Below are 72,089 nucleotides of genomic sequence, written 5' to 3' on the forward strand. Positions count from 1 at the left end.
AGTTTGTTCTCACACTGCTATAAAGAAATGCCTGAGACTGGGTAATTCATAAAATAAATAGGTTTAATTGACTCACAGTTTTGCATGGCTGGAGAGGCCTCAGGAAATTTACAATCATGGCAGAAGGTGGAGGAGAAGCAAGTACCCTCTTTACAAGGTGGCAGAAGACAGAGTGAGAAAGCAGGAAAAACTACCATTTATAAAACCAGCAGATCTCATGAGACTTCACTCACTATCTTGAGTACAGCATGAGGGAAACCGCCCCCATAATCCAATCACTTCTTTCCCTCAACACGTGGGGATTACAATTTGACATGAGATTTGGGTTGGGACACAGAGCCAAACCATATTAGAGGGTAGAGCCATGATGAGTGGTAAGGTCTTCTTAGAGCCTTTCTGAGCATTGTCCTTGCCCATGCCTAGTTCTGAGCATGCATGTGGGCCTCTAGATCTTCAGAAATATGTGGACAATTTTCAGACCCATTATCCCCAAGCATTTTATTCTCCCATCTTTCTTCCTATTCTACATGACTCTTGTATGCCCAACTGATGTTTTTTCTCCAGGTTTGAAGTGTAGTTAATTTGCCTTTACATATTTTTGCCAAATATTAGTTTATTGATATTAAGTTATGTTTGTTCATTTTCACTATAGGTATTTACTGCTATAAATTTATCTGAGCAGGTTTTTTGCTATGTCTCATAAGTTTTGATATGTTGCAACTTTATTTATCTGAAAACATTATCTAATTATTTTATTTTAATATGGTGGTTATTTAGGAGTGTATTGTTTAATTTCCACATGTATGTAATTTTCCCAAATTTTCTGCAGTCATTGACTTCAATTTTATTTTCCTTAAGAGAGCAAATTTTGAATTATTTCAATTCTTATTTTATTATTGTCTGTTCATTGCATGGCATAGCACATGGTCTATCTGGGGAATGACCTATGTGTCGGTCACCTAATCTTGGGTGGGACATTACGTATAAGACTGTCATTTCAAATTGATTTGCAGTGTTGTTCAAGTCTTCTGTTGTTCATTTTCTGTTGCATTTTTCTATTGAAATTGGGGTATTGAAGTCTCCAATCATTTTTTTTCCTTCCATATACTTTTTATTTCAATAGGTTTTTGGGGAAACAAGTGTTGTTTGGTTACTTGAATAAATTCTATAGTGGTGATTTCTGAGATTTTGGTGCAGCCATCACCTGAGCAGTGTCCACTGTACCCAATGTGTAGTCCTTTATCCCTCACCCTCCTCCCACTCTTTCCCCGAGTCTCCAAAGTCTGTTGTATTATTCTTAAGCCTTTGCATCCTCATAGCTTAGCTCTCTCCGATTGTTATTTTTGTTATCTTTATTTCTTTAATTTCTTTGTTTTCTATTTAAACTTTTATGTTCCTTTGCTAGGTGCATTAATATTTATAATTTTTATGTCTTTATGTTGAATTGACACTATTTTAATTATAAACTGTCTCATCCTTAGTAACTTATTAAAAGTTTTAATTTCTATTTTGTCAGATTTTAGTACAGCTACTCTTGCTTTCATATAGTTGATGTTTTTATTCATTTACTTTTATTCTATTTTGTCTCTTGGATTCAAAAAGGAGTATCTTGTAGGCATCATTTAGTCATATCTCGTTTTTACATCCAATCTTACAATCTCTGTCATTGGATTTGATTATTTAATTCTTTCATATTTAATGAGTTCTCAATAGAGTTGAATTTACAGCTACCATTTTACTTTTTGTTTTCCATATGTCTCATGTAGTTTTTGTTTACTTTTTCTATCCTCATTGATTTCTTTTGCATTAAGTAAGTATTTTCCGTGCAATGCTGTAATTTATCTAATTACTTTCTGTGCATGTTTTATTTATTTTCTTATTGTTTTCTCCAGGGCTTATAATATACATCTTATCAGAATCTGCTCGATATTTTTACTAACTTAATTTCAATGAGATGTAGAAATGTAACCTTTATATGGCTCTTTTCCCCTTCTATGAACTAAAATTATTATGGTAAAACCTCTCCACCATATGATTGTATCTGGAGATAGGGGTTTAGGAGGGAATTAAGGTTCAATAAGTTCAATAGGGTTAGGTAGTACTAACATAGAACTGTGGTCTTTTAACAAGAGAAAGAACACAGACTCTCTCTCATTCTGTTTCTCTGTCTCTTTCCTGTGAGAGAACAGTGGAAAGTAGCCATCTACAAGCCTGGAAGATAGATATACTAGCAACAAGTTATCTTCATTTTTTAAAAAGATATCTTAAATGTCTTTATTACTTAAATAGCTTTGCTGTGAATAGGATTCTTTGTTGATGGGTTTTGCTTTTGAGCAGTGGTTCACAGAAGTTTAAAAGGAAGAAGTAAAGAAGCTTCAAATCAACAAATGAAGACCTAAGAAGTCAATCAAATCAACAAATCAAGACTTATGAAACTACCTAAGTTGAACAATGAGATTGTAGGGATGACAACTGATGATAGATTAAAGTGGGTTTGACAGAGCTAGCAGAATTGTATTTGCAGACAGTGGAAGTCTAGAAGTAAAGATGGTTCTGACTGAGGCCAAATGAAAGATTTGTTGGTTCAGATCAGACAAATTTGTTTGATCAGGTATGACACATGAGAACACACCATGCTAAACCTAAATAGGCTAAGCTGATGTCCTCTGTCAAGATCCATTGGTTTATGAAAAGAAAAACTACCATTTTAGCATCTGGTTATAAATGTTGCAGTCACAATAAGGGTTAAGGTTACAGTTAGAGTTAGTTATATTACAGGTGTGGCTGATAAATGTCACAAAGCAAAGAGCTTGGCAATTGCCAAAAAGTGAGTGTTCTAATGCTGAGTTTGTAAAATTAAACACCCCTCTGACTGAAAACAGTAGATGATGCTGAGAGATGGGGTGACAGAATACACAAACACAGCTGCTTGGAAATTCACATCAAAGTAAGATATATGAAAAAAGATAGTGCATACCCCTAATATCACTGGCTCTTGCAGTGGAGGTATTCTTTCTGCCTGTGATAAATGTACCATGCCTAATATTTTGCAAATGAAAAGTAACTTCCTTTTTTATTTCCCTGACAGATGCTTGGCTTGGGGCTCTGTTTCTTGTGGTGAAAAGCACTTCTTCTGAGTAGTTTGAAAAAAGGGACATTTTTCTTATCCCAACAGAGTGATTTATAGTCTAGTTGTTACCCTGAGACCGTTGAGGAATTATGCGACCATTGAGGAACATTCATGAATACCACAGGACACTCTGGAACCAGTGGGGTTACATCAAAAAAAACCCAATATTATGTTCTGTTTCTTTGTAAGTAAAAATATTGTTTCACTTCTGTTTTGTTGACAAGGACTTAGACCAGACAACCCACCTGGGAAAGGTTACCGTGAAAGTGAGATCACACATGACAAAGTTTAAAGCCCATCTGTTCCTCACCTGCTGTTTTTCAGGAGTTAAGAGTAAGTTTAGTTTTCACTTGTTGGCTCCTTTCTGCTAATCTTAATCCCTAGGCTGTCATACTTCTACAGGTGACATGACAATTCCTGGCCTAAAGGGAGATGAGCTCTTGGCATCACTTCCTTATAACATATTGTGGGACTCAACCTACATACAAAGATTCAACTCAAAGGCTCAGCTGGGTGAGTGTCCATTATTCATCTGCATAAACAATGACAGCTCAAGACTCGAGTGGGTGGTAGCATGAGGCAACATTTTCTCAGTGGAATGTTAGCAGAATTGCTTCTCATAATCACAGTCTAGTTATCACTGAATCACAGCTAACAGCAGACCATTTTTCAAGATGAAATATCAATTTACTCTTATGAGGACATAAATTTATAGATTTGTGGAAAGACTTGCATTTTCATGATTTTGTATTTGAGTTGGGATTTAGTGAATTAGCTATATTACACCTTATTTCATTCGTTTATGTAAAATTTTATATTTTAGAACAAATATAAGTCAATTGAGAGATTCTTTAGTTTTTTTTGGTTCTTTTTAGTTTGGAGAATCATTAGTATATTTACAATATTTTAGGATTGCTTAAAATTGTGTTGTCTTAATATATGTTTGCAATATTTTATTATAATTATTAGAAACCATAAAGATCCTTTTGTTTCACTGTTTCATAAAATTTTTAATAGATTAGTTTTTTTGTGATTACCACATAACTATCTAAAAATGTCACATCTTGCTCTTTATTAAATCTTTGCAGAGTTAATAAAATCTTTCCTGAAAGGGGACTTGCAATATTCATCATAATTTTAAATACTGTCTTAAATTAATTCACTTTTATTACTGTGTTTTATAAACGAACCAAACTTATAAAATTGTTTTTTGTTTAGGTGAGATTGTTTAGTGATAAGAGAGCAATAACTTACAAAAATATTAAGGATATAGCATTTCCTTTTCGAAAAGGGTCTTCTCAGTTTGTATCCTTATCACTTCTGAAAGTTTATGATTTTCTTTTTCTTTTTTTTTTCTTTTTTTCTTTTCTCTCTCTCTCTCTTTTTTTTTTTTTTTTTTTTTTTTTGAGACAAACTCTGTCTCACTTTGTCACCCAGGCTGAAGTGCAGTGGCACGGTGTTGGCTCACTGCAACCTTTGCCTCCACGCCCAGCTAATCCTTTTGTATTTTTAGTGGAGACAGTGTTTCACTATGTTGACCAGGCTTGTCTGGAAGTCCTGACCTGAAGTGATCTGCTTGCTTCCGCTTCCCAAAGTGCTGGGATTACAGGAGTAAACTGCTGTGCCCGGCCAAGTTTGTAATATAATTAAAACATATATTCATAAATATAACTAGGAAATGTCAAGTTAGTTGTTGAAATTAGTAAGTTAGCTATTTCTACATTCAGTAAAAATAGTGTTCTTTGTGTCTATGTTTCTTTAAAATGAAAGACGGGATGAAATTAGGGTAGGTTAAAAACACAGAATAATGATGATTGAGATTGTCTGTGGCCCACAAGGCCACAAAAATCTCAAAAATATAATCAATAGTAAACCTCTATGTCCTTGAGCATTAGATTATTTTAATTTGTCTTAAAATTATTTATGATAACAAACTCTACATGTCATGCATTCAGAAGTGAGAAAGTCAGAAAGGAAGGACCTGATCAGTGTACCTGAGGAACAGAGGACACAGCTAGCTTTCCTCCCAAACTCAATTTAGAAACAGTCTTATCTTCACATTAGAGTGATGCACAGAGACATGATAGTGCAAAAATTCACAAGCTTTAAAAAATAAAAGTGCTATATTTTTATTTTGCTCACATGTACTTTTCCTTCTAGAGATTAAAACACACACACACTCTCTCTCTCTCTCTTTCTCTCTCTCTCTCTCCTTAGCAGAATTTTAGAATTTCCCCAAATTTATAACACATGATTTGTGACCAAGCCCCTCAAATGTATTCTGTCTCCTGTTTCTTCAGTGACATTTTCACAGCCTAAATTTTTTTGCTCAGGAACCTGAGAATTAAGTGTCTTGAGATCATAAAAATTTGTGTTAGCAAACATCCTAGTTGCATCCTACAGTAAGTTAAATTGCCAAACTAATTGAAATGTATTTATTCAGTTATTTCATACCTATCATAATTGGGGTTTTTTGGCATGTCTGCATTTCACAGTTTTTTTTAATGTAATAATCTAGGTTGAAAGGTGTTTTATTTCCTACAATGGTGAGCTCTATTTTTAAGGTTTTCAGCTATTGCCACTAAATCAACTAACCCCCTTACTTGTCACCTGCAATTCTTATAACCACTTTATGTTGTCAGTGACCAGTCGTAGGTCTTAAGTGCCATTCATAGAATATGATAAAATTGGTAATGACCATGAAGCTATCAATACAGTAATAAAACAAGTGCATTATTTTATTTCATTGTTTAATCTGTATGTAATTTTATTCTAAATCAGATACAGTCTAAAGGTCTGCAGATAAATTATGTTATTAATTTTAAGTATCTATACCAATTAAACATTATTATAAAAATGAGGGAATAGACAATGTAACATTATTTTCTCCAACATATAATATCTTTTATTTTAAGAGAAGGGTCTCTCACTCTGTCACACAGGTAGGAGTGCAGTGGCATGATTATAGCTAACTACAGCCACATCTACTTCATTCTCTTTTGGAGTTAGGACTATAGGCATGTGCCATCACACCCAGTTAATATTTTTTTGTTTTTTAAGTAGAGACAGGAACTCACTATTTTGACCAGGCTGGTCTTGAACTCCTGGCTTCAAGCTATATTTTTCAGCCTCTAGAAGTGCTGGGATTACAGGCATAAGTCACTTCACCCAGCCCAAAATAGAATATTATTTTATGCATAACAGCGCTTGGATCCTTGTGTATGGCTAATGTCTTTTAAAACACCATCTTCCTTAGACATATGATCTAAACTTGCAAAATTTGTAATCACTCTTTGATTCTTGGTCCATTTAATGGTGTTATCTTCCCCATCATTTGTGTATGTGTGTGTGTGTACATATGCTGAAACTTGCACTAGAAGGTAAATCAAGTATAATGAGAATGTACTTGACCTGTATCTGTCTCTGGGATTGCTCGGGGTCTTTACCCTCAGCCCAAGGAATACCTGGTTGCCATATCTCATAGTGAAAACTCACTTGTACACTCCGATTTATATTCTTAATATATTATTTAGGATGCAGTTTTCTTTTACATTCTAACCAATCTATATGGTCTGTATGAATTTTTTTCTATTCTCTCTTCTTTGGGTCTGTAACATGTTATTTCAAATTTTATGATAATTTTTATGGTAGATGTGGCTGATTTACCAAATAAAAATACAGAAAATACAGCTAAGCTTAAAATTAGAATAAACACAAAAAACTTTTTTTGTATAGCTATACAGTATTTGCATATATCTGTGTAGTATGTGTAAGTAATTCTTTGAAGATATTTACACAAAATAATTATCCATTTTTTACCTAAAATTCAAATTAAACTAAATATCTTATACTTAATTTTTTTTACCTTAGTTTGTGAAAACCACTGTGCTTTCCTCAAGACTCAGTACCACCGTCCTCAAAATCTTCATTAGAGATAAAAATGATAATCTAACAGATAAAAGTTTTTACAGTAGGTAGTAGTTATTTAGCGAATGCGCAGCATATATTAAAATATGTGGCCTGGATACAACATTGGGCAAAGAAAAAACAATAGAATTTTAATCTATGTCCTTTTTTTTAAATGTTATTATTTGTTTCTGGGACATGACTTTCAATACACACAGTGTATTTGTAAGGTGATTGTTATATATTTACTAAATAATTATTTCTATATTAATAGTTCAAGTACAACTATTCTTTTGCTGGTACTAAACTGTTATACTTTAAATGGAGAGATTATTATTCCTTTAATCTGACATAATGCTGAAGCTTCTGGATCTAACATGAAAGAAAAACCCAAGTATATTAAAGGCACCAGTATATGTTGGTGGCAACTGTCTGATGTTTGCTCTGGACATTGAGATAAATGTGTAACTGTACTAGATTATACACTGGGAGACAAAACAACAATGATTATATCAGCTGCACAATTTCTATTTTGTAAATGCATCTACATCAATTGGTATTAGGACAGTGTTCTAAATCAGATGTGAATTTCTGAGTATAATCTAAAAGTTTTGTCAAATTATCTTCATTGTTTTACATATTTATATTTATAAGTTGTTATACTTGTAAGTGACCTTGAAATCATAACTTAACATTTTTATCTTAAAGTCTGAATAATTTATTTGTTACATTTGGGTCCTTCCTACGTATTAATGTAAGAGAAAAGATAGACTCAGACTTTCATCCTAATTAAAAACAAAGACAAATGATGTATTTTCTTCATTTTAGGTGGAATATCATATTATTTGTAAAATATAAATATGAATATTAAGTACAGCAAACAAAATAATCTCATCTTGCAACAGATGATCATGAGACATTGGTCATTTATTTGTTAATTTGTGTGTGTGTGCACGTGTGTGTGTGTGTGCACGTGTGTGTATGTGTGTGTCATAAAGCTAAATTATTCTGAGCCTTGGATTAACTTAATTGAAGACAATAATAGTGCCTGTATCCAGGGACAGTAACGAGAGAAAGTAATTGCAAAAGTATTCCATAAATTTATAAAGTGTTCTGATACAGAGACATTCTCTTTAAGATACAACAAATTATCTTCAGTATTAAAGACCTTAGTATTTTTCCAAGGCATGGCAGGATACCTCTGTAATACTTGATTATCCTATGATCATTTTAATGCAAAATTTTTTATGTTAAAAGGCAGAAAATGGTAGTATAGGTCCTCTTAATGTAAGGTTTACCTCTGTTTTTCATCTCCCTACTTTTAAGATTTTTCTTTATTTATTGTTGTACAACTTGGCTATTATTTCTGTATAAATGATGGTCTTTATTTAACTGTTTTTTGAAACTATGCACTTCTGAATTCAAGAATTTTTTTCCAGCTTTCAATTTTATAAAAAATTATTATTTCCTTTAAAATTATATTTGTGTTTTATTCTTTGTATATATTTAAATGAAACAATTGAATATATATTATTCCTTCTAATTTTTGTCTTTATAGATCTATAAATATATTTACATTTCCTATCAGTTTGCTTGTATTAGCATCGATTTTCTCTCCTTAAACTTCCAGTGCACTATTTCTCTCATTAGCTTATTTTAGGTTCATAGTTTACCAATACAATGTATATTTAATTTATAGATTTTTATTTCTCATGTATTCAATTTACAGTTGGCTCTTTCCATGGATGCTCTTCAATTTTAAAGTTTCTTCCTCTTTTAACATCATTTTTGTTTCTTATGTTGCCATTGAATTGACTTAAACATTTTAAATACAATTCCAATATTATTAATTCATGTGGCATACAATTTCTTCTTAGTCTAAATTGTGATAGCTTGTATTTTGTGTATGTACTTCAAAATTTATAATTTACTTGTCATGATTGGGAGATTTTTCTTGTAAATGTCTTTAATCATTGTATTTGTTTTTTCTACTTGTCCTGGCACAATATTATTAATTTCACTTCATGATAAGCCATTGGCTTCTCCTGTTGATGAATATTGCCTCTGAATTATTTCTTGAATCATTTGCATTTCTGCAAATTCTGATATTTTTCCTTTCAGCCCCATTGGGCGTTCTAGAGATTTTTGTGACGTTTGATGCACAAACATTCACATTGCACAGATAAGTAAAATATTTTAGTTATGTATTGTTACCACACATCAGCATCTTATGAGAAATCTGAGTCTCTTTACTTGAATCACTCACTCCCCAATATACCTAACGTACACTGATGTGTAGAATGTGATTAGTTTATTAATCACATGAAAACATTAGTAGCTACACATGGCCATAATAGACTTTTCTCTCTATAAATGTAAGTTAGTACTGGTAGAATTTGTGAAGCAGTATTTGGTTCTTTGGTTTCAGTCTCAGTGCTTTCTTCTTGGCATTTCACTGACTCTGTAGATTAACCTCAGTATCAATTTCCTTTTAAATTCAATAATTATTCAAATTGATCTAAAGTTAGACTTGTTTGTAGCTAGATATTATTTGTGAGTTACACTTCAATGGACAGTTCCTGATGTTATTTCGGTGTCTAGAATATGGGATCTGTTGGAGATATACTTTCATGAAATTACTGACATAATTTTGGATCCAAAATTTCAAAATTTTAGGTATTTTTATTTGGAATTTGAAAATAATTAATATGCTCTTTTTACTGGTTAATAATGCTATTCATTTGTTATCTGATATTCAAACTGTCTAAAAAAGTTAACACTCATTAGGTTGATTTGTTTGTTGTATATGAAAACAGTTTATTTCTATGACAATTTTAATGTCCTCTAATATTATTTTTAATGTTTCAATTTCTCATTTGAATAAATTTTGTGTTGTTTATTTTAGTCTCAGAGGCTTTAAAACTGTATGTGCAAATGGTTTGGAATAGTGCGTAACACACTGTGTATTGTACATCTCTGTTCACTAGTGTTTCATCACACTAATCTGTCAAACCATTCTTCACTTACTGTCATGTTTTTGTTTGTCCTTACTCAAATTTATGTTTGGGTCCTGCCTCCGTATTAATGGAACAGGTAGACTCAGACTTTCATCCTAATTAAAAACAAAGATGAATGACGTATTTTCTTTGTTTACTTTAGATGGAATATCACATTATTTGTATAATATACATATGAATATTAAGTACAGCAAAGAAAATAATCTCCATCTTGCAACAGATGATCATGAGACATTGGTCATTCATGAATTGCCCAAAGTTTTATTCTTTCAGCATTATTCTTTCTTATTTTTACATGTCAATCTCCATGAAAATCTCGGGGCATGAAATACTAGAAATTCAAAATGAATTCCCAGATAAGCACAAATTATGAAAGTACATTTGAATTTATAAATATATCTATAACAGGTAAAGAGATTAAATAGTAAAAACCCTTCCCACAAGAAAGGCTCAAATAGCTTCACTGTTAAATTCTACTAAATATTTAATGAACAATCAATACCAGTTCTACACAAACACTTGCAAAATGTGGAAGAGGAAGAAAGACATTAGTTCATTTTTTGAGGTCCATATTACTCAGATAACAAAAACAGATGAAAGCATCAAAAGAAAATAAATGTTCAGACCATTACACCTCATGAATATAGACACAGAAATCTTTAAAACCTCTAGAAAACTGAATTCAGCAACACATAAGAATTTTAGACAATATGACCAAGTGGAAGTATCTCAAAAATGCAAATTTATTTTAACATTCAAAAGTCAATCAATGTAATTCATGATATTAATAGAATACAGGACAAAACCATGATTATTTCAATAGACACACAAAAGCATTTGACAAAATCCACTACTCACTGATGATAAAACTTCCAGAAATATAAGAATAGAAACTTCCTCAGCCTTTCCTACAGGGCATCTATGTAAATTTCATGAATTCCAGTAAGGTATAATAGAGGACATATTGATATTTCTGACTTGATGGTTTTAAAAATTGACACATAGTAAGTACATTCACCTTGAAAAATACTTTTCTAAAAATGTTTCCTTGGCTTGTGATAAAAGTATAAATTCAGATTTAAAACAAGTGCTGTTGAGAATACCCTACAACTTGAAGTTTAATAATAATAAATAAATTAAAAAAAAAAAAAGATTTGGTTAAGGAGATTTTGGGCTGAGACGATGGGGTTTTCTAAATAAACAATCATGTCATCTGCAAACAGATGTCCTTTGTAGGGACATGGATGCAGCTGGAAACCATAATTCTCAGCAAACTATCACAAGAACAGTAAACCAAACACCCCATGTTCTCACTCATAGGTGGGAACTGAACAATGAGATCACTTTGACATAGGAAGGGGAACATCACACACCAGGGCCTGTTGTGGGATGGGGGGAAAGGGGGAGGGATAGCATTAGGAGATATGCCTAATGTAAATGACGAGTTAATGGGTGCAGCACATCAACATGGCACATGTATACATATGTAACAAACCTGTACGTTGTGCACATGTACCCTAGAACATAAAGTATAATAAAAATAAATAAATAAATAATGAAAAAATAATAAGATTTGATATTATTAATTTTATGCCCTTATTAGCAATAGAAATATAATTATCAATAATTCTAACAAGACACAGGTGCATTCTTAGCATAAAAGGCATGATCAAATAAAATTCTCATGTTGAACATAACAAAGTTTTATATTTGAAACATATGGTAACATCGTCATAGCTGTATTTTACTAAAAATGTTACACAATACATACTCCGAAAAATCATAACTTTCCCTGGACATATATGCTCTTTCTAAAGGTATTTTTATGCATTATTCTGACAATCAGTTCCTCCAAAAGTCAAGTGTGGCTATCTGGGATTCTAACAATATTTTGAAGATTCATATATTCTCCGAATATTTTCGTTGACAGAAACACCATGATTTCTGGGCAATATAACATGTGCTTAACTGCACAAATTAGTTCTAAGTGGTGAAGTAAAAATAAAGAAGCACAGGCAGCAGAAAGGAGATATGATGAGACAGTGCAGCTGTCAGGGTGAGGCTGCCCATAATAGGCTGATACTAATAAAAGCATAATTTGGGGATTTTAACAGCATCCAAATGTAGACAGGATGCCCCAGCAGCAACGAAGTAAGGGAGAAGGAGCTGACAAGCCTACCTAAAGCCAAAAGCCTCAAAGTTCTGCGAGTTTTTGGAAAAAGGGTAGAACATACAGCCTGCAATCAAAGGGAGATAAATGATGAAGCTACTCAAGCTGTGCCTTGACTGATTTGAAAAGGAGAGCCAGCTCTGCTGTTACCTTGGGGCTCAAGTTGATCCAGAGTTTTTGTTAAAAAAAAAAAAAATTACATGAACAAATTAAATGTTTTCTATGTATACGTAGAGGGGAAAACAGAAAAATCCAAGATAATATTACTGTGGAAGAGAACCCCTCAACCCAAAACACTGAATAGACAATCAGTTGAGACTTGTCAAATATAATCACACAATCTAATATTTTATTATATAAATATGCAAAATGAAGGGAACCAAAATTAATTATGTTCAGAAATAACAAAAACAAAAATCATAAGACACCTGTATAACTAGACTTCAAGAAATTCCAAATAGAGGTCCAGAAAATATGTATGAAGGCTATACATGGTGGCTCATCCGTATAATCCAAATACTTTGGGAGGCCATTGTCGGAGAATCACTTGAAGCCAAGAGTTCAAGACTAGCCTGTCAACATAGCAAGACTTCATCTCTACCAAAATACAAAATGAACAAAAAAAGACATACATAGTTAAAATGTTTGAATAAATTAGAGGGATAAGAGCAAGAAAAAAAATGAGCTACAATATGAGCAAAAGAATAAGTTAAATACTAGGATATCAGGACAAAGAGAAAAATGAGTGGAAAATACAAAATAGAGGTCAGAATAAATTGAAAATATAATGAAAGTGCTATGTCTGATAGATTTTTGAAAAAATAGAAAGGAAATATACTAAAACATTTTTTAAAACTACTAAAATGTTGACCAAGTACAAAACATATACATATCTAAAACATAATAATAAATGAAAAGCTTAACAAAATGAAGTGATTTAAATCATTGAAATGTAAGATGTGAATTAACTACAAAGCAATGATGGATTTTTAGCACATATTTTATCATCTTCATGGAATCAGTGAATCAATGGATATTATGTTCCCATTTCTGAATTAAAATGTCAGGCCTAAAACTCGAAAACTAGTGCACTCAGAGCCATGTTGGGGCTTTCATTCCATGCCCCATGGGGTTCCATGAGTCTTGCACTGCATCAGGCCTGAGCCATTGGTCCACCTGCCCCAGGTCATTAGTTTGTCTTGTCATTGGTTAAGGTGGTATTCACTAGATCTCTACATTATAAAGTTCAATGGAATTTGTGACAGCCCTGGTGGACCTCTGAGAGGAGTCTGACTGTTCCATCTGTTTGGAGTACTTGAAGAGAAACAGTGACCATGAACTCTGGGCATAATTTTTGTCACTCCTGACTCAGTGGATCCTGGAAGGATCTAGATAAGTTTTTCTGTCCTGTCTGCCATTTTTGCTCTCCATATAAGAGCTTCAGGAGGAATCCATATTTCCATAATTTGACTGAAATGCTAAGTGACTCCTGATTAGAAAAGTGAGAGAAAGAGACAAAAAATGCTGTGTGTGAAAAGCACAATCAGTTTTTGACCCTTTTCTGTGTGAAAGATCTAGAGATTTTATGTACACTGCAGTTTCTCCACTAAGAACCAGAAGCACTACATTTGCCCTGTTAAATATTGTTTAGAGTACCTGAAAGAGATGGGGAGAATGGAACCAAATTGTAAAACACACTTCAGGAGAACTTTCCCAACCTAGCAAGACAGGCCAACATTCAAGTTCAGAAAATACAGAGAACCACACTAAGATATTCCACGAGAAGATCATCAGATTCACCAAGGTAAAAATAAAGGAAACAATGAAAAGTGCAGCCAGAGAGTAAGGTCAGGTCACCTACAAAGGGAAGCCCATCAGACTAACAGTGCATCCCTCAGCAGAAACCGTACAAGTCAGCAGAGAGTGGGAGCCAATATTCAACATTTTCTTCTCTTTTTTTTTTTTTTTTCTTGCTCTGTCACCCAGGCTGGAGTGCAGTGGTGCGATCTTGGCTCACTGCAAGCTCTGCCTCCTGAGTTCATGCCATTCTCCTGCCTCAGCCTCCCAAGTAGCTGGGACTACAGGTGCCCACCACCACACCTGGATAATTTTTTCTTTCTTCTTTTTTTTTTTTTTTTTTTTTTTTTTTTTTTTTTTTTTTTTTTGTATTTTTACTAGAGATAGGGTTTCACCGTGTTAGCCAGGATGGTCTCGATCTCCTTAACTCGTGATCCACCTGCTGCAGCCTCCCAAAGTGCTGGGATTACAGGCATGATGAGCCACCACACACAGCCTTCAACATTATTAAAGAAAAGAATTTTTATCTCAGAATGTTATGTTCGGCCAAATTAAGTTTCATGAGAGAAGGAGAAATAAAACCCTTTTCAGACAAGCAAATGCTGAGGAAATTTGTCACCACCATGCCTGCCTTGCAAGAGCTCCTGAAGGAAGCACTAAATATGGAAAGAATAAACTGGTGCCAGCCATTGCAAAACACATGAAAATATAAAGACCAATGACACTATGAAGAAATGGCATCAACTAGTGCACAAAATAACCAGCTAGCATCATGATGTCAGGATCAAATTCACACATAACAACATTAACCTTAAATGTAAATGGGCTAAATTACCCAATTTAAAGATGCAGACTGGCAAAATGGATAAAGAGTCAAAACCCATCAGTCTGCTGTTTCAAGAGACCCATCTCACATGCAAAGACACATGGAGGCTCAAAATAAAGGGATACAGGAAAATTTATCAAGAAAATGAAAGCAGAAAAAAGCAGGGGCTGCAATTGTAGTCTCTGACAAAATAGACTTTAAACCAACAAAGACCAAAAATGACAAGGGCATTACATATTGGTAAAGACATCAATTCAACAAGAGGAGCTAACTATCCTAAATATATATGCACCCAATGCAGGAGCACCCAGATTTATAAAACAAGTTCTTAGAGACCTACAGAGAGACTTAGACTACCGCACAATAATAGTGGGAGACTTTCACACCCAACTGTCAATATTAGGAAGATCGATGACAGAGAAAATTAGCAAGGATATTCAGGACTTAAACTTAGCTGTGGATCAAGTAGACCTAATAGATATCTACAGTACTCTTAACCCTAAAGCAACAGAATATACAGTGTGTAGAGAAATTTCTCAATAAACTACTGGCAAACCGAATCCAGGAGCACATAAAAAATCTTATCCACCAAAATCAACTCAGCTTCATCCCTGGGATGCAAGGCTGCTTCAACATATGCAAATCAATAAACATAATCCATCACATAAACAGAATAAATGACAAAAAAGCACATGATTATCTCAATAGATGCAGGGAAGGCCTTGATATAATGCAACACCACTTTATATTAAAAACTCTCAATATCTTAGGTATTGATGGAACATATCTCAAAATAGTAAGAGTTACTTAAGGCAATCCCACAGTCAGTATCATATTAAATGGGCAAAAGCTGGAAGCATTTCCTTTGAAACCTGGCACAAGACAAGGATGCCCTCCCTCACCACTCCTATGCAACATAGTATTAGAATTTCTTGCAGAGGAAATCAGGCAAGAGAAAGAAATAAAGGGTATTCAGATAGAGAGGACATCAAATAGTCTCTGTAGATGACATGCTCCTATATTTAAAAACCCCATTGTTTCATCCCCCAAACTTCTAAAGCTGATAGAAAACTTCAACAAAGTCTGAAGATAAAAAAATCAATGTGCAAAACTTACACGACTTCTTAAACATCAACAATAGACAGTCAGAGAGCCAAATCATGAATGAACGCCCGTTTACAATTGCTACAAAGAGAATATAATACCTAGGAATACGCTAACATGGGATGTGAAAAACCTCTTTAAAAATAACTACAAACCACTGCTCAAGAAAATAAGAAAGGAAACAATCAAATGGGAAAACATTCTATCCTCAGAGATAGAATCAATATCATGAAAATAGCCATATTGGCCAAAGTAATTTATAGATTCAATGCTATTCCCTTCAAATTACCATTGACATTCTTCACAGAATTAGAAAAAACAACTACTTTGTGTGCTTTATGTGAAATTTATGTGAAACCAAAAAAGAGCCCACATAGCCAAGACAATCCTAAGCAAAAAAAATAAGGCTATAGGCATCATGCTACCTGACTTCAAACTATAATACAAAGCTACAGTAACCAAAAGAGCATGATATTGGTACCAAAACAGACATAGCAACAAATAGAACAGAATAAATACCTCAGAAATAAGACTGCCTACCTACAAATTTGTGATCTTTGACAAATCTGTCAATAACAAGCCATGGGGAAAGGATTTCCTACTTAATAAGTGTTGCTGGGGAAAATGGCTAGCCATATGCAGAAAACTGAAACTGGACCCCTTCCTTACACCTTACCTAAAAATTAACTTGGGATAAATTAAAGACTTAAATGTAAAATGCAAAACCATATAAACCTCTGGAAGAAAACCTAGTCAATATCATTCAGAACATAGGCATGGGCGAAGATTTTATGATGAAATTGCCAAAAGCAATTACAACAAAAACTAAAATTGACAAATGGGATCTAATCAAACTACAGAGCTTCTGCACAGCAAAATAAACTATCATCAGAGTGAACAGACAACCTACAGAATGGAAGAAAATTTTTGCAATCTGACAAAGGTCTAATATCCACAATTCACAAGAAACTTAAATAAATTTACAGGAAAAGAAACAAAACATGTTATTAAAAAGTGGGCAAAGGATATGAACAGACACTTCTCAAAATAAGGCATTTTATTTTGTTTTTTTTTGAGATAGAGTCTCACTCTTATCACTCAGGCTTGAGTGTAATGGCATGATCTTGGCTCACTGCAACCTCCACCTCCTGGGTTCAAACAATTCTCCTGCCTTAGCCTCCTGGGTAGCTGGGATTACAGGTGCCTGCCACCATGCCCAGCTAATTTTTCTATTTTTAGTAGAGATGGGGTTTCACCATGTTGGCCAGTCTGGTCTTGAATTCCTGACCTCAGGTGATCCACCTGCTTTGGCCTCCCAAAGTGCTGGGATTACAGGCGTGAGCCACTTCACCTGGCCAAAAGAAGGCATTTATGCAACCAGCTAACATATGAGAAAAGCTCAACATCACCAATCATTAGAGAAATGCAAATCTAAAACACAGTGAGATATCATCTCACACCAATCAGAATGACAATTATTAAAAAGTCAAAAAACAACAGATGCTCACGAGCTGTGGAGAAATAGGAATGCATTTACACTGTTGGTGGGAATGTAAATTAGCTCAACCTTTGTGGAAAACAGTGTGGTGATTCCTCAAGGATCTAAAATAAGAAATATCATTTGACCCAGCAATCCCATTACTGGGTATATACCCAAAGGAGTATAAATCATTCTATTATAAAGATGCATGCACATGTATGTTTATTGCACCACTGTTCAAAATAGCAAAGACATAGGACCAACCAAAACGCCCATCAACATTAGACTGTATAAACAAAATGTGGCACATATACACCATGGAATACTATGTAGCCGTAAAATGGAATGAGACCATGTCCTTTGCAGGGACTCGGATGAAGCTGGAAGCCATCATCCTCAGCAAACTAACACAGGAACAGAAAAGCAAACACTGCATGTTCCCACTCATAAGTAGGAGTTGAACAATGAGAACACATGGATGCAGGGAGGAGAACAACACTCACTGGGGCTTTTCATGAGCCTGGGAGGGGAGGGAGAGCATCAGGACAAATAGCTACTGCTTAGCTAGGCTTAAAATATATGTGATGGGTTGATAGATGCAGCAAACCACCATGGCACACATATACCTATGTAACAAACCTGCAAGTTCTGCACATGTATCTCAGAACTTAAAGTAGTTAAGTAATAATTTTTATTATTATTAAGTAAAAAATAAGAAACATCCCCTTATCACAGAGAAATTCTAGAGCGTAGCATTGAGTCCTTGAAAAATAGACTGAGTTGAAAAAATGATAATTCTACAAGGCAGCAAATCAGTGGAGCTGAAAAAAAAAGGTAGGATATAAGAGAGAAGAAATTCATTCTAAATGTGAGCAAATTACACTGTTTTTACAGAATGAGCAAGTGGCTATTCTTAGGCAGAAACAAGATGAAAGATGGACATTTTAACAAAACTAAATGAAAACCTTGTAGAATTTTCCATTTATGTTTCCACATTAAAATGTCTACCAAGGGAGGTAGAGGGCAAGTCTATGCACTCAAACCTGAAATTGCTGACACATGTTAAGAATATGCACCACAGGTATCAAAAACTATAACGCCATGAACTCTTTTCATTTAGATTAACAAAATATGGTTTTAGTCTTCCTCCTCAGTATTCTGGCTTAGACATAATTATCAAGCCATTTCAAGGTAATATCATTCTTGACCTTGACAAGATCAACTTGTCATCTCTGAGAATAGAAAAGCTATGCAATATAGAAGAACAAAACCAAACATTTGTTATAACCCAAGGAGATTTTATCTCAGCCCTGCTGTCTTGGGCTCTCAGAGATTTAGTTCTGGCAGACATTACTTGAAGGTAGAAGTGGGAAACAAGCCTAAATGGACATTGGGTGTGTGACAAGACTAACTTCTTAGGAACTGGCAGGATCAGCCATCACTTCTGGGTGGTGCCTGGGCAATATATGAAGAGTGGTTATGTTGCATTAGGTCCCAAGACAACTCGACTTCTGCCAGTAGTAAAACCCAATAAGATTGGTATTTTTCTGGACTATGAATTGGATGATGTTTTCTTTCATAATATGAATGAGAGATCTGTTCTCTATATTTATAATGATTCATAGAAGTTTTTTGGCCTTATTTTATATTAAGGCAGATTTTGAACCTCTTAAAATCTGTTAATTTTCAGATTCTGAAAGAAAAACAACCAGTAAGTGAATCTGTTTCAGTTTTTGTTGGTAATTTAGGCAGTTTTTTTCTACTTCAGAGAAGAATGTCAATGATAGTTTAATGGGAATAGCATTGAATCTATAAATTGCTTTGGGCAATATGGCCATTTTAATAATATTGATTCTACCTATGAACATGGGATGATTTTCCATTTGTTTATATATTTTTTCTTGCTTTTTGACTGCTGTCAAAGGTTGTTTTATCCTTTTCAGGTGAATAGTCATAAAAATGATATTTTAAAAAAATTATACTTTAAGCTCTAGGGTACATATGCAGAACGTGTGGGTTTGTTACATAAGTATACATGTACCATGGTGGTTTGCTGCACCCATAAACCCATTATCTGCTTTAGGTATTTCTCCTAATGTTATCCCTCCCATAGCCCCCTACCCCCTGGCAGGTCCTGGTGTGTGATGTTCCCCTCCATGTCCATGTGTTCTCACTGTTCAACTCCCACTTGTGAGTGAGAACATGCAGTGTTTGGTTTTCTGTTCTTGTGTTAGTTTGCTGAGAATGATGGTTTCCAACTTCATCCATGTTCCTGCAAAGGACATGATCCCATCCTTTTTTATGGCTGCATAGTATTCCATGGTGTATCTGTGACACATTTCCTTTATTCAGTCTATCGTTGATGGGCATTTGGATTGGTTCCAAGATTTTGCTATTGTGAACAGTGCCACAATAAACATCCATGTGCATGAGTCTTTATAGTAGAATGATTTATAATCCTTTGGGTATATACCTGGTAATGGGATTGCTGGTTCAAATGGTATTTGTAGTTCCAGACCCTTGAGGAATCACCACACCGTCTTCCACAATGGTTGAACTAATTTATACTTCCACCAACAGTGTAAAAGCATTCCTATTTCTCCACATCGTCTTCAGCATCTGTTGTTTCCTGATATTTTAATGATTGCCCTTCTAACTGACGTGAGATGATATCTCAGTGTGGTTTTGTTTCACATTTCCCTAATGAGCAGTGATGATGAGCTTTTCTTTCATATGTTTGTTGGCTGCATAAATGTATTCTTTTGAGAAGTGTCTGTTCATAACTTTCGCACACTTTTTGATGGGGTTGTTTGTTTTTATCCTTGTAAATTTGTTCAAGTTTTTTGTAGATTCTGGATATTAGCCCCTTGTCAGATGGATAGATTGCAAAAATCTTCTCCCATTCTGTAGGTTGCCTGTTACTGTGATGATAGTTTATTTTGCTGTACAGAAGCTCTTTAGTTTGGTTAGACCCCATTTGTTGATTTTGGCTTTCGTTGCCATTGTTTTTAGTGTTTTGGTCATGAAGTCCTTGCCCATGCATATGTCCTGAATGGTATTACCTAGATTTTCTTCTAGGGTTTTTATGGTTTTAGGTCATATGTTTAAGTCTTTAATCCATCTTGAGTCAATTTTTGTATAAGGTGTAAGGAAGGGATCCAGTTTCAGCTTTCTGCATATGGCTAGCCAGTTTTCCCAACACCATTTATTAAATAGGTAATCCTTTCCCCATTTTCCTGTTTTTGTCAGGTTTGTCAAAGATCAGATGGTTGTAGATGTGTGGTGTTATTTCTGAGGCCTGTTATATTCTGTTGGTCTATATTTCTGTTTTGGTACCAGTACCATGCTGTTTTTGTTACTTTAGCCTTGTAGTATAGTTTGAAATCAGGTAGCGTGATGCCTCCAGCTTTGTTCTTTCTGGTTAGGTTTATCTTGGCTTTGCAGGCTCTTTTTTGGTTCCACATGAAATTTAAAGTAGTTTTTTTCCAATTCTGAGAAGAAAGTCAACGTTAACTTGATGGGGGATAGCATTGAATCTATAAATTACTTTGGGCAGTATGGCAATTTTCATGATGTTGATTCTTCCTATCTATGAGCATGGAGTGTTTTTCCATTTGTTTGTGTCCTCTCTTATTTCCTTGAATAGTGATTTGTGGTTCTCTGTGAAAAGGTCGTTCACATCCCTTGTAAGTTGTAGGTATTTTATTCTCTTTGTAGCAATTGTGAATGGGAGTTGAGTCATTATTTTGCTCTCTGCTTGTCTGTTATTGCTGTATAGGAATGCTTGTAATTTTTGCACATTGATATTATATCCTGAAGTTGCTTATCAGGTTAAGGAGATTTTGGGCTGAGATGATGGAGTTTTCTAAATATACAATCATGTCATCTTCAAACAGAGACAATTTGACTTTCTCTTTTCCTAACTGAACACCTTTTATTTCTTTCTCTCATCTGATTGCCCTGGGCAGAACTTCCAATGCTATGTTGAATAGGAGTGGTGAGAGGAGGCATCCTTTCTTGTGCTGGTTTTCAAAGGGAGTGCTTCTAGTTTTTGCCCATTCAGTATGATATTGGCTGTGGGATTTCATAAATAGCCCTTATTATTTTGAGATACGTTCCATCAGTAACTAGTTTATTGAGAGTCTTCTAGCATGAAGGTCTGTTGAATTTTGTTAAAGACATTTTCTGCATCTACTGAAATAATCTTGTGGTTATTGTCATTGATTCTGTTTAGGTGATGGATTACGTTTATTGATTTGCATATGTTGAACCAGACTTGCATCCCAGGGATGAAGCCAACTTAATCATGGTGGATAAGCTTTTTGATTTGTTGCTGGATTGTGTTTGCCAGAATTTTATTGAAGATTTTTGCACTGATGTTCATCAGGGATATTGGCCTGAAATTTTTTTTATTGTTGTTACTGTGTCTCTGCCAGGTTTTGGTATCAGGATGATGCTGGCCTCATAAAAATGAGTTAGGGAGAATTCCCTCCTTTTCTATTGTTTGAAATAGTTTCAGAATGATTGGTACCAGCTTCTCTTTGTACCTCTGGTAGAATTCGGCTGTGAATCCATCTGATCCTGGACTTTTTTTGATTGGTAAGCTATTAATTGCTGCCTGAATTTCAGAACTTGTTATTGATCTGTTCAGGAATTCCACTTCTTCCTGGTTTAATCTTTGGAGGGTGTATGCGTCCAGCAATTTATCCATTTATTCTAGATTTTCTAGTTTATTTATGTAAAGTTGTTTATAGTATTATATGATAATAGTTTGTATTTCTATGGGATCGGTGATGATATCCCCTTTATCATTTTTTATTGCATCTATTTGATTCTTCTGTCTTTTCTTCTTTATTAGTCTGGCTAGCAGTTCTACTTTGTTGCTCTTTTCAAAAAACCAGCTCCCAGATTCATTGATTTTTTTGAAGGGATTTTCATGTTGCTATCTCCTTAAGTTCTTCTCTGATCTTAGTTATTTCTTGTCTTCTGCTTGCTTTTGAGTTTGTTTTTTCTTGCTTCTCTAGTTCTTTTAACTGTGATGTTAGGGTTTCCATTTTAGAGCTTCCCTGCTTTCTCTTATGGGCGTTTAGTGCTATACATTTCCCTCTACACAATGCTTTAAATGTGTCCCAGAGATTCTGGTATGTTGTCTCTTTGTTCTCGTTGGTGTCAAAGAACATCTTTATTTCTGCCTTAATTTTAATTTTGTTACTTACCCAGTAGTCATTCAGGAGCAGGTTTTTCAGTTTTCATGTAGGTGTGTGGTTTTGAGTGAGTTTCTTAATCCTGAGTTTTAATTTGATTGCATTGTGGCCTGAGAGACTGTTTGTTATGATTTCTATTCTTTTGCATTTGCTGAGGAGTGTTTTACTTCCAATTATATGGTCAATTTTAGAGTAAATGTGATGTGGTGCTGAGAAGAATTTATATTCTGTTGACTTGGGGTGGAGAGTTCTATTAGGTGGAGAGTTCTAATAGATGTCTATTAGGTCCACCTGGTCCAGAGCTAAGTTCAAGTCCTGAATATCTTTGTTAATTTTCTGTCTCATTATCTGTCTAATATTGACAGTTGGGTGTTAAAGTCTCCCACTATTGTTTTGTGGGAGTCTAAATCTCTTTGTTGTTCTCTAAGAATTTGCTTTATGAATCTGGGTGCTCCTTCATTGGGTGCATATATATTTAGGATAGTTAGCTCTTCTTATTGTATTGATCCCCTTACCATTATGTAATGCCTGTCTTTGTCTTTTTTGATCTTTGTTGGTTTAAAGTCTGTTTTATTGGAGACTAGGAAAGGAACCCCTGCTTTTTTTTCCTTTCCATTTTCTTGGTAAATATTCCTCCATCTCTTTATTTTGAGCCTATGTGTGTCTTTGCATGTGAGATGGTTTTCCTGAATACAGTACACCAATGGGTCTTGACTCTTTATCCAATTTGCCAGACTGTGTTTTAACTGGGGCATTTAGCCCATTTACATTTAAGGTTAGTATTTTTATGTGTGACTTTGATCCCGTTATTATGACGCTAACTGGTTATTTTGCCTGTTAGTTGATGCAGTTTCTTTATAGCATCGATGTTCTTTACAATTTGGTATGTTTTTGCAGTGGCTGTTACTGGTTGTTCCTTCCACGTTTAATGCTTCCTTCTGGAGCTTTTGTAAGGCAGGCCTGCTGGTGACAAAATCTCTCAGCATTTGCTTGTTTGTAAAGGATTTTATTTCTCTTTCACTTATGAAGCTTAGTTTGAGTGGATATAAAATTCTGGATTGAAAATTCTTTTCTTTAAGAATGTTGAATATTGGCCCCCACACTCTTCTGGCTTGTAGGGTTTTTGCCAAGAGATCTGCTATTAATCTGATGGGCTTCCCTTTGTGGGTAACCTGACCTTTCTCTCTGGCTGCCCTTAACATTTTTTCCTTCATTTCAACCTTGGCGAATCTAACAATTCTGTGCCTCGGGATTGCTGTTCTCGAGGAATATCTTTGTGGTGTTCTCTGTATTTCCTGAATTTGAATGTTAGCCTGCCTTGTTAGGTTGGGGAAGTTTTCCTGGATAATATCCTGAAGAGTGTATTGCAACTTGGTTACATTCTCTCCCTCACTTTCAGGTACACCAATTAAATGGAGATTTGGTCTTTTCACGTAGTCCCATATTTCTTGGAGGTTTTGTTCATTTCTTTTCACTCTTTTTTCTCTAGTCTTGTCTTCTCACCTTATTTCATTGAGTTGATCTTCAGACTCTGATATCCTTTCTTCTGCTTGATCAATTCAGCTATTAATACTTGTGTGTGCTTCATGAATTTCTTGTGCTGTGTTTTTCACCTCCATCAGGTCATTTATGTTCTTCTCTAAACTGGTTATTCTAGTTCGCAATTCATCTAACCTTTTCTCAAGGTTCTTAGCTTCCTTGCATTATGTTAGAACATGCTCCTTTAGCTTGGGAGAGTTTGTTATTACCCACCTTCTGAAGTCAACTTCTGTCAATTCATCAAACTCATTCTCCATCCAGTTTTGTTCCCTTGGTGGCAAGGAGTTGTGATCCTTTGAAGCAGAAGATGTGTTCTGGTTTTTGGAATTTTTAGAATTTTTGTGCTGGTTTCTCCCCATCATCTTGAATTTATCTACCTTTTGTCTTTGATGTTGGTGACCTTTGGATGAGGTCTCTGAGTGGACATCCTTTATGTTGATGTTGATACTATTACTTTCTGTTTGTTAGTTTTCCTTCTAACAGGCTCCTCTGCTGCAGGTCTGCTGGAGTTTGCTGGAGGTCCCCTCCAGACCCTGTTTGCCTGGGTATCACCAGCAGAGGCTGGAAAATGGCAAAGATTGCTACCTGTTCCTTCCTCTGGAAGCTTGATCCCAGAGGGGAATCCACCAGATGCAAGCCAGAGCTCTCCTGTATGAGATGTCTGTTGGCCCTTACTGGGGGGTGCCTCCTAGTCAAGATACACAGGTCCCTGACCCACTTGATGAGGCAGTCCATCTCTTATCAGAGCTCAAAGGCTATGCTGGAAGATCCACTGCTCTCTTCAGAGCTGTCAGGTAGGGACATTTAAGTCTGTTAAAACTGCACCCACAAGCACCCCTTCCCCCAGGTGCTCTGTGCCAGAGCAGTGGGGATTTTATCTATAAGTACCTGACTAGAGCTGCTACCTTTATTTTCAGAGATACCCTGCCCAGAGAGGAAGAGTCTAGAGAGGCAGTCTGGCCACAGTGACCTTGCTGAACTGTGGTGGGTTCCACCCAGTTTTAACTTCCCACAGGCTTCATTTACACTGTGAGGGGAAAACTACCAACTCAAGCCTCAGCAACGGTGGATGCTCCTCCCCCTGCCAAGCTTGAGTTCCCCAGCTAGAGCTCAGACTGCTGTGCTGGCAGTGAGAATTTCAAGCCAGTGGATCCTAGGTTGCTGGGCTCTGTGAGGGTGGGACCCACCAAGCCAGACCACTTGGTTCCCTGGCTTTAGCCGCCTTTCTGCAAAGTATATGGTACTGTCTTGCTGATATTCCAGATGCCACTGGAGTATGGAAAAAAAAAAAACTCCTGAAACTAGCTCAGTGTCTCCCCAAACAGCCACCCAGTTTTGTGCTTGAAGCCCAAGGCCTTGGTGGTGTAGGCACCGGAGGGAATCTCCTGGTCTGTCTGTTGCAGAAACTGTGGTAAAAGCACAATTTCTGGGCCAGAGTGCACCATTCCTCCCCGTACAGCCTCTCGTGGCTTCCCTTGGCTAGGGGAGGAATATCCCCCAACCGCTTGTGCTTCCCAGGTGAGGTGATGCCTCATCCTGCTTTGGTTCATCCTCTGTGGGCTGCACCCACTATCCAACCAGCCCCAGTGAAATGAACCGAGTACCTGTGTTGGAAATGCAGAAGTCACCCACTTTCTTTTTTTTTTTTTTTTTTTTTTTTTTTTTATTATTATACTTTGAGTTCTAGGGTACATGTGCATAACGTGCAGGTTTGTTACATATGTATACTTGTGCCATGTTGGTGTGCTGCACCCATCAACTCGTCAGCACCCATCAACTCGTCATTTACATCAGGTATAACTCCCAATGCAATCCCTCCCCCCTCCCCCCTCCCCACGATAGGCCCCGGTGTGTGATGTTCCCCTTCCCGAGTCCATTGACCTTGCTGGGAGCTGCAGAAAGGAGTTGTTCCTATTCAGCCATCTTGCCAGCCTCCCATAAAAACAGTCCGAATTTTATCATGTGTTTATTGGCAAATCTATATTATCTTTGTATGAGCAAAACGCATTTGTAATTTGAAGGTAATTTTTGGAAATCTTCATAATTCTGTGTAGGTATCATTTTATAAAATTTTAATTGCAATAGAAAACACGGAATTTACCATCTTATATTCTCTTATACGTATAGTTTAGTAGTGTTAAGTATATTTACATTGATGTACAACAGATGTCAACAACTTTCACCTCTTGGAAAACTAAAACTTAATACTCATTGAGCAATAACAGTCCATTTTACCCTCTCCCCAACTCTTGACAAACACCATTCTACTGTCTGTCTTCATGAGTTTGACTATTTAAGATGTCTCATATAAATGAAATCATGCACTCTCCTTTTTGTTACTGGCATATTTCACTTAATACAGTGCCCTAAAGATTTATCTTTATTGTAGCATGTGAGAAAATTTCCTTTTTTCAAGTTGAATTATATTCCCTTGTATGTATATGTTAGGGAAGCAGGAGCTTAGCAGAGGCAGAGTGATACCATTTAAAAATTGACTAATCGGCCAGGTGTAGTGGCTCATGATGGTAATCCCAACAGTTTGGGAGGCTGAAGTGGGTGGATCACTTGAGGTATGGGGTTTGAGACCAGCCTCGACAACATGGTGAAACCCCGTCTCTAGTAAAAATACAAAAATTAGCTGGTCATGGTGGTGCATGCCTGTAATCCTAGATACCCAGAAGGCTGAGGCAGGAGAACCTCCTGAACCTGGGAGGCAGAGGTTGCAGTGAGGTGAGATCATACCATTACACTCCAGCCTGGGAGACAGAGACTACATCTCAAAAGAAAAAAATTGGCTATATCTTAAAACTATCAAGACACATTCCTTACTGATCACTGCCGATGGTCACAAGGTGTTTATGACTAAGGAAGCAGCTTAATAATTCCTGCAAGGACAAACTCCTATGACAGCAAAATGTCCAGATATTCTAATATTGCATAATAATATATGCTTTTAAAAATAATCATAGTCATGCATTGATATGCTTGTGCACTAAAATGCCAAGGATAGCTTTATTTATTTCTTTATTTCTTTATTTATTTATTTATTTATTATTATTATACTTTAAGTTCTAGGGTACATGTACATAACGTGCAGGTTTGTTACATATGTATACTTGTGCCATGTTGCTGTGCTGCACCCATCAACTCATCAGCACCCATCAACTCGTCATTTACATCAGGTATAACTCCCAATGCAATCCCTCCCCCCTCCCCCCTCCCCATGATAGGCCCCGGTGTGTGATGTTCCCCTTCCTGAGTCCAAGTGATCTCATTGCTTTCTTTAAATCAACAAAGTAACACATTTTGTCATGCTGTCAGCATACCCACAGGGAGATATATCTTAGCTCTTTCATCGGTAAGACCCCTGTATAAGAAAAGTTTAAAATAAAATGGAGACATTTTTTCTCTTGCCTTCTGAGGATGCTTTACTCTGTAACTGAGTAGCTTTCAATAAACTATCTTTTTTCACTGCCCTCTGTGACTCACCCTGAAATCTTTCCTGTTTGAGACTCAAGAACCTTTTCTTGTGTTCTGGATTGGGACCCCTATCTGGAAACATATATGTCAATTTTCTTTATAAGTTTATTCATTAAAGGACATTTAAGTATCTTCTAACCTTTTTGTGAATAATGCTATTATGAACGTGAGTGTACAAATTAGTGTACAAATTAGTGTACAAACATATGTTTCCTTTGCATACATATGTACCTACCCATAAAAGGAATTGCTGAATTATATGGCAATTCCATTATTATGTTTAGAAACATCCATGCTGTTTTTCATAGTGACTTCACCATTTTTTCCCACCAACAATACAAAGGGGTTTCAATTTTCTAAATTGTTTAGAATATTTGTTATTATTTGTTTGTTTGATAGTGGCCAACCTAATGGATTCTATGTTGTATCTCATGGGGTTTTGCTTTGCATTTCTTTTCATTATTAATTTTGACTGTCTTTTTAAATGCCTCTCAGTCATCTGAATATTTTTTGGAGAAATGTTGTTAAAATGTTTAAAAAGTTCCATTTTTAAATTGAGTTATTAGCTTTTTGTTGTTGTGTTATAGAATTTGTTTATGAATTCTGAGTAATAAATCTCATGAAATATATTATTTCAAATTTTTCCCCATTTTTTAGGTAGCCTTTTTACTCCAATAAATACTTTCTTCTATGTGCTGAAGGTTTTTTAATTTTGATGTAGCCCCATTTTTCTGTTCTTTTCTTGTTACTTTTCCTTTCAAAGTCATATCCAAAAGAACATTGCTGAAACTACTGTGATGACTTTCACCTTATATTTTCTTCTAAGAGTTGTATAGCTACCTTTCCTACATTTAACTCTTTAATCCACTTTAGATATCTTTTGCATACGGCATAAATTTAAAAATCCGAAGTAAATTTTTTTTTATATTTGGATATCAAGATTTCTAACAGCATTTGTAGTTTTCTGCCCTTTTCCCATTGTTTTGTCATGACAACACTGTGGAAGATTATTTGGTGATATTCATGAAAGTTTATTTCTTGGTTCTCTATTTTATTCTATTATCTATATGTCTGTCTTGTTATTTTGTTTATTTGTTTATTTATTTATTTTTTTGAAATGGAGTCTCACTCTATTACCCACGCTGGAGTGCAGTGGAACAATCTTGGCTCACTGCAACCTCCAGCTCCCAGGTTCAAGTGATTCTCCTACCTCAGCCTCCTGAGTAGTTGGAATTACAGGCACCCACCACCAAGCTTGACTAATTTTTGTATTTTTTTTTTTTTTTTTTTTTGTGGAGATGGGGTTTTGCCGTGTTGTCCAGACTGGTCTCGAACTGCTGATCTCAAGATCTACCCACCTCAGCCTCCCAAAGCGCTAGGATTACAGGTGTGAGACACCACACCTGGCTATATGTTTGTCTTTATGCCACTGCCACATTAGTTTTATTTCTGTAGTTTTGCAATCTGTTTTGAAATCAGGAAGTGTAATATCTTTAATATTGTTCCTTTTTCCTAAATCTGTTTTGGCCATTTACGGTGCCTTCAGATTTCATATTAATTTTAGGTTTTAAAAATATTTCTGTGGGGGGGCGGAGCAAGATGGCCGAATAGGAACAGCTCCAGTCTCCAACTCCCAGCGCGAGCGACACAGAAGACCGGCGATTTCTGCATTTTCAACTGAGGTACTGGGTTCATCTCACTGGGGAGTGCCAGACGATCGGTGCTGGTCAGCTGCTGCAGCCCGACCAGCGAGAGCTGAAGCAGGGCGAGGCATTGCCTCACCTGGAAAGTGCAAGGGGGAAGGGAATCCCTTTTCCTAGCCAGGGGAACTGAGACACACAACACCTGGAAAATCGGGTAACTCCCACCCCAATACTGCGCTTTAAGCAGACAGGCACACCAGGAGATCATATCCCACACCTGGCCGGGAGTGTCCCACACCCACGGAGCCTCCCTCATTGCTAGCACAGCAGTCTGTGATCTACCGGCAAGGCAGCAGCGAGGCTGGGGGAGGGGCGCCCGCCATTGCTGAGGCTTAAGTAGGTAAACAAAGCTGCTGGGAAGCTCGAACTGGGTGGAGCTCACAGCAACTCAAGGAAACCTGCCTGTCTCTGTAGACTCCACCTCTGGGGACAGGGCACAGTAAATAATAACAAACGCAGCAGCTCTGCAGACGCAAACGACTCTGTCTGACAGCTTTGAAGAGAGCAGTGGATCTCCCAACACGGAGGTTGAGATCTGAGAAGGGACAGACTCCCTGCTCAAGTGGGTCCCTGCCCCCTGAGTAGCCTAACTGGGAGACATCCCCCACTAGGGGCAGTCTGACACCCCACACCTCACAGGGTGGAGTACACCCCTGAGAGGAAGATTCCAAAGCAAGAATCAGACAGGTACACTCGCTGTTCAGAAATATTCTATCTTCTGCAGCCTCTGCTGCTGATACCCAGGCAAACAGGGTCTGGAGTGGACCTCAAGCAATCTCCTACAGCTACAACCTACAGCTGAGGATCCTGACTGTTAGAAGGAAAGCTATCAAACAGGAAGGACACCTACACCAAAACCCCATCAGTACATCACCATCATCAAAGACCAGAGGCAGATAAAACCACAAAGATGGGGAAAAAGCAGGGCAGAAAAGCTGGAAATTCAAAAAATAAGAGCGCATCTCCCCCGGCAAAGGAGCGCAGCTCATCGCCAGCAACGGATCAAAGCTGGACGGAGAATGACTTCGACGAGATGAGAGAAGAAGGCTTCAGTCCATCAAATTTCTCAGAGCTAAAGGAGGAATTACGTACCCAGCGCAAAGAAACTAAAAATCTTGAAAAAAAAGTGGAAGAATTGATGGCTAGAGTAATTAATGCAGAGAAGCTCACAAACGAAATGAAAGAGACGAAAACCATGGCACGAGAAATACGTGACAAATGCACAAGCTTCAGTAACCGTCTCGATCAACTGGAAGAAAGAATGTCAGCGATGGAGGATCAAATGAATGAAATGAAGCGAGAAGAGAAACCAAAAGAAAAAAGAAGAAAAAGAAATGAACAAAGCCTGCAAGAAGTATGGGATTATGTAAAAAGACCAAATCTATGTCTGATTGGGGTGCCTGAAAGTGAGGGGGAAAATGGAACCAAGTTGGAAAACACTCTTCAGGATATCATCCAGGAGAACGTCCCCAACCTAGTAGGGCAGGCCAACATTCAAATCCAGGAAATACAGAGAACGCCACAAAGATACTCCTCGAGAAGAGCAACTCCAAGACACATAATTGCCAGATTCACCAAAGTTGAAATGAAGGAAAAAATCTTAAGGGCAGCCAGAGAGAAAGGTCGGGTTACCCACAAAGGGAAGCCCATCAGACTAACAGCAGATCTCTCGGCAGAAACTCTTCAAGCCAGAAGAGAGTGGGGGCCAATATTCAACATTCTTAAAGAAAAGAATTTTAAACCCAGAATTTTATATCCAGCCAAACTAAGTTTCATAAGTGAAGGAGAAATAAAATCCTTTACAGATAAGCAAATGCTTAGAGATTTTGTCACCACTAGGCCTGCCTTACAAGAGACCCTGAAGGAAGCACTAAACATGGAAAGGAACAACCGGTACCAGCCATTGCAAAAACAAGCCAAAATGTAAAGACCATCAAGGCTAGGAAGAAACTGCATCAACTAACGAGCAAAATAACCAGTTAATATCATAATGGCAGGATCAAGTTCACACATAACAATCTTAACCTTAAATGTAAATGGACTAAATGCTCCAATTAAAAGACACAGACTGGCAAACTGGATAAAGAGTCAAGATCCATCAGTCTGCTGTATTCAGGAGACCCATCTCACACGCAGAGACATACATAGGCTCAAAATAAAGGGATGGAGGAAGATTTACCAAGCAAATGGAGAACACAAAAAAGCGGGGGTTGCAATACTAGTCTCTGATAAAACAGACTTTAAACCATCAAAGATCAAAAGAGACAAAGAAGGCCATTACATAATGGTAAAGGGATCAATTCAACAGGAAGAGCTAACTATCCTAAATATATATGCACCCAATACAGGAGCACCCAGATTCATAAAGCAAGTCCTTAGAGACTTACAAAGAGACTTAGACTCCCATACAATAATAATGGGAGACTTCAACACTCCACTGTCAACATTAGACAGATCAACGAGACAGAAAGTTAACAAGGATATCCAGGAATTGAACTCATCTCTGCAGCAAGCAGACCTAATAGACATCTATAGAACTCTCCACCCCAAATCAACAGAATATACATTCTTCTCAGCACCACATCGTACTTACTCCAAAATTGACCACGTAATTGAAAGTAAAGCACTCCTCAGCAAATGTACAAGAACAGAAATTATAACAAACTGTCTCTCAGACCACAGTGCAATCAAATTAGAACTCAGGACTAAGAAACTCAATCAAAACCACTCAACTACATGGAAACTGAACAACCTGCTCCTGAATGACTACTGGGTACATAACGAAATGAAGGCAGAAATAAAGATGTTCTTTGAAACCAATGAGAACAAAGATACAACATACCAGAATCTCTGGGACACATTTAAAGCAGTGTGTAGAGGGAAATTTATAGCACTAAATGCCCACAAGAGAAAGCAGGAAAGATCTAAAATTGACACTCTAACATCGCAATTAAAAGAACTAGAGAAGCAAGAGCAAACACATTCGAAAGCTAGCAGAAGGCAAGAAATAACTAAGATCAGAGCAGAACTGAAGGAGATAGAGACACAAAAAACCCTCCAAAAAATCAATGAATCCAGGAGTTGGTTTTTTGAAAAGATCAACAAAATTGACAGACCACTAGCAAGACTAATAAAGAAGAAAAGAGAGAAGAATCAAATCGACGCAATTAAAAATGATAAAGGGGATATCACCACCGACCCCACAGAAATACAAACTACCATCAGAGAATACTATAAACACCTCTACGCAAATAAACTGGAAAATCTAGAAGAAATGGATAATTTCCTGGACACTTACACTCTTCCAAGACTAAACCAGGAAGAAGTTGAATCCCTGAATAGACCAATAGTAGGCTCTGAAATTGAGGCAATAATTAATAGCCTACCAACCAAAAAAAGTCCAGGACCAGATGGATTCACAGCTGAATTCTACCAGAGGTACAAGGAGGAGCTGGTACCATTCCTTCTGAAACTATTCCAATCAATAGAAAAAGAGGGAATCCTCCCTAACTCATTTTATGAGGCCAACATCATCCTGATACCAAAGCCTGGCAGAGACACAACAAAAAAAGAGAATTTTAGACCAATATCCCTGATGAACATCGATGCAAAAATCCTCAATAAAATACTGGCAAACCGGATTCAGCAGCACATCAAAAAGCTTATCCACCATGATCAAGTGGGCTTCATCCCTGGGATGCAAGGCTGGTTCAACATTCGCAAATCAATAAACATAATCCAGCATATAAACAGAATCAAAGACAAGAACCACATCATTATCTCAATAGATGCAGAAAAGGCTTTTGACAAAATTCAACAGCCCTTCATGCTAAAAACGCTCAATAAATTCGGTATTGATGGAACGTACCTCAAAATCATAAGAGCTATTTATGACAAATCCACAGCCAATATCATACTGAATGGGCAAAAACTGGAAAAATTCCCTTTGAAAACTGGCACAAGACAGGGATGCCCTCTCTCACCACTCCTATTCAACATAGTGTTGGAAGTTCTGGCTAGGGCAATCAGGCAAGAGAAAGAAATCAAGGGGATTCAGTTAGGAAAAGAAGAAGTCAAATTGTCCCTGTTTGCAGACGACATGATTGTATATTTAGAAAACCCCATTGTCTCAGCCCAAAATCTCCTTAAGCTGATCAGCAACTTCAGCAAAGTCTCAGGATACAAAATTAATGTGCAAAAATCACAAGCATTCTTATACACCAGTGACAGACAAACAGAGAGCCAAATCAGGAATGAACTTCCATTCACAATTGCTTCAAAGAGAATAAAATACCTAGGAATCCAACTTACAAGGGATGTAAAGGACCTCTTCAAGGAGAACTACAAACCACTGCTCAGTGAAATAAAAGAGGACACAAACAAATGGAAGAACATACCATGCTCATGGATAGGAAGAATCAATATCGTGAAAATGGCCATACTGCCCAAGGTAATTTATAGATTCAATGCCATCCCCATCAAGCTACCAATGAGCTTCTTCACAGAATTGGAAAAAACTGCTTTAAAGTTCATATGGAACCAAAAAAGAGCCCGCATCTCCAAGACAATCCTAAGTCAAAAGAACAAAGCTGGAGGCATCACGCTACCTGACTTCAAACTATACTACAAGGCTACAGTAACCAAAACAGCATGGTACTGGTACCAAAACAGAGATATAGACCAATGGAACAGAACAGAGTCCTCAGAAATAATAGCACACATCTACAGCCATCTGATCTTTGACAAACCTGAGAGAAACAAGAAATGGGGAAAGGATTCCCTATTTAATAAATGGTGCTGGGAAAACTGGCTAGCCATAAGTAGAAAGCTGAAACTGGATCCTTTCCTTACTCCTTATGCGAAAATTAATTCAAGATGGATTAGAGACTTAAATGTTAGACCTAATACCATAAAAATCCTAGAGGAAAACCTAGGTAGTACCATTCAGGACATAGGCATGGGCAAAGACTTCATGTCTAAAACACCAAAAGCAACGGCAACAAAAGCCAAAATTGACAAATGGGATCTCATCAAACTAAAGAGCTTCTGCACAGCAAAAGAAACTACCATCAGAGTGAGCAGGCAACCTACAGAATGGGAGAAAATTTTTGCAATCTACTCATCTGACAAAGGGCTAATATCCAGAACCTACAAAGAACTCAAAAAAATTTACAAGAAAAAAACAAACAACCCCATCCAAAAGTGGGCAAAGGATATGAACAGACATTTCTCAAAAGAAGACATTCATACAGCCAACAGACACATGAAAAAATGCTCATCATCACTGGCCATCAGAGAAATGCAAATCAAAACCACAATGAGATACCATCTCACACCAGTTAGAATGGCGATCATTCAAAAGTCAGGAAACAACAGGTGCTGGAGAGGATGTGGAGAAATAGGAACACTTTTACACTGTTGCTGGGATTGTAAACTAGTTCAACCATTATGGAAAACAGTATGGCGATTCCTCAAGGATCTAGAACTAGATGTACCATATGACCCAGCCATCCCATTACTGGGTATATACCCAAAGGATTATAAATTATGCTGCTATAAGGACACATGCACACGTATGTTTATTGCAGCACTATTCACAATAGCAAAGACTTGGAATCAACCCAAATGTCCATCAGTGACAGATTGGATTAAGAAAATGTGGCACATATACACCATGGAATACTATGCAGCCATAAAAAAGGATGAGTTTGTGTCCTTTGTAGCGACATGGATGCAGCTGGAAACCATCATTCTTAGCAAACTATCACAAGAACAGAAAACCAAACACCGCATGTTCTCACTCGTAGGTGGGAACTGAACAATGAGATCACTTGGACTCGGGAAGGGGAACATCACACACCGGGGCCTATCATGGGGAGGGGGGAGGGGGGGAGGGATTGCATTGGGAGTTATACCTGATGTAAATGACGAGTTGATGGGTGCAGCACACCAACATGGCACAAGTATACATATGTAGCAAACCTGCACGTTGTGCACATGTACCCTACAACTTGAAGTTTAATAATAATAAATAAATTTAAAAAAAAAAAAATATTTCTGTGAAAATGTCCTATCAGAATTCTGATAAGGGTTATGTTGAATGTGTGCATCACTGTGAACAATGCTGACATCTCACAAATATTAAAACTCTTGACCCTTGAACAAAAGTGTGTCAATAATATGTTGTTAAAAGTGCAAAATATTTTTGAATTTGCTGATTTGCTTCTGCTTATGATTTGTAGTTTTATTCTGGTCATAAAATATACACTATATTATTTCAAACATTGTAAAAATATAAGACTATTTTGCATCCTGAAGAATGTGACATACACAATTAAGAATATTGTGCATTCTGCTGCTGTTGACCCAGTAATTTTGTATATGTGGGATCTAAATAGCATATAGTGTTGTTCAAGTCTTCCATTTTCTGACTGATTTTTTAAATTGTTTTCATATACATTATTGAACATGTCTTGAAATCATCTCTTATTATTTTGTTTATTTCTTACTTTGCTTTTGTCAATATTTGCTTCATATATCTAAATGTCATCATGCTGGTTACATGTATATTTATAACTTATAGATTGCTAGCAAATGGGCTGTATTACATCATTATATAATATCATTCTTTGTCTCTTGTTACAGTTGTTGACTTAAGGTCAACATTTAGTCACTCATTGCACAGAATATAGTTCTTGTTACTTTCAGCCTATTTGACTCCGTAGAGCTAAAGTAAGTTGTTTGCAGACAGCATAGAGTTGGATCTTGTATTTTAATTCATTCAGTGTTTTATGTTTTTAATTAGGGTGTTCATTTCATTTATATTTAAAGGAATTACTAAACAGGAGGAACTTAATTGTCATTTTGTCATTAATTGTCTGTGGTTTTTCTAGCTATGTTGTCTCTCTTTTTCTCTCCTCCTGCCTTTTTTTGTATTTTGGTCCTTTTTGTAGTGACATGCTATGACTTCTTCTTCATTTCCTTTTGGGTACATTTTATAGGTATTTTCTTTGTAATAACCATGAGGAATATACATTAAACATCTTAAAGTTATAGCAATACATTTGACTCTCATAACAACTTCAATTGACACAGAAACTCAATCTGTTGCCATCTTCCACTTCATTCGCTATATTGTCATAAATTATGTATTTTACACTGTGTCTGCTAAAAGATTTATGCAGATTTGTAATGGTTTTGTTTCTTAAAATTCTATAGCAGAATTATGAGGCTTTTATGCACTACCATTATAATGGTGAATTATATATTTGTGTATATATTACACAAGATATTCAAAGAATATATTATATATATAGTGTTCAGAGAATTTCATATTTGCGTGCATATTTACCTCTAAGAGAGAGCTTTCTATTTTCATATAGTTATATGAGTCTGTTATGCGTTGCTTTATTTTTCAACATGAAGAATTATTTGAGCATGTATTGTAGGGCTTTCTAAATATCCTCAGCTTTTGTTTATCCTGAAAAGTCTTAGTTTTCCTTATATTTTTAAATATAATTTTCTGGGATCTGGTATTTTTGTTTGATCATATTTGTTGTTTCATCACTTTGAAATATGGCAGATTTTCCAGCTATTATTTTTCTGAAGTCACATTTTAAAAATTGTATTTGAATACTTTTGGGGAAACAAGCGGTTTTTAGTTACATGAATAAGTTCTTTACTGGTGATTTCTGAGATTTTGGTGCACACATCACTCAAACAGTGTACACTGTACCCAATATGTAGTCTTTTATTCCTCATACCCTCCCACCCTTCTCCCTGAGTCCACTAAGTCTGTTATATTATTCTTACGCATTTGCATTTTCATAGCTTAGCTCCCACTTATAAGTGAGAACATACAGTATTTGATTTTCTATTCCTGAGTTACTTCACTTATAATAATGGCCTCTAACTCCATTCAAGTTGCTGCAAAGGCCATTATTTCATTCTGTTTGATGGCTGAGTAGTATTTCATGGTGTATATATACCTTATTTTTTTCATCCATTTGTTGGTTCATGGTCATTTAAGTTGGTTTTATATTTTTGCAATTTTGAATAGTGCTGTTATCAATATGTGTGTGTGTGTCTCTTTTTCATATAATGACTTACTTCTTTGGTTTGAGCAGGTGCCCTGTGGTAGGATTGCTGGATCAAATGGTTGTTCTACTTGTAGTTTTTAAAGAAATTTTCATACTGTTTTCCATAGTGATTGTTCCAGTTTACATTCCCACCTATAGTGCAAAAGTGTTCCTTTTTCATCACATCCATGCCAACATTTATTTTTATTTATTTTAAAAATATGGACATTCTTGCAGGAGTAAAGTGGTATTCCACCGTGATTTTAATTTGCATTTCCCTGACAATTAGTAATGCTTAGCTTTTTTATATATGTTTGTTGGCTGTTTGTACGTCTTCTTTTGAGAATTGTCTATTCCTTCACCTTTTGATGGGATTATTTGGTTTTCTTTTTCTTGCTAATTTTTGGTGATTCCTTGTACATTCTGGATATTAGTTCTTTGTCAGTTGTATAGTTTGCAAATATTTTCTCCAACATTGCTTGTTGTCTGTTGATTCTGCTGATTATTTCTTTTGCAGTGCAGAATATTTCTAGTTTAATTAGTTTCCATTTACTTATATTTGTTTTTGTTGTATTTGCTTTTGGGGTCTCAGTCATGAATTATTTGCCCGAACCAATTTCCAAAAAAGTTGTTTTTATGTTATCCTCTGGAATTTTCATGGTTTTGGGTCTTAGATTTAAGTCTTTGATCCATCTTGAGTTGATTTTTGTATATGGTAGTGGATGAGGATCCCATATGGGGCAGTTTGGGTCTGAGAGGTTTTGGATCTCTAAGGCCAGACCAGCTACAAAAAGTTTTATCTCCTCTGTTTTCTTAAGTTTAGCAATTGCAAGAATGTACAGGACTTGAATAGAAGTCTTCCAATGATACTGGGTTCCCAGGGCTTTGGACATTCCTCCCCAACCCAGAATCAACCAGCCACTTCTTTGTCACTTCAACAACAGCAGGAGCATGGCTGCTTCCAAACACTTTCTACAACTCTCCTCTCAACACACACTCTGTGCCCCACAGTCTCTGAAACCCTCAGCTGCCAAGTACTTGGTATTGGGCAGTTAATCAGCAACATCCCAGCCCTGAGCCCTAGAGGCCCCGACACGTACCCTGGAATGACCAAAGCATTGAGACCCCATCTCCTGACACTCCAAACCAAGAGAAAAATGCTCTTTATGTCTTAGGCTTCTACCAGCAACCCCAAGGCCATATGATTCACAAGTGCACTTCAAAGGTCCACAACACCAGCTCCTGCCCCACCTATAGCAGAGTAGACCATTTTTACTCCACACTTGCATGGCAATTACTGACCGTGGAGAAAAGCAGCCATAACTCCCAGCCCTTCTGTGAACTCTAAGTCTACACACTAGACCCGAGGAACCGTGTGTGTGAGGGGCCAAGTCTTTCTGTCTGCCCATCAGAACTACTACAAAAAAAAAAGTGTATTCTTCTTGTTCACTCCATCAGGTAATGCATGTTCTTGGGGAGCCTGCATCATAACCATTCACAGACAAACTGCTCCTGCGTGGTTTCCTACATAATAGAGCAGCTCTCTCACTGTTACATATTTGTTGAAACTGTTGTCCTGAGGGTTTATCCCACAGCACTCAAGGGCACTCTTAAGATTCACCCTTTCTTTCTCCAACCTGTGGGAAGGAGTGTTCATCCCTGGCCTGCTGTGAACCCTACAGTATTAATGTGTTAGCTGGTCTTTTGCACTGTTTACCTGTACCAGCAGAGTGAACTGGAGGCCCCACCCATCCTGTGGGTTTTTGAAGGTGATCAACACTCCTCAAGGCTGGGGGTCAGGGGGCATCCTTCCTCGACTTCACTTTCCTGGAGCTTGATTACTGGCTGGGATGGATTTTGGAAGTGGTGGGGGCCACTCTTCCACCCCTGTTTTAGGGGTGGCCACAGGCCAGATAATAGTGACTATGAATGGGGCTGGAAGGCTTCGTGTATTCATGCTTAGATTCTTCTCATATGATGGAGGAGACAGGGTCAGACCTGAGCCTTCCTAGAGCTGCTCCTCTTTGCCCAGTCCATGTCGACCAGCATGAGCTGCGGTGGGCGACCACTGGAGGGCAGCAGATGTAGCCATTCCAGGGAGTTACCAAATGGATTCTATGAGTGCCATGACTACTATGTCTTCTAAGAAGGTCAATCAGATTTTAGGTCTGGAGGTGGAGTGGAGAGAGGGCCCACACTGGCAGGTGGGCAGCCATAGGTCCATATGTGAAATTCATCCCTAAGGTGGAATGTGGTGGGGTCCAGAGGTCTATGCCAAAAGTAACATGCCATAAAAGTTACTAAAAGTAAATTATAGAACATTATAAATTATAAATATATAAATTAAACATCAACAGTTACGATTACTGTTGCTGTTCATCATTACCATAGTTATTATCATTATTATTACCACTATTAGAAGCAGTAGTTGTTGTTGCTGCTGCTGCTGTTGTAGGAATGGTAATAAAAACTCTAGTAAAGCTCTGCCACCTTCTCCTGCTGCTGCTCCTGGTGCCAGTGTGTTGCTAATTTCCTGGTTTGGCACAGATTTAGGACCTCTTTTGTGAAGCTGAAGCTTTCAGGCTCCACTGTGGCCAAGGAAAAGTTTGAATCAAGACTGAGGACAATGATCCTGTGTATTTGAAGGTGGCAGGTAGGATGGTGCTGGGATGCAGCTGAAAGTTGAGAGGCACATATCACTTAGTGAGTGAAAACCTACATTGAATGACAGGGTTTGTTCATGAGACAGATAAGATTCCAGTTTTACGGGCAGCAGTCAGTAAAACAGACATGCCTGAATAGCCAGAAATGGAGGACAAAGATAGAATGTATGTGTTCCAGCAGTAGACAGGGTATCTACTAAGAACGAACCTGTTACTTTACCTTAGAACTCTGTGCCCACAGACCAAGCAGACATTCTCATGTGAAAAACACCATACGGTTCCACCACAATCTGACTGGTAGAGTATCCTTCTTTCTATCATTTACTATCTCTTTCCTCATTTTTTTTTTTTTTTTTTTTTTTTTTTTTTTTTTTTTGAGACAGAGTCTTGCTCTGATGCTCAGAATGGAGTGCAGTGGTGTGATCTCGGCTCACTGCGAGCTCCACCTCCTAGATTCACACCATTCTCCTTCCTCAGCCTCCTGAGTAGCTGGCACTGCAGGCACCCGCCACCACACCTGGCTTTTTTTTTTTTTTTTTTGTACTTTTAGTAGAGACAGGCTTTCACCATGTTAGCCAAGATGGTCTCAATCTCCTGACCTCATGATCTACCCACCTCGGCCTCCCAAAGTGCTGGGATTACAGGCGTGAGCCACCGTGCCCAGCCTCCCCATTTCTTTATTGTACAGAAAGTACCTGGTGTAGGTGTACAAGCATATTGCAGTTTCTGTTTGCTTGCTCATTTTTACTAAATGACTAGTGGCATGTGTTGATTGACATCCAGTGGAGACAGGGCAGGGAAAATACTGCTTTGTGAAAAGAGTCCTTTTCTTCACAGTGGCTCCTCACTGCACTCTTAAGCTCATCTACTAGTAATTTGCCCTCACTAATTTAGTAAAACAAGCACAAAGAAACAAAAAAATATAAACCTTTGCAAACAATTTTAGACTGGATGATTTTAATGCTTTTTATTATTATAAATTTAAATAATTTTAAAACTAATCTTTCTGTATAGCTGTTCCACATAGGATAATCTCTCTGTAGGTAGGGGTAAGTGTTTCAAAAAAAAATGAAAGAAGAAAGAGAAAAAGAAAGAAAGAGGAGAGAAGAAAAGAGAGAGAAAGAAAGAGGAGAGAAGAAAAGAGAGGGAAAGAGGAGAGGAGAAGAAAAGAGAGAAAGAAAGAGAAGAGGAAGGAAGGAGGGAAGGAAGGGAAAGAGGAGAGAAGAAAAGAGAGAGAAAGAGAAGAGAAAGAAAGGAAGGAAAGAAAGAAGAAAAGAAAAGAAAGGGAGGGAGGGAGGGAAGGAAGGAAGGGAGGGAAAAGGGGAGGAGAGAGATGGTGGAGGGGAAAAGGAGGGAGGAAGGAAGGAAAAACAGAAGTAAAGAAAAAAACTGAATCCTGAATAGTTTTCCCTCCAATTCCAGTGTCTTCTTTTTTAAGTCAAATTTTAGTTTAAAATGAAAAACAAAAATGAAAACAAAGGATCAAGTTTTTCTAGCCTCCACGTGTGTCCGTTTAATGGAAGACAAGAAAAGAGAGTTTTAGATACATGAAAAAATGTTTAATCTTTCATGAAGCCCAGGCCTGTTCAAGGGCCCCCTGCAGGAGTGAAGCCAGAGACCTTTGCAGTGAGTGTTATAGTTCTTAAAGGTGGCGCATCCAGAATTGTTTGTTCCTCCCGGTGAGTTCATGGTCTTGCTGACTTCAGGAATGAAGCCGCAGACCCTTGCAGTGAGTGTTACAGCTCATAAAGGTAGTGTAGACCGAAAGAGTGAGCAGCAGCAAGATTTATTGTGAAGAGGGAAAGAACAAAGCTTCCACAAAGTGGAAGAGGGCCCCACGGGGTTGTCCCCTGTTTGGCCCCACCCACGTCCTGCTGATTTGTCCATTTTACAGAGTGCTGACTGGTCCATTTTACAAAGTGCTGATTGATGCATTTACAATCCTTTAGCTAGACACAGAGCACTGATTGGAGCGTTTTTACATAGTGCTGATTGGTGCATTTACAATCCTTTAGCTAGACACAGAGCACCTATTGGGGCATTTTTACAGAGTGATGATTGATGCATTTACAATCCTTTAGCTAGACAGAAAAGTTCTCCAAGTCCCCACCTGACCCAGAAGTCCAGCTGGCTTCACCTTTCAATCCCCCCTCTAAACAGGACACCCCAACAGCTGTTGGGAATTAGGTGATGACCACTCTAGCTACTTCCTGCTGGACAGAGGCAAAGAAGGGGCCCTACAATTGTAGTGTCCTCCAGAGGGAAACTATTTAGGCCAGTCAAAGGGCCAGTGAGTCAGTCCAGGGGTCCTCAGTAGAAGTTGTTAGATGAGCTCATTGGGATTCCATTTGTAAGACCTTCTGTAGCTTGATGGCCTCGATCCTAGAGGAAACAAATTTGACAAGGAGGTTAAAAATACAGGACCCAAAGGTGAGTAATAGCAAGAAGGCTGTCACAGGACCTAGAAAGGGGAGAAGCCATGTCACCCAACTCCAGAGGTTGGTATAAGAGTTTGAAAGGCATTGTCTGATTTCAGAAGCCTTTTCCTGTAAATGTTGGGCAGCGTCTCTTACTATCCCTGACTGTGTAGTGTAAAAACAACACTCTTCCCCTAAGAAGGTGCAGAGTCCTCCTTTCTCAGCAGTGAGGAGGTCTAGGCCTCTTTGGTTTTGGAGAGTCACTGTTGCCAAAGAGTCTATTTGGGGTTGTAGAGTAAGGATAGATTTCATTATTTCTTGCAAACTGTCTGAGAAATCCTTTGAGAGTGTGTGGTACTAGGATAATGAAGTAGGTAAGCCTGTTATTCCGGTTTCTGTAGCAGTAGCCATTCCTAACCCTATAAGAAGGGGTATTAGTTGTATGGCCCTGTGCTGATGGACTTGAGCTTTGAGGGACACAGATAGGGTCTGATTTCCATAAGATTAGAAGTTAGCATAATACATGTTATACTGTTAACTTTTTTAGCAAGCTTTACTTTTGTTGAAAGCCTTGTAAGTTTGGGATTTCAATTATTCTTTGGTATTAATAGGACCTCGTTCAGTCCATATTGACTTAGAATTGGTATAGATGGCTCCTTCCTGATTCTATAAGTTCTTTAAGGTTTGGCTGAGTGCAAACAGCTCACACATTTGAGCAGACCAATTATTAGGCAATTTTCCTAACTCTGCTTCTATAAGAGTTTCCTTATCATTTACTGAATACTCATTGTGCCTTTTTCCCTTAATCTCCCAGGAGGAACCATCTATCATCCCATCCTGAAGGGAGTTCTTCCTAGGTCTGCTCAGACCTTTGTATAGTAATTAATTAAGATTTAGATCCCCTGTTAGGAAACCTGCTGGGTCAAATCGTCTTTTACCAACAGAACAGTGCCACACTTCAAGATTTGAGCCAGTAAGTTACCCCTTTGCCTTTCCTCTTTTTTTTTTTTTGACTTAGAACAGTTCTGACCCAGTGAGGTGTGCTCACAATGAGATTACCTCTACAAGTTACTTTCCCACTTTCTTCTGCTAGCAAAGCAGCCACTGCCTCATATTGAAGGCACCTGGGCCATCCACAGGCCACTGGGCCAAGGATCTCCAAAAGGAAAGCTACGGGTTTTCAGTGACCTCAGCGCTTTCAGGCTATGCCCTTGTTTACACTGATAAGGTGTTATTGGAGTGTTATAGGGTGATGGAGAAGACTGTCAATTATCAGTTTTAGGTTTTAAATTTACCCTGGCTTTTAAAGGAATAGGGTACACTCTTTTTTCTTTACTCCTTCTGTCTCTCTCTTTCTCTCTCTTGACTTCGTCTTTGTCTCTCTTTCTCACTTTCTGACTCCCTCTTTGTCTATCTCTTCCTCTGTCTCTTTGACTTTCTGTCTCTCTCTCTCTGACTCCATCTTTGTCTCTATCTCTTCCTCTCTCTCTCTCTCTGACTTTCTGTCTCTTCCTCTCTTTCTACTAGTCTTTCCCTGCCTCTGCTAGCAGGTTATGCTGCTGTTCTCTCTTCTCCTTCCCCTTTATGATGGCTTCAGCAGTGTAAGACTGCCACCTCTTTGGGTTTTTGCACTGCATGCAATAACCCCATGATTTCCTTGTGATATTTAATGGGAGTTCCCCCAGAAGTTAGAAACTCCTTTTTTTTCCATATTGCAGCGTGGGCATGTAGGATTAGATAAGCATACATACTATCTGTGTCTGACCCCTGAGTAGACTAACTGGGAGATATCTCCCACAAGGTGCAGACTGACACCTCACACCTCACACGGCCAGGTACACCTCTGAGACGAAGCTTCCAGAGCAAGAATCAGACAGCAACACTTGCTGTTCAGCAATATTCTATCTTCTGCAGGCTCCAATGCTGATACCCAGGCAAAAAGGGTCTGGAGTGGACCTCAAGCAAATTCCAACAGACCTGCAGCTGAGGGTCGTGAATGTTAGCAGGAAAACTAACAAACAGAAAGGACACCCACACCAAAACCCCATCAGTACGTCACCATCATCAAAGACCAAAGGCAGATAAAATCACAAAGATGGGGAAAAAACAGTGCAGAAAAGCTGGAAATTCTAAAAATCTGAGCGCATCTCCCCCTCCAAAGGAACACAGCTCATCACCAGCAATGGAACAAAGCTGGACAGAGAATGACTTTGTCGAGTTGAGAGAAGAAGGCTTCAGTTGATCAAACTTCTCAAAGCTAAAAGAGGAACTATGTACCCAGTGCAAATAAACTAAAAACCTTGAAAAAAGAATGGAAGAATGGATAGCTAGAATAACCAATGCAGAGAAGTCCATAAACGAACTGATAGAGATGAAAAACATGACATGGTAAGTACGTGACAAATGCACAAGCTTCAGTAACTGACTTGATCAACTGGAAGAAAGAGTATCAGTGATTGAAGATCAAGTGAATGAAATGAAGTGAGAAGAGAAGTTTAGAGAAAAAAGAGTAGAAAGAAATGAACAAAGCCTCCAAGAAATATGGGATTATGTGAAAAGACCAAATCTACGTCTGACTGGTGTGCCTGAAAGTGACAGGGAGAATGGAAACAAGTTGCAATACACTCTGCAAGATATTATTCAGAGGATCTTCCCCAACCTAGCAAGGCAGGCCAACATTCAAATTCAGGAAATACAAAGAATGCCACAAAGTTACTCCTCAAGAAGAGCAACTCCAAGACACATAATTGTCAGATTCACCAAAGTTGGAATGAAGGAAAAAATGTTAAGGGAAGCCAGCGAGAAAGGTCAGGTTGCCCACAAAGGGAAGCCCATCAGACTAACAACAGATCTCTCGGCAGAAACTCTTCAAGCCAGAAGAGAGTGGGGGCCAATATTCAACATTCTTAAAGAAAAGAATTTTCAACCCAGAATTTCATATGCAGCCAAACTAAGTTTCATAAGTGAAGGAGAAATAAAATCCTTTCCAGGGAAGCAAATGCTTAGAGATTTCATCAGCACCAGGCCTGCCCTACAAGAGATCCTGAAGGAAACACTAAACATGGAAAGGAACAACCAGTACCCAGCCATTGAAAAAACATGCCAAAATATAAAGACCATGATGCTAGGAAGAAACTGCATCATTTCACAAGCAAAATAACCAGCTAATATCATAATGACAGGATCAAGTTCACACATAACAATATTGACTTTAAATGTAAATGGATTAAATGGTCCAATTAAAAGACACAGACTGGCAAATTGGATAAAGAGTCAACACCCATCAGTTTGCTGTATTCGAGAGACCCATCTCACATGCAGAGACACACATAGGCTCAAAATAAAGGGATGGAGGAAGATCTGCCAAGCATATGGAAAACAAAAAAAGGCAGGGGCTGCAATCCCAGTCTCTGATAAAACAGACTTTAAACCAGCAAAGATCAAAAGAGACAAAGAAGGCCATTACATAATGGCAAAGGGGTCAATTCAACAGGAAGAGCTAACTATCCTAAATATATATGCACCCAATACTGGAGCACCCAGATTCATAAAGCAAGTCCTTAGACACTTACAAAGAGACTTAGACTCCCTTACAATAATAATAATGGGAGACTTACAAAGAGACTTAGACTCCCATACAATAATAATGGGAGACACCCCACTGTCAACGTTAGACAGATCAATGAGACAGAAAGTTAACAAGGATATCCAGGAATTGACCTCAACTCTGCACTAAGTAGACCTAATAGACATCTACAGAACTCTCCACCCCAAATCAAGAGAATAAACAATCTTCTCAGCATCACATCACACTTATTCCAAAATCGACAACATACTTGGAAGTAAAGCACTCCTCAGCCAATGTGAAAGAACAGAAATTATAACAAACTGTCTTTCAGACCACAGTGCAATCAAACTAGAACTCAGGGCTAGCAAACTCAATCGAAACTGCTCAACTATGTGGAAACTGAACAACCTGCTCCTGAATGACTACTGGGTACATAATGAAATGAAGGCAGAAATAAAAATGTTCTTTGAAACAATGAGAACAAAGATACAACATACCAGAATCTCTGGGACACATTTAAAGCAGTGTGTAGAGGGAAATTTATCGCACTAAATGCCCACAAGAGAAAGCAGGAAAGATCTAAAATTGATACCCTAACATCACAATTAAAAGAACTAGAGAAGCAAGAGCAAACACATTCAAAAGCTAGCAGAAGGCAAGAAATAACTAAGATCAGAGCAGAACTAAAGGAGATAGAGACACAAAAAAAATCCTTCAAAAAAATCAATGAATCCAGGAGCTGGTTTTTAGAAAAGATCAACAAAATTGATAGACCGCTAGCAAGACTAATAAAGAAGAAAACAGAAAAGAACCAAATAGACACAATAAAAAATGATGAAGGGGATATCATCACCGACCCCACAGAAATACAAACTACTATCAGAGAATACTATAAATACCTCTATGCAAATAAACTAGAAAACCTAGAAGAAATGGATACATTCTTGGACACATACGTTCTGCCAAGACTAAACCAGGAAGAAGTTGAATCCCTGAATAGACCAATAGCAGGCTCTGAAATTGAGGCAATAATTAATAGCCTACCAACCAAGAAAAGTCCAGGACCAGACGGATTCACAGCTGAATTCTAGAAGAGGTACAAGGAGGAACTGGTACCATTCCTTGTGAAACTATTCCAATCAATAGAAAAAGAGGGAATTCTCCCTAACTCATTTTATGAGACCAACATCATCCTGATACTAAAGCCTGGCAGAGACACAACAAAAAAGAGAATTTTAGACCAATATCCCTGATGAACATTGATGCAAAAACGTTCAATAAATTAGTGGCAAACTGAATGGAGCAACACATCAAAAAGCTTATCCACCATGATCAAGTGGGCTTCATCCTTGGGATGCAAGGCTGGTTCAACATGTGCAAATCAATAAACATAATCCAGCATATAAATAGAACCAAAGACAAAAACCACATGATTATCTCAATAGATGCAGAAAAGGCCTTTGACAAAATTCAGCAGCCCTTCGTGCTAAAAACTCTCAATAAATTCGGTATTGATGGAACGTATCTCAAAATAATAAGAGCTATTTATGCCAAACCCACAGCCAATATCATACGGAATGGGCAAAAACTGGAAACATTTCCTTTGAAAACTGGCACAAGACAGGGATGCCCTCTCTCACCACTCCTATTCAACATAGTGTTGGAAGTTCTGGCTACGGCAATCAGGCAAGAGAAAGAAATCAAAGGTATTCAGTTAGGCAAAGAAGAAGTCAAATTGTCCCTGTTTGCAGATGACATGATTGTCTATTTAGAAAACCCCATCATATCAGCACAAAATCTCCTATTGCTCAGTGAAATAAAAGAGGACACAAACAAATAGAAGAACATACCATACGCATGGATAGGAAGAATCAATATCATGAAAATGGCCATACTGCCCAAGGTAATTTATAAATTCAATGCCATCCCTATTAAGCTACCAGTGACTTTCTTCACAGAATTGGAAAAAACTGCTTTAAAGTTCATATGGAACCAAAAAAGACCCCGCATTGTCAAAACAGTTGTAAGCCAAAAGAACAAAGTTGGAGGCATCACGCTACCTGACTTCAAACTATACTACAAGGCTACAGTAACCAAAACAGCATGGTACTGTTACCAAAACAGAAATATAGACCAATGGAACAGAACAGAGCCCTCAGAACTAATACCACATATCTACAACCATCTGATCTTTGACAAACCTGACAAAAACAAGAAATGGGGAAAGGATTCCCTATTTAATAAATGGTGCTGGGAAAATTGGCTAGCCATAAGTAGAAAACTGAAACTGGATCCTTTCCTCACTCCTTATGCGAAAATTAATTCAAGATGTATTAGAGACTTAAATGTTAGACCTAAAACCATAAAAACTCTACAAGAAAACCTAGGTAATACCATTCAGGACATAGGCATGGGCAAGGACTTCATGTCTAAAACACCAAAAGCAATGGCAGCAAAAGCCAAAATTGACAAATGGGATCTAATTAAGCTAAAGAGCTTCTGCGCAGCAAAAGAAACTACCATCAGAGTGAACAGGCAACACACAGTATGGGAGAAAATTTTTGCAATCTACTCATCTGACAAAGGCCAATATCCAGAATCTACAAAGAACTCAAATTTACAAGAAAAAAAACAAACAACCCCATCAAAAAGTGGGCTAAGGATATGAACAGACACTTCTCAAAAGAAGGCATTTATACAGCCAACAGACACAGGAAAAAATGCTCATCGTCACTAGCCATCAGAGAAATGCAAATCAAAACAACAATGAGATACCATCTCACTCCAGTTAGAATGGCAATCATTAAAAAGTCAGGAAACAACAGGTGCTGGAGAGCATGTGGAGAAATAGGAACACTTTTGCACTGATGGTGGGACTGTAAACTAGTTCAACCATGTGGAAGACAGCATGGGTTTTCCTCTGGGATCTAGAACTAGAAATACCATTTGACCCAGCCATCCCATTACTGGGTATATACCCAAAGGATTATAAATCATGCTGCTATAAAGACACATGCACACGTACGTTTGTTGTGGCACTATTCACAATAGCAAAGACTTAGAATCAACCCAAATGTCCATCAGTGACAGACTGGATTAAGAAAACGTGGCACATATACACCATGGAATACTATGCAGCCATAAAAAAGGATGAGTTTGTGTCCTTTGTAGGGACATGGATGCAGCTGGAAACCATTCTTCTCAGCAAACTATCACAAGAACAGAAAACCAAACACCGCATGTTCCCACTCATAGGTGGGAATTGAACAATGAGATCACTTGAAAACAGGAAGGGGAACATCACACACTGGGGCCTGTTGTGGGGAGGGGTGAGGGGGGAGGGATAGCATTAGGAGATATACCTAATGTAAATGACGAGTTAATGCATGCAGCACACCAACATGGCACATGTATACATATGTAACAAACCTGCACGTTGTGCACACGTACACTAGAACTTTAAGTATATTTTTAAAAATTAAAATAATAAAAGAAGAAGTGGACAGAATCCTGAAGTTTATACTAGAAAGCATTCTTACAGGAGAATCTAGAAAAGCACCAGAGACAGGATATGGTTTTTAGAAGCAGAAGTAGCCTCAGAGAAGTAAGGCAACAGGGAGTTTTTCTGACAGGCATTAGGCTCCAGGAGGCAAGGGTCAGGATAGATAGAATAGATGACTGACTCTCGCTTGGGTGACGTAACTTTGAGAGTTCCACTCATGGTCGCAGGGTCAACCAACTTGTTGTCGGCACCCTGGAGCTAAATGACTTTCCTCTCTGTTGACCCTTGGCTCAGCCCAGAAGTACAGGAAAAGTGGAAGCTGGTTCCAGGCAAACCAACGCTCCCAATTCTGAAGAGTCAGGATTTGTTAGAGAGCCCTTTTCCCAGAAAGCCTGACACCTGTGTCTTTAGTCCAGTGGCCATGCTAGTCACTTGTAACTGGCCAACAGGTGCCCAGTGTTTAGCTCCCAAATTCTAAGGAAAAGTAGGACAGAATAGCAAGCAAAAGCTCCAATGGTACTCACCGCTTGGCGATAGTCAATAGTCCCTTCATGGTTGCCAAGATGTGTCCAGAGTTTACTCCTTCTGGTGGGTTCTTGGTCTCTGTGGCTTCACTCCTGAAGTCAGTGAGACCACGAACCCACTGGAAGGAAGAAACTCCGGACCCACCATCTTTAAGAGCTGTAACACTCACTGCGATCGCCCGTGGCTTCATTCTTGAAGTCAGCTAGACCAAGAACCCACCAGAAGGAATAAACTCTGGACACTGTTTTGCTGGATCTAGATCTATTTTTAATTTTTAAGAAACTTCCAAACTTTTTTCAAAGTAATTTCCCTAATTTATATTCCCACTGACAGTTTACAACTTACATGAGTTCCCTTTTCTCCACATTTTCACCAGCAAGTTATTGTCTGACTTTTGGATAAAAAACATGTTAACTGGGGTGAGATATCTCATTGTATTTGTGATTTGCATTTCTCTGATGATCAGTAATGTTGAGCACCTTTTTATACACCTGTTTTCTATCTGTATGTCTTCTGTTGAGAAAAGTCTGTTCAAATATTTTGGCCATTATTTGATTGAATTATTAGATTTTTTTTCCTATTGAGTTGTTTGAACTCCTTATACGTTCTAGTTATTAATTCCTTGTCAGGTAGATAATTTGCAAATATTTTCTCTCATTCTGTGGGTTTTCTCTTCACTTGGTTGATTGATTTCTTGGCTGTGCTGAAGCTTTTTAACTTCATGTGGTCTTATTTTTTCCATTTTTGCTTCTGTTGCCATGCTTTTGGGGTACAATCAAGAAATCTTTGCTCATACCAATGGCCAGGAGAGTTTCTTCAGTGTTTCCTTTTAGTACTTGCATAATTTGACACCAGAGATTTAAGTTTCTAACTTATTTTGATTTGATTTTTGTGATAGTGAGAGATGGAGTCTGGTTTCATTCTTCTACATATGAATATTCAGTTTTCCTATCACCATTTATTGGAGAGACATTCTTGCCCCAATATATGTTCCGGGTATCTTTGTCAAAAATAAATTTACTGTAGGTATATAGATTCATTTTGGGGTTCTCTGTTCTACTCCATTGTTTTGTCTATTTTGATGCCAGTTTCATGCTGTTTTGGTTTCTATACTGCAGTAACATTATATGAAGTCAGATAATGGGACTCTTGCAGTTTTGTTCCTTTTGGTCTGGATAGTTTTGTCTGTTCTGGGTCTCTTATGGTTCTGTATACTGTTTAGTATTGTTTTTTTCTACTTTTGTGAAAAATGTCATTGGTATTTTGATAGCAATTGCATTGAATCTGTAGACTACTTTGGGTAGTATTAACATTTTAACATTATTGATTCATGAGCAGGAAATAGCTTTCCCTTTTTGTGTCCTCTTCAATTTCTTGCAGCAATGTTTTATGGTTTTCACTTTAAAGATCATTTATTTCTTTGGTTAAGTTAATTCCTAGGTGTTTTTATTTCATTTTTACCTAGTTTGAGATTACTTTCTTGATTTTTTTTCATATTGTTCACTGTTGGCATATAAAAATTCTACTAATACTTGTATATTGATTTTGCATCCTGCAACTTTACTGAATTTATCAGTTCTAATAGTTTTTAGCGGAGTTTTTAGGTTTTTCCAAATATAAGATAATATCATCTACAAACAGTGATAACTTGACTTCTTTCTTTCTGATTTTGGTGTCCTCTATATATTTCTCTTGTCTGATTGCTCCAGCTAGGACTTCCTATACTATGTTGAATAACAGTGTTGAAAGTGGACACTTGTCATTTTGCAGATCATAGAGGATATGCTTTTGGTTTTTCCTTGTTTAGTATAATAGTAGCTGTTGGTCTTTCATGTATGGCTTTAATTGTGTTGAATTATGTTTATTCTCTGCCCAGGTTTTGAGGATTTTATCATAAAAGGATGTTGAATTATACTGAATGGTTTTTCAGCATCATTTGAAAAATCGTATGGTATTAGTTTTTCTTTCTGTTAATATGACGTATCACATTGATTGATTTGCATAAGTTTAACCACCTTTGTTCACTGGGCTGAATCCCACTTCTTCATGATATGATCTTTATATCATCTTATTGAATTAAGTTTGCTAGTATTTTGTTAAAGATTTTTGCATCAATGTTCATCAGAGATAATGGCCTACTGCTTTCTTTCTTTGATCTGTCCTTTTATTATTTTGGCATCATGGTAATTCTTGCCTCATAGAATAGGTTTGGAAGTATTACCTCCTCCAATTTTGAAATAGTTTAAGTAGGATTGGTATTAGTTTTTTTAAATGCTTGGTAGAATTCAATAGTGAAGCTAGGAGTCCTGGGCTTTTCTTTGCTGGGAGGATTTTATTTAGGTCTTCTCTTTTTTTTTTCTTAATCTGGTGAAAGATTTGTAAATTTTATCTTTTTAAAAAGTCAATTGCTTTATTGTTCTTTTGTGTTGTTTTTTATTTCAATTTCATTTATTTGTGTTCTGATCTTTACTACTTCTTTTCTACTAATTTCTACCAGTTTGGGGGTTGGTTTGTTCTTGTCTTTCTAGTTTTTTTAAGATGCATTATTAGATTATATATATGAAATTTTTCTACCTTTTCTTTGTAGGCTGAAATCCAATTAGAAATAAAGTACAGAATGGTGGTTTCCAGGAAATTGGTGGAGGTATAAATGGAGAATTGTAGGTTTAATGAGTACAGATATTCAGTTTTGCAAGGTAAAATAAAAGTTCTGGAGATTGGTTGCCTACCATTGTGGATACTCTCAATATGACTGAGCTATATATACTTAGAAATAATAAAAATCTGACAAAAATTATTTTATTGGCCCAATTTCAGTCAGAGTTCTAAACTTTCTCCCAGGATCATCTATATACTTTCTTGCAAAATCCAGATGTAGAAAAGAACATTACTAAGTCAGTTTAGCTAGTAGCCCCACCCTAAATATCTAATCACATTCAGTGATATCTGATAAAGTGTCTCATCCTCCACCATTCCCCAGGTGATGTATGATCAACCTGGCCTGCATTTAGCAAGAATCTTGTTAGGTCAGTTTAGCTGCAATCCCCCTTACCCCGGATGTAATTTTCCATCCACAAACTCATTCTATTCATTGGCTATCAATAACCAGTTTTTTGTGCTATATTCAAAGTTGAGCCCAATCTTTCTCCCTTACTGAAAGACCTTGTTGAAGTGGCTCCTATACCTATCTCAATGGTCCTAAATAAATTTCCTTTTTAATATACTATGCAGCTATAGTTTGAATGTTTTTTTGTCTACCACATGTCATGTTTAAATTTGATCTAATTTTGGCAATGGGCCTATTGAGAGCTGTTTGGTCATAGAAGCAAATTCCTCATAAATAGCTTGGTGTTATTCTTACTATAAGTGAATTTTTGCTGTATTTATTTCTAGGAGGTCTGTTAATAAAAGAAAGGCTGACTCTTAACCCCTCTCTCCCTCTCTTGATTTCTCTCTCATCATATGATTTCTGCATAGGATGTCCTCATTTTACCTTCTACCATAAGCAAAAGCAGCCTGAGGTTCTCACCATCAGCAAATATTGGTGGCACAATTCTTGTACCACCTGCAGAATTGTGAGGCAAATAAACTTTAAAAAAATTAATTACCCAGCCTCAGGTATTCCTTTCAAGAAACATTAAATGGACTAAAAAAGAAAATTGGTACAGAGAGTATGGGGCTGCCATAACTATACCCGAAAATTTGGAAGTGGCTTTAGAATTGACTTTAGAACTGACCTTAGAACTGGCTACTGAAAAATTGTTGGAAGAGTTTGGAGGCTCAGAAGAAGACAGGAGAATGAAAGAAAGTTTAAAACATTTAGTGATTAGTTAAGTAGTTGTGAGCAATATGCTGATAAAAATATAGACAGTAAAGGCCATTGTGATGTGATGACGTCAGAGATAGAAATGAGGAACTTATTGGAAACTATAGCACAGGTCACTGTTGTTATGCCACCCACAAAATCAGTTACATTGTGTTCATGCCTTAGAGTTTTGTGAAAGGTTAAACTTCCACAAAGTGATGACTTAGAGCATCTGGAAAAAGAAGATTTTCAGCAGCAAAGAAGTGGTGGTTTTCACTTCAAGAAGTTGTATGGCTGCTTTTAAACAGCTTACAGTTTTGTACTGCAGCGAAGAAATAACCTAAAAGTGGAATTTGTAATTTAAAAAATAGCAGAATGTAAAAATTTGGAAAATTTCCAGACTGACTGTGTGGTAGAGAAAAAGAAACATTTTCAGGAGAGAAATTCAAGGGTGCTGTGAAGCAACTGCTTACTAAAGAGATTAATGTGACTAAAAGAGAGCCAGGTGGTAATAGTCAAGACAATGAGAAAAAGCCTTGAAATGCATTTTGTAAATTTTTGAAGCTGCTCCTCCCATCACAGATCCAGGGGACTAGGAGAACTAAATAAATTTGGGGAACGGGTCTTGGGTGCTGCTTCCTTGGATCATCTTTGGATGTTGCTTCATGAATTTCTGCCACTTCAGCTCCACCCACATCTCAGAGGGCTCAAGATACTGCTCAGCTGCCACCTCAGGGGGTGCAAGCCTTAGGCCCCTAGAGCTTACATGTGGCATTAAGTTTACAGGCACAGAGTATGCAAAAGTGGCGGAAGCTTGGTTGTGGCCCCCACTTAGATGCCAGAGAATCTATTTTAAAGCTTGGGAACCCAGGAATAAACTTGCTGCAGGAGTGGAGCAAGCATTAATAGCCTCTTCTGGGACATTGCCTAGTGGAGCTCTGGGAGCAGGCCCCTGCTTCCCTCCAGACCCCACAATCATAGAGCCACTGGCAGTATATAACTTCAACCTGGAAAAGCTACAGACATTCAACTCCAACCTATGAGAACAGCCATCTTGGTTGTGCCCAGTAAAGCCACGAAGACAGACCTGTCCATGTCTGGAAGCTAATTGCTCCCAGCAGTGTTTCCAGCATGTGTGATATGGTGTCAAGAGAAATTATGGAGCTGTAAGATTTAATGTCTGCATTCCTTGCTGTCAGATTTGCAAGGAAAATTTCTCTTTTGAGTGATTTCTTCCTCAAAATGTTAATAGCTACACAACTACTATAACTTGAAAGTAAATTACTCTTTTTGAGTCAAGGTCTTGCTCTGCTGCTCAGGCTGGAGTGCAGTGGTGTGATCATGAGTCACTGCAGCCTCAACCTCCTGGACTCAAGAAATTCTCCTACCTCAGCCTCTTGAGTAGCTGGGACTACAGGCATGTGACACCATGCCTAGCTAATTTGTTGTATTTTTTGTACAGATGGGGTATTTACATATTGCCCAGGCTGGTCTCAAACTCCTAAGCTCAAGAAATCCACCCACTTCAGTTGCCCAAAGTGCTGAGATTACAGAGTAATTTGTTTTTGATTTTACAGGTTCATGGCTGTAAGAAATTCACTTGAGTTTCAGATGAGACTTTGGAATTCTGAGGTGATACTGAAACTTAAGACATTTAGCAACTGATGTAGTTTAGAAATATGTTCCTACACAAATGTCATGTCAGATTGTAACTCCATTGAAGATGGGACCTTGTGGGAGGTAATTGGGTCATGGGAGTGTGTTACTCATGAATAATTTAGCACCATGCACTTTGTGCTATTTTATGATAGTGAATTATTTTGAGATCTGATCATTTAAGTGTGTTGCACTTTCCTCCCCTCTCTCTCTTTCTCCTGGTCAGGCCATGTGAAGTGCTTTCTCCCCTTCACCTTGTGCCATGATTGTTAAGTTTCCTGAGGCCTTTCCAGAAGCTTAGCAGATGACAGCACTGTGCTTCCTGTAAAGCCTGTGAGACCATGAACCAATTAGATCTCTTTTCTGTAGAAATTAGCCAGTTTCAGTTTTTTTTAATAGGAATTCAAGAACAGACTAATACAGAGACTATAGTTATGGAATTATTGTATATTGCATGTGATAAGAACATGAGACTTGGGGAGAAAAGGGTGAAACGCTATATATTATGTTTGTCCCCCGAAGTCTCATGATGAATTTAGATGCCCATTGTTGGAGATGGAACCTAACTGGAGGTGTTTGGGTCCTGAAAGTGGATCCCAAATGAATAGCTTGGTGCCATTTTCATAGCAATGACTGGATTCTCACAGCATTCATTTCCTAAAGATCTGGTTGTTTAAAACAGCCTAGTACATCTCTCCTCTCTCATTTGCTTTTTCTTTCATTATGTGATATCTACAGACTAGCTCTTCTTCCCATTTTGCCATGAGTAAAAGCTTCCTGAGGCCTTTACCAGAAGCAGATATTGGTGCAATGCTTTTTATGCAGCCTTTCAAACAGTAAGCTGAATAAACTCATTTTCTTTATCAATTATCTGGCCTCATGCATTTTATTACAGCGATACTAAATGGACTATGACACACGTTTTAACAAACGCTATTGAAAAATATTTTCTTTAACAGATAGTAAGTTTTACGAGATTTGTCTTTTAAATTAATTAACTAATTTCGTTATTATTTTGAGACAGTCTCACTCTGTAGCCCAGGCTGGAGTGCAGTGGCACAGTCTTGGCTCACAGCAGCTTCTGCCTCCTGGAATCAAGGGGGAGAATCAAGCAATCCTACTGTCTCAGCCACCTGCATAGCTGGGATTACAGGTGTATGCCACCATGCCTGGCAAGTTTATGTATTTTTAGTAGAGATGGGGTTTCACCATTTTGGCCAGGGTGATCTTGAACTCCTTAGCCCAAGTGATCCACCTGCCTCAGCCTCCCAAAGTCTTAGGATTGCAGGCATTTTTAAATTGCAATGTCTTTAAATTTTAAAGGCGTTCAATGCATTTTTAAAATAATGTATTGAATTCTTCTTTATTATGCAAGAACATATGTGGGGCTTCCTGAATTAAACTTCCTTTTTTACATTTATTTTAGTTTCAGGGGTACATGTGCAGGTTTCTTATACATGTAAATTGCATGTCACAAGGGTTTGGTTTAAAGAGCATCTTATCACATTGGTTACAAGCATAGTATGCAATAGATAGTTTTTCCCTCTGCCTTCTTCCATCCCTCACCCTCAAGTAGACCCCCTGTCTTGTGTTCCCTTGGTTATGTCCATCTGGAATCAATATTTAGCTTCCACTTACAGATGAGAACATACAGTATTTGACTTTCTTCTCCTGCATTGGTTTGCCTAAAATAATTGCCTCCAGTTCCATCCACATTTCTGCAAAGAACATAATCGTTTTCCTTTTTTGTGGTTATTTAGTACCTCATGGTGTGCATGAACCACGTTTTCTTATCCAGTACGCCACTGATGGGTATTTAGATTGATTCCATGTCTATTGGGGATAGTGTTGCGATGAACATAGGTATGCATGTGTCTTTATGGTAGAAGGATTTCTATTTCTTTGGTATATACCCAATAATAGGATTGCTGAGTCAAACCGTACTTCTGTTTTAAGTTCTTTGAGAAATCTCCACATTGCTTTCCGCAGTAGCTGAACTGAACTCCCTTCCCCGGCGGGCGCCAGACGGTGGGCAGTGTCAGTGGAGAGTGGTCAGGCTGCTGAGGACACGGGTCTACACCTCCCTCCCTGTGTCTTATGCTCAGGGCTGCCCGGGGCTGCAGTGGCATGGGTGCCTGGCCCTGCCTCCCTGGCCATGGGGGAGGGGGACACCCCAGGGGTGCCAGGGCGGCGGCTAGGCGGAGGCCGTGGGATCCCTCCGAGGGCCAGGAGAGGCTACCGGCAGAAAGACGCCCAAGACCCACGCGGTGGAGGTGGCAGTGGCAGTGAGGTCACAGGGCTGGAGATGGCAGAGTGGAGGGACCTGGGGAGCCCCGCATGGACGGGGAGAATGTATTCACCGGGCAATTGAAGATCTATTCCTACATGAGCCCGAATCAGTGCTCTGGAAATGCGTTCCTCGCTTCCTGACTAGAACTCAGTTACAGGAAACGAGAAGAGAAAGGAAGTGCTGGAAACGCAATATGGAGCGCCAGGAAGTCCCAGGAACAGAGTATCAAAGATGCCAGGATAAGTTCTCTGGCACCTTTTCCAAACCAATAATCTGAAGCAGTAGAACCTCCCAAAATTCTAACATTGTTTTTTGATTCCACCAATGCAGCCATCGCCAAACAAGCTCTGAAAAAGCCCTTCAAGAGCACACAGCGCCCTTATCCCTCCCCCGGAAAAAAAGCTCAAGGTAAAACGCAAAAGACTTGCAAACTCTTGGATTTCTTCCCTGTCCGAAGCAACTCCAGGCAGAGCAAAGCTAAGCTGCAGTCTGAAGAAAGGAAAATACCAGATGACTTGATTGAACATAGGAAGAAAGAAGGGAATGAAGATTGACCTAATTGATGGCAAAGGCAGGGATGTGATCGCCATCAAACAGTTATCCCAGGGCAACTTTGTGGTGGAATAACCACAGGGCCTCATCGAGATCACGACGCCAAGATGGGGAAGGCTCTGCACGAGCAAGATGCCTCCATGAGCTGCTACATCTACCGTTTTCAGTATCTGACCAAAACTGCTGGATGCAACTAGAGACACAGATCACCTAGGAAGACTGATCAATCACAGCAAATGTGGGAACTGTAAAACCAAACTGCAGGACATCAACAGTTACCTCACGTCATCCTCACTGCCTCCCAAGACAGTGAGACCTGGGAGGAGCTCCTGTATTACTGTGGGGACCGCAGCAAGTCTCCCTGGAAGCCCGCTGGTGCCTTCTGAAGCATTAACTAGGGGCTGGGCACTCTCTCCGCCCTACCTTACCTTCTTCAAAGGACAGTGCCCTCAAAGGGAATCGAAGTATTGTTTACACACTTAATCTTTTTTTTTTTTTTTTTTTTTTTTTTTTTTTTGAGGCGGAGTGTAGCTCTGTCGCCCAGGCTGGAGTGCAGTGGCCGGATCTCAGCTCACTGCAAGCTCCGCCTCCCGGGTTCACGCCATTCTCCGGCCTCAGCCTCCCGAATAGCTGGGACTACAGGCGCCCGCCACCTCGCCCGGCTGGTTTTTTGTATTTTTTAGTAGAGACGGGGTTTCACCGTGTGAACCAGGATGGTCTCGATCTCCTGACCTCGTGATCCGCCCGTCTCGGCCTCCCAAAGTGCTGGGATTACAGGCTTGAGCCACCGCGCCCGGCCCTACACACTTAATCTTAAGCGATATTTTTAAAGCAGATACTTTAAAAAAGTATATTAAGATGCCTTTTTCACTGCAGTATTTGAATATTTGTTACACATTCCCAAGGTGGACTTGAACAGATGACCTTATATTACCAAAACTTTTCTAATTGTTTATGGACTTGTTTTGCATGAAGTCAAATGTTTGTGCTTTCTGGCATGCAGTGAAAGACTCAGCACAGGTTTTAGAAGAAAGAGTCAGACATGAACTAAGAAGATGGGAGGATCTCCTTTCTCCTGTGGAAGAGCCAGGACTGCCCTCCCACACCACCAATGACCAGGGACAGAATGTGAGAAAAACGCTGCCTCTCAATCCCCCGGAGGGGATATTTCCAGGCTCACGTTCTCCTAACGTCTGAACAGACGCTCGTTGAAGCGTATGAATATTTTTTTAAAGGTTTCACAGTAAACTAGGCTTCCCCTCTGGCTTTCTCCAAAGCTTGCTGAGCCTGTGGGCCTAAGCATGGGCTGGGCATACCTTTACTCTTCCACAGGCTGCCACTTTTCTAGGCATCTTGAAGCATCAGTGTGCACAATCAGACTAGACAGGGGGCAGGGATACCGTTGCTTACTTTCCCTGCTGGGGCAGGATTTCCTAAAATTGGTTTAATTCTTTAGAGAAATGCAAACAGTAAATTTATTTTAACAGCATAAGCCAAAACAAAATAAAACACAGAAAACAATTTACATATGTGAGTGAAGAGGCTGTGGGTTTTGAGGGCTTCCATTTTTGCTGTCGATTTTTATATATGGTATCAGGAAGGGATTCAGTTTCAATCTAATGCATATGGCTAGCCAGTTATCCCAGTGCCATTTATTGAATAGGGAGCTTTTCCCCAAATTGCTTGTTTTTGTTGAATTTGTCAAAGATCAGATTGTTGTAGGTTTGTGGCTTTATTTCTGGGCTCTCTATTCTGTTCCATTGGTCTATATGTCTGTATTTGTATTAGTACTGTACTCTCTTGGGTACTGTAGATTTGTAGTATAGTTGGAAGTTGGTTAATGTGATGCTTCCAGCTTTGTTTGTTTTGCCTGGAATTGCCTTGGCTATTTAAGCTCTTTTTTGGTCCCATACAAATTTTAGAATAGCTTTTCTTCCAACTCTGTGAAGAATATCATTGGTAGTTTGATAGGAATAGTTTTACGTCTGTAAATTGCTTTGGGCAGTATGGTCATTTAAAATCTTGATTCTGTTTATAAGGATAGAATATTTTTTCATTTGTGTCATATTTGGTTTATTCAAGCAATGTTTGTAATTCTCATTTTAAAGATCTTTTACCACCTTGGTATACTGTATTTTTAGGTATTTTATTCTTTTTGTGGTTATTGTGAATAGGATTGTAATCTTGACTTGGCTCACAGCTGAGATTTTGTTTGTGTATAAGAATGCTACTGATTTTTTCACGTTAATTTTGTATCCTGAAACTTTGCTGAAGTTGTTTATCTTACAAGCTTTTGGGCAGAGTCTATGGGGTTTTTTAGGTATACAATTTACATTGTCTGCAAATAGAGATAGTTGGATTGCCTTTCTTTCCATTTGGATGCCTTTTATTTTCTTCTCTTGCATGATTGCTTTGGTTAGGATTTTCAGTACTCATTCAGTATGTTGAACAGAAAATGATTAGAGTCAGCAACCTTGTCTTTTTCTGGTTCTCAAGTAAAATGCTTCCAGCTTTTGTCCATTCAGTAGGATTTGGCTGTGATATTATCGTAGATGGCTCTTACTAAGTTATATTTCTTCAATGCCTAGTTCATTGAGAATTTTTAACATGAAGGAATATTGAATTTTATGAAAAACTTCTACTTTGTCTATTGAGATGGTCACATGTTTTTTCTTTTTAGTTATGCTTGTATGGTGGATCACATTTATTGATTTGTCTATGTTGAACCAAACTTGTATATAAGGAATAAAGCCTACTTAATTGTAGTGGATCAGTTTTTTCATGTACTGCTGGATTTGATTTGCTAGTATTTTGTTGAAGATTTTTGCATCTGTATTCATCCAGGATTTTGGTCTGAAGTTATGTGTGTGTGTGTGTGTGTGTGCGCGCACGCGCGCGTGTCTGCCAGGTTTTGTTATCAGAATTATGCTGGCCTCATAAAATAAGCTAAAAAAGAGTCATCCCTCATAAATATTTTGGAATATTAGGCATTAGGCATGCTACCAACTTTTCTTCATACATACAGTAGAATTTGGCTGTGAACCCATCTGATGCTGGACTTTTTTTCTGGTTGGTAGGCTTTATCTCACTTATTTCATTTTGGGAGTCATTATTGATCTGTTCTGGGATTCAATTTCTTTCTTGTTCATTCTTGAGAAATTATATGCATCCAAGGATGTATCCATTTCTTCAAGGTTTTCTAGTTTTTGTGTATACAGGTGTTGGTAGTAGTTTCTGAGAGTTTTTCTATTTTGGGGGGTCATTGATAATGTCCCCTTTGTCATTTCTGATTGTGTTTGGCGGAATACAAAATTCTTGGTTGGAATTTGTTTTCTTTCTTTTTTTATGGGATGGCGTCTTACTCTATCACCCAGGCTCAAGTGCAGTGGGGTGATCAAGGCTCACTGCAGACTCGACCTCCTGGGCTAGAGCATTCTCCCACCACAGCGTCCCAGTAGCTGGGGCTGCAGCTGCACACTACAGCACCTGGCTAATTTTTTTTTTTTTTTTTTTTTTTTTTTTTTTTTTTTTTTTGGTAGAGATGCAATTTTTGCCGTGTTGTCCAGGCTGTTCTCAAACTCCTGAGTTCAAGCAATCCACATGCCTTGATCTCCCAAATTGCTACAATTACAGGCAGAAACTACTGAACCTGATGTTCTTTTCTTTAAGAATGCTGAATATAGGCTTTCAATGTCTCCTGGGTTGCAAGGTTTCTGCTGAAAGGTTCACTGTTGGCCTGATGGGGTTTCCTTTATAGGTGAGCTGTCCCTTCTCTCTAGTTGCCTTTAACATCTTTTCCTTCGTTTTGATATTAGAGAATCTAATAGTTAGGTGTCTTTTAGATGTTCAGCTTGTATAGTATATCACAGGAGCTCTGCGCATCACTTGAATTTGAATGTTGGCCTCTCTAGTGAGGTTGGAAAATTTTTCATGGATGATATCCTCAAATATGCTTTCCAAGTTGCTTTTTTCTCTCTCCCTCTCTTTCAGGGATACCAATGAATCAGAGATTTGTTTTTCTTTACAAAATTCCATATTTATCAGAGGTTTTGTTCATTGTTCTTATTTTTATCTGGCTGACTTATTTTAGAGAACTAGGCTTTGAGCTCTGAAATTCTTTTCTTGGTCTAGTCAATTCTGCTATTAATACTTGTTATTGTATGCTTGCTTGTATGTGTCAGCAGCTGCAGCAGCATGGTGGGGTTCATGTGTATCACCTGGGTAGGATAATGGCAGAAGTAAGGCTGTGGAATTCCTGCTTGTGCTCATGCTGATGGCAGGGTTCAGGCCAATGCTGAGTTGCTGGTGTCCATGCTCATAGTCATCCTAGTGGGAGTAGGAAGGTAGTGGCAGGCACAGGTCTTCCAGCCTCCACGTGCATGTTCACACCAGTGGCAGTGTTGGCCCAGTTGCTGGCATCCATGCACTCATTTACACTGGCAGCAGTAGCAATGCAGGTTGGAGTATGCGACAGGTTGCACTTATGCCATCAGCAGTGGTGCGAGGAAGGCTGTGTGATGGGGAGGGTGTAGGTGGGCAGGTTCATGTTGGTGGGAGCCACTCTACTGAAGCTCTCTGATGGTCAGGCACAGTCCAACAGTAAAGGAGCTATGATAAAGGCCTCCAGGAAGTACCTTTGTTGAGCACTTGTGGCTGCACTGCCAGTGAGCACAGCCAGACTGGGACCTTACTAAGGCAAGTAGACAGAGGGGTACTCAGATTGGACTGACCCCATCTCACAGGCAAGACCACCCTGCTCTGTTAGGTCCAACAGTCACCCTGTGGTCAAAGTCTCCTAGAGGAGCATGGCAAGCCTTGAGAGATGGGAGTTCCTGGCCAGCTCCACCGTAGACATTCCCATGTCAAATCCTCTGTTCTCTGAACAGGATACAGTCCTGCTTCCACCACCTCTCCAAGCAGCTTTCCCTGCCAGCTCAAGTATCCACAGAAGTCATGGGATTTCCTCCTGCCCAGATTCCAGAAGTTCATGGTGAGAGTAAGCCACTGTTTTTCTTTTTAATTCATCCTTTCCCCAAGAGTCACTGGGGGACAGGTACAGGTACCAGTGTTCAGTAGCCCCATTAAGCATTCTCATCTTCCTCCCCCTCAGCCAAGTATCTGCATTTCCCTCATATCAACTCTTAATGTCTTCCCTCTGAAGATCCACTCAGAGTGTGCCCTTCTTTCCAGTGTCCCCATCTCATGGTGGTAGATGTTCCTCTTGGCTGTGTCTAATCAGCCGCCTTGACTCTTATGTCACAGTTGGGTTCTGATGTAATTTAGAACCAAGAGAAACAGCAGAACAATCTTGAATTAAAGGCTTAATGCTTTCTATATATTAATATCACACTTGAGTATTAGTAAAAAATGTTTTGGCAGGGACTAATAAGTATCCAATCATTTATTAACTGTATGTCTATGTAATCTTATTAATATTTATTCTTATAACTACCCACCCCAGATACCTCCTGTAGCAGACAGCTTCACTGCCCTCCCTGCCCGACCTTTTCTAAGATTTAAAAGTTCACACTCTTACTAGAGAGGAGTTTTGTCCAAATAGTGGGAGTTACACAGAAAAGGTCTTATATTACTCTATGCATTAGTCATCTGACAGAACTCATCCCTGTAGCCTCATCAGGGCAGGAGTTGTGCCCTCATATATCTTCATAATATTTCATAATGGAGACCCTTTCCCTCAGTAATTTAACCTTTTAATACTGGCGGAGCCTGACATAATAAATTCTATTTCAATTTCAGTCATGCGTCAGGGAACATCTTACATGTGTCCTAATAGGCCATGACAGTTTGCTATGGCTTCCATAATATAATACGCCAGGCTGAAGTGCTTTAACAATAAAAGTTGAATTTCTCAGAGTTCTGGAGGCTAGAAATCCAACCCTGAGCTGCTGGCTGGGTATTGTCTCTAAGGTGTCTCCTTGGCTTTCAGATAGCCATCTTCTATCTCCCCCAAGACCTTTTCTTGTGGTTTTCTATCCTGACTGCCTCTTCCAATGAGGCCCCCAGTCATGTTGAATTAGGACACATCCCAATGAATTCACTTAACATTAATTACCTTTGCAGAGACTATATGCTCAAATATAATCACATTATGAGGCACTAGGTGTTAAAACATGAATGTATAAATTTTGAGAAAGGAACACAATTTAGCTCATAACGTATACTAATCCTTTGTAGATGAGAGTCTCCCAGGAAAGAGAAGACTCAGTGAAAGAATAGGGATATGTAAAGTTTGAATTGCTAAAGTTGGATTGTGTTCCAGAAGGACTGTGACAGGTCCACTGCCAAAAGGAGTTTCTAAATGTATCTGCTCTTCTGGATCCAGACTCCCCTGGATGTTAATGTTCTTTGAAATTTTGTCAACCTGGCATCCATTTGGCAAAGAAAATTGTTTCTACTTCCACTTTTCCAACTGGTATGTTTGAGTTACCTTTCAGTTGTTTTACACTTGTTTGTGTTTTCTGTTCACTGATTCATCTGCTCCAATCCTGGGCCCTGTGAGGGGCTTCCGCCCACCCTGGAGTTTCCCAGTGTGGACGCTTTTTGCCAGGTGTGGGGTTGCTGTAACTGTTTCTCAAGATTTCTTTTGAGGTTAAAAAACCCAATTATGGGCGAGGCACAGTGGATCATGCCTGTATTCCCAGCACTTTGGGAGGCCGAGGCAAGTGGATCATGAGGTCAGGAGATCAGACCATCCTGGCCAACATGGTGAAACCCCGCCTCTACTAAAAATACAAAAATTAGCTGAATGTGGTGGCATGCACCTGTAATCCCAGCTACTTGGGAGGCTGAGGCAGGAGAATCACTTGAACCTAGGAGGCAGAGATGCAGTGAGCCAAGATCACACCACTGCGCTCCAGCCTGTCAACAGAGCAAGACTCCGTAAAGAAAAACAAACAAACAAAAAAAAAAAAAAAAAAAAAAAAAAAACACTGGCGTGGTGGCTTACACCTGTGAATCCCAGCACTTTGGGAAACAAAGGCAGGCAGATCACAAGGTCAGGAGATTGAGACCATCCTGGCCAACATGGTGAAACCCCATCTCTACTAAAAATACAAAATAATTAGCTGGGTGTAGTGGCACATGCCTATAATCTCAGCTGCTCAGGAGGCTGAGGCACAAGAATTGCTTGAACCCAGGAAGTGGAGGTTGCAGTGAGCTGAGATCATGCCACTTCACTCCAGCCTGGTGGCAGAGAAAGACTCCATCTCAGAAAAAAAAAAAAAGAAAGAAAGAAAAGAAAAAAGAAAAACAACACACACACAACCAATTATGTTGCTTTAAGTCAAAAGGGTTGTTCTAGGGTTTCTTGCCCTGTGCCCTCTAAGCTACCTGAGGCTCAGTCGGTCCCTTACATAAAGGGGAAGGGACAGACTCAGCCTCAGGTAGTTTAGAGGAAATTTCATGCAACCCACACTGGAAGATTCTCATTCTGACCTGTGTGCTTTGACGCAGTCATTCCATATCACAAAACCTGTGTTTTCTCATTTCTATACTGAAAATATTTTTTGAGAACTCTTTGGGATAATGCTCTTCATGAACATTATTAATACAGGTGGGTGCTATTGTTCTACAACTGATACAGTATGATAAAGATCCCTTGAAGGTATTAATGGATTATTATTTACCTCCACATCAAATTTGACATCAGAAGCCTAAAAACTTCTTCACCATGAACATCCATGTCCTCCACATGCACAAGTCTCCAAAGGATGAGAATCTTCTGATCTGAGCCACGCATTCCGCTCCTCTGGTGTTTAATGGTCTTGTCACTGAATGTATGTTCCTTCTTGTCCTCCTCAAGTAAAAAACTGAGTCTTTCCTGAAGCTAGAGATCTAAATGATGCCAACCCCCCAACCAGGCACAAGGGAAAAGCTGATGCAGTCCCTTGCAGCAGCCTTCCAGGGTCAAACTATCTTCTTTACCATTTTCCTGACCTTTTACCAGGGCTTCACTGCCACTTCACAGTTCCTGGACCAGCTGTTTAGTAGGTAAGAATCTGTTTTCTCCAAGGCACAGTGGTGACTCTACCAGCTATTGTGTTTCAGGATATCAATGCACCTCGATTAGCCTCAGTTTCCATCTCTGAAGAGAATTGTACAATGAACCTCATATGGTTTTTGTGAGGAATGAATGACATAAAACATGAAAAGTGGATCCCCAGTGCCTGGCTCAGTGGAAAGGCTGCTGGGCTTGCTTTGGTTGTTCACATTTATTATTTTTTTCTGTTCTTTCACCCAAGAAGCTTTTAGTCTCATGTCTCAATGCCTTGTGTTGCTCTGTAATTGGAAAAGCATATAGAAAACAAACCTGTTCTTACATTTGTAAAGGATGATTGCGCTTCATTTTAGCTGGACTTTGTCTTTGACCCAGAGAGAATGGGTATCCCTGGATGCTGAGGAAGGGGCCCCAGGCACACTCAGATATATCTAGAGAGGTGGTAGTTAGGGCTTATTTATTCATTACATATATATTAAACACTTTTTCAGACACTTGGCATAATTCAGTGAACAAAGCAGATGAGAGTTCCTGGGCTTCAATTTGTTTTTGACAATCAGACACAATAGACTTCATAGGCAGGTCATTTTGACAGAATGTGAGATATGATGCCCTCATGCCCTCCTGTAGGTATGGATGCACGTCTCAGCTTCTAATCAGAAAGACACACCGCAGGATCAAGTATAACACTCAAATAGATGCAGAACATTTTTTTTGGAGTAACATCCCTTGACGAAAACTCTCAACAAATTAGGTGTAGAATAAATTCACCTCAACCAATTAAAGGTCATGTATTACAAATAAACAGCTTATATTAAATTAAATGAGACAAAGTGTTAAGCTTTTTCTATGAGACTTGGAACATGACAAGAATGCCCACTTTCATCACTCTTATTCAATACAATACTGTATATCCAAACCAAAGCAATTAGAGGACAAAATCAAAGTCATATAGATTGGAAAGGAACTTAACTGGTTGCTGTTTGCAAACCACATATTCTTGTATACAAAACCTTAAAAATACTACTAAAAACTGTTAGATCTATTGTAGAAATGTAGCAAATTTGCAAGATATAAAATCAACATACAAAAGTCTGTAGGATTTTTATACACTAACAAGAAACTATGTAAAAGTATCTGAAAAAGAAATCAAGAAAGCAATTCCATCTACAATACCTACTGAAAGTATACTCAGTAATAAATAGAATCAAAAAAGTGAAATCTCTACATTAAAAGCTAAAAAAAAGTTTTAGAAATTGAGATCAAAAATTAAATAAAAACAAATGGAAAGATGTCTCTTATTTATAAGTTTCTAGAATTAAATTTTTATAATGTCTGTATTACACAAGATAATCTACAGGTATAATTCTTATCAAAATATTAATGACATACTTTACAGACATAACTTAAAAATTCTAAAATTTATATGATACCAAGAAAGGCCCTGGAGTGCCAAAGCAATTTGAGCTAAAAAAACACCAACAACAAAAAAATGACAGCATTGCATTACTTGACAATGAAACATGGTACAAAGCTATAGTAATTAAAACAGTGTAGTATGGGCATATAAACAGACACATAGGTCAATGGAGCAAGATAGAATGCTCAGAAATTCATGCATTTACAGCTAATTGATTTTAGATAAAGGTAACAAAAACACACAATAAAGAATGACAGTCTCTTTAATAAATAGTGTTAGGAAAACTTTATATTCACACAGGGAACAATAAAATAACACCCCCATTTTACATCATATATTAAAAATAACTCACAATGTATTAAAAACTTAAATGTAAGATCTGAATCTGAAAATACTACAAAAACATAGTGTGAAACTCCCATGATATTGGTCTGAGTAATGAGTTTTTTAATTTAACCTCAAAATTCCAGGGAACAGAAGTAAAAATGAACAAATAAGATTACTTCTAACTAAAAAACCTTCTGCACAGCAACAGACACAATGAAATAAGACCAGCTAGAAATGAGAGAAAGTATTTGAAAATTATACATGTGACAAAGGCTTAATATCTAAAATATGTAAGAAATACAACTATAAAACAAAAAGAAATAACTAGTAAGAGTGAACAAAAGACTTAAATAGACATTTCTTAAAAGAAGGCATGCATATGGCCAACACATACATGGAAAGATTCTCAATATCAATAATCATTGGGAAATGGCAAATCAAAACTCCTATGAAATATCAGCTCTTGTTAATATGACTATTATTAAGAAGACAAAAAATAAATCTTGGGAAAGATGTGGAGAAAAAGGAATGCATACACACTATTGGAGTCAATGTAAATCAATATATTTATTATGGAAAACAGAATGGAAATTTCTCAACTGAAAAATGGAACTACCATATGATACAAATATTTGAGCTTCTGACCTGGATGACAGGCTACAGGACCAACTATAATATTTAAATAGATTCAATAAAGAGATTTGGTAACATTCATCATTGCATGATGATTAAAAAACTCAATAAATTAAATATATAACAAATGCACTTGAACCCAGTAAAGGCCATGTTGTATAGCTAACATCATACTAACAGAAAAGAGTCATCAGCTTTTTCTTTAAGAGCTAAAACAAGATGCTATTTTATACGTATTTCACATATTGGAGATATTGCAAATTATACATGTAGCAAAGGCTTAATAACTAAAATGTGTGTGTGTGTGTGTGTGTGTGTGTATATATATGTCTTGCCTTACAGTCTGCTATACCTATGGACTATCTTTGGCAAAATCAACATCTGCTACTGGTTTTGTTCCAGATTCAATCCAGTTCTACATGTACTGAATGCCCACTATGTAGAGGAACTTGGTCATTCAACTGAATATCATTTTCTTTGGAATCACTTGGTGGTGAGGAAGCCTAGGCTGCCAGCTGCACACTGCGAAATTCCTGTAGGAGAAAGGTTTTAGGGAAGCACCAAGTGGACAGGCATTGAAAACCGTGAGAATGCAGCAGTAGGAATTCTCATGAGTGCAGTTCGCCTGCGAAGTGTGGCAGCCAGATCCAGGGAAGGTTTGGAGTTCTGAAGGGCGACCCCGGGTCCCAGCTGGCGCCTCAGTCTTCAGGACAGCAGCGCAGGCCACAGAGCGCCCAGCAGAACGGCGCTGCTGTGGTTGCACCCTGTCCCCACTGGGCGCCCGACTTCTTCCTGGAGTGCGGGCGTTCTGTTCTATTCCTTCTGGAGGCGGCCGACGCTGTTTTTCTCCCTGCCTCCTCAAGGTATGTGTAAAACCAGGAGCCACGTTGTGATGACAAGAAAGATGGCAAGAGGTGCGTGGGTGGGGGAGGCAGAGGAGGGGCAGGAGGAGGCGAGCTGTGGGAAGGAGGCCCAAGGGGACCGCCTTTGGCCTGGGGCCATGGGAGTGGTGCAAGCATGACTGACTGCTGCCGTAGGGAGGCAGTCCACGGTGTCAGAAGTGACCACTGTCCTCACCGCCAGCCATTGGGGACTCTGGCCGGCTCCAAAAACTTTCGAAAAATACTCAAGGCTGGGTGTGGTGGCTAATGTCTGTCATCTCAGCACTTTGGGAGGCCAAAGTGGGTGGACCATTTGAGGTCAGGAGTTCAATACCAGCCTGGCCAACATGGCGAAATCCAGTCTCTACTTAAAAACACAAAAATTAGCCGGGCTTGATGGGCTGTGCCTGTAATCCTAGCCACTCATGTGACTGAGGCAGGAGAATAGCCTGAACCCGTGAAGCGGAGGTTGCAGTGAGCCGAGATCGTGCCCTTTGACTCCAGCTTGGGCAACAGAGCAAGATTCCGTCTCAAAAAAAAAAAAAAAAAAAAAAAGTACTCACACACTCGTTCAGTTTCTTTAAGAAACTGAAGAAGAGGCAGCTGGAGCGGCTATTCCAGGCCATAGAGGGGCAATGCAGACAGGCCCCAAGTGCCGCCTGGCCCTGCAGCCTGGTTCTGTGAGGCGGGTGGGGTGCAGCCTCTGCTGCCCGCCTTCATCTGGCTCCTCCTCCTCCAACTGTGCAAAGGTGGCCTGATCTCTGACCTGCCAGGAAGAGTGCAGGGGCAGGGAGGTGGAGGGGAGGGGGACATCGCAAGGAGACCTGATCCAGTGCTGGCGTGGAGGAGGTGGCCATCTGGTTTGGTTGAAGGGGAGAGATCAGACCCATGGCGCCCTGTCTTTTGAGAGGACGTCCCATTCAAGTTTTGTCCATTTTCCACTGCTACCCTCTTCTGAGGACAGAAGATTATGGCTTTGGTTAGAGGGATGTTTCCAGTGAGGTGGTAACACTACCTTGAGGGACAACCCTAAGACCAGATTCCGTGGACACTGTGTAGACTGCCAGCCAGTGAACATGCACAGGTACAGTACACAGAATTTTGGCCCTTAGCAGGCGTGCTGAGATTCAGCGAGATCTGGACAGATCTTTCCCTCACACTGGCTACTTAAGCCTTCAACGTCCTAGGCTGTCTTCACTGCCTTCAGAAGGTTTCTGTCAGCCTCAGTGGGAGAGTTCAGGATACTGGTGTTCTCCTCTTGGAAGCCCCAGCTCACCACACCCTCAAACTTCAGGAATTCTGCCAAGCTCTTCCCACATTATCGTGAGAGCTTTGCTCCACCAGACACATCTAGACCCTGTGCGCTTCTTTTTTCAATGTTGAAAGAGCACGATTTTCATTCTATTTTTCTTTTTTCTAAATTGACTGTAACTCATTTATTGTAAAAAGGTCCTGGCTGCCAAAGACTTCTGCACTCCCACTCAGCAGGCCAATCCCTTTCTCCAATACCTTCTTACTCCACCCTGCCATTAAATATTCATGACCTCTGGGTAATTGGGAAAATTCCACTCAAGTGGAATTCCACTGATAACAGTTCTGTGGTGCCCGTGGGGGAGGTTGAGAGGTAGAATGGCGATGCCTAGTGGGATTCCATAGGAATTCTATAGAAGATAGACATCTCAAGGTTTAGACACATTTACAGGAAAAACTCTGTATGTTATATATAACTCTGTATGTTATAGTGCAGAAGTCAAGGTTCCTAAACAACCTTGAGACTTTAAGTTCTTCTTGCTGAATGTGGCAATGTTTGTTGATGTCTGAGAGGAGTGCAGGGGCCAGAGGCAGAGGGGTCTAAGGACATCTTCAGGAGCCCTGCTGCATGCTTGGAGCAGAGAGAAGACAGGAGAGATGTGGCCATCTGGTTCTGCCTGCGGGGGAGATGCCAAACCCCATGACACCCATCTGTTGAGGAGGTCTCCCATTGCTGTCCTATTCCGTTTCCAACGACTTCCAGTTCTAAGACTGAGGAGATCAGGCTGCAGTAGATGGGCATGGCCAGAGAGGTGTAGAACCGCAGCTGGACCTGACAGCCCTGGGGCCAGCACACGCAGATACTCTGCAACCTGCCTTGCCAGTGAACTCTCCAGTTCACAATACACAGACCTCTGGACCCACCCACGGGCCTCCCACTTTCAATGTCTGCAAACCGCGGGGATGGTCGAATTGCCTTCACAGGGATGCTGAGATTCAGTGCAATATGGGCAGATCTTTGCATCAGATGGCCCGCTTGAGCCTTCAGTGTCCTGTGCCATTTCCCCTGGCCCTCAGAAGCCTCCCATTAGCCTCAGTGGGCGAGGCTCAGACCCTGTGGAAGCCCCACCTCCTCTGCCCTTAGTCGC

At 38.7% G+C, this 72,089-nt stretch overlaps 1 pseudogene; it reads left to right on the forward strand.

The window, feature by feature from the left end:
• The first annotated feature begins 13,472 nt into the window (after nucleotides 1–13,472).
• Nucleotides 13,473–58,414, forward strand: LOC140711632 (tripartite motif-containing protein 60-like; annotated as a pseudogene).
• Nucleotides 58,415–72,089: the final 13,675 nt, after the last annotated feature.

This window comes from Chlorocebus sabaeus, chromosome 5 (genome assembly GCF_047675955.1).
Source record: "Chlorocebus sabaeus isolate Y175 chromosome 5, mChlSab1.0.hap1, whole genome shotgun sequence".
Taxonomy (NCBI): domain Eukaryota; kingdom Metazoa; phylum Chordata; class Mammalia; order Primates; family Cercopithecidae; genus Chlorocebus; species Chlorocebus sabaeus.